This window comes from Salvelinus fontinalis, chromosome 32 (assembly GCF_029448725.1).
Source record: "Salvelinus fontinalis isolate EN_2023a chromosome 32, ASM2944872v1, whole genome shotgun sequence".
Lineage (NCBI taxonomy): Eukaryota > Metazoa > Chordata > Actinopteri > Salmoniformes > Salmonidae > Salvelinus > Salvelinus fontinalis.
Window position 1 is genome coordinate 18,128,408 of NC_074696.1, and position 70,288 is coordinate 18,198,695.

General features: G+C 44.2%; 6 protein-coding genes across 16 annotated transcripts in view; 2 read left to right on the forward strand and 4 right to left on the reverse strand.

Moving 5' to 3' along the window:
- LOC129830820 (engulfment and cell motility protein 1) overlaps positions 1–11,585 on the forward strand; it is a 231,173-nt gene extending 219,588 nt beyond the window's left edge. For all 7 annotated transcript variants that reach the window (XM_055893574.1, XM_055893572.1, XM_055893576.1 and 4 more), the window contains 4 exons: positions 3,665–3,772; positions 5,027–5,109; positions 9,758–9,835; positions 10,008–11,585. In XM_055893574.1, coding sequence (XP_055749549.1) covers positions 3,665–3,772; positions 5,027–5,109; positions 9,758–9,835; positions 10,008–10,208 — 470 coding nt within the window. In that variant the 3' untranslated portion in view covers positions 10,209–11,585. The remainder of the gene's footprint in view (positions 1–3,664; positions 3,773–5,026; positions 5,110–9,757; positions 9,836–10,007) is intronic.
- A 15,599-nt stretch (positions 11,586–27,184) lies between these two features.
- Positions 27,185–44,975, reverse strand: pex1 (peroxisomal biogenesis factor 1). Of its 2 annotated transcripts, none has more exons than XM_055893581.1 (24): positions 44,767–44,975; positions 44,413–44,559; positions 44,223–44,306; positions 43,828–43,942; positions 42,755–43,530; positions 42,467–42,586; positions 42,188–42,311; positions 40,258–40,370; positions 40,068–40,153; positions 39,531–39,663; positions 39,198–39,294; positions 38,937–39,107; positions 38,653–38,807; positions 37,307–37,493; positions 36,843–37,009; positions 36,386–36,520; positions 35,976–36,040; positions 35,737–35,879; positions 31,499–31,602; positions 29,374–29,550; positions 28,622–28,882; positions 27,917–28,105; positions 27,706–27,836; positions 27,185–27,487 (listed from the first exon to the last, which is right to left on the reverse strand). In XM_055893581.1, exons 1-24 carry the CDS (start codon positions 44,872–44,874, stop codon positions 27,403–27,405), a joined length of 3,873 nt encoding a protein of 1,290 aa, XP_055749556.1. In that variant the 5' UTR covers positions 44,875–44,975; the 3' UTR covers positions 27,185–27,402. The 2 variants fall into 2 exon arrangements, with proteins under 2 accessions (XP_055749556.1, XP_055749557.1); XM_055893582.1 differs by having other exon boundaries at positions 44,413–44,509; positions 44,767–44,856.
- Positions 44,976–45,031: 56 nt separating this feature from the next.
- On the forward strand, positions 45,032–46,967 carry rbm48 (RNA binding motif protein 48). Of its 2 annotated transcripts, none has more exons than XM_055893583.1 (5): positions 45,032–45,217; positions 45,372–45,562; positions 45,737–45,888; positions 46,003–46,607; positions 46,715–46,967. In XM_055893583.1, exons 1-5 carry the CDS (start codon positions 45,095–45,097, stop codon positions 46,784–46,786), a joined length of 1,143 nt encoding a protein of 380 aa, XP_055749558.1. In that variant the 5' UTR covers positions 45,032–45,094; the 3' UTR covers positions 46,787–46,967. The 2 variants fall into 2 exon arrangements, with proteins under 2 accessions (XP_055749558.1, XP_055749559.1); XM_055893584.1 differs by having other exon boundaries at positions 45,033–45,217; positions 45,737–45,882.
- LOC129830825 (calaxin-like) lies at positions 46,941–49,043 on the reverse strand. Its single transcript, XM_055893586.1, has 4 exons — positions 47,863–49,043; positions 47,439–47,576; positions 47,137–47,235; positions 46,941–47,027 (listed from the first exon to the last, which is right to left on the reverse strand). The coding sequence occupies exons 2-4, from the start codon at positions 47,535–47,537 to the stop codon at positions 46,977–46,979; spliced, it is 249 nt and encodes an 82-aa protein (XP_055749561.1). The 5' UTR covers positions 47,538–47,576; positions 47,863–49,043; the 3' UTR covers positions 46,941–46,976.
- A 163-nt stretch (positions 49,044–49,206) lies between these two features.
- LOC129830824 (progranulin-like) lies at positions 49,207–54,664 on the reverse strand. The gene is made up of 6 exons (XM_055893585.1): positions 54,556–54,664; positions 53,851–53,991; positions 53,157–53,462; positions 52,096–52,269; positions 51,617–51,763; positions 49,207–49,483 (listed from the first exon to the last, which is right to left on the reverse strand). The coding sequence occupies exons 2-6, from the start codon at positions 53,989–53,991 to the stop codon at positions 49,355–49,357; spliced, it is 897 nt and encodes a 298-aa protein (XP_055749560.1). The 5' UTR covers positions 54,556–54,664; the 3' UTR covers positions 49,207–49,354.
- An 11,889-nt stretch (positions 54,665–66,553) lies between these two features.
- The window catches only part of fam133b (family with sequence similarity 133 member B), a 5,677-nt gene continuing 1,942 nt past the window's right edge, over positions 66,554–70,288 (reverse strand). The window contains exons 6-11 of one of the 3 annotated variants that reach the window (XM_055893589.1): positions 70,149–70,220; positions 69,729–69,827; positions 69,352–69,387; positions 69,146–69,238; positions 68,814–68,867; positions 66,554–67,375 (exon numbers count right to left, since the gene is read on the reverse strand). In XM_055893589.1, the coding sequence (XP_055749564.1) occupies positions 67,286–67,375; positions 68,814–68,867; positions 69,146–69,238; positions 69,352–69,387; positions 69,729–69,827; positions 70,149–70,220 (444 nt within the window). In that variant the 3' untranslated portion in view covers positions 66,554–67,285. Of the gene's footprint in view, positions 67,376–68,813; positions 68,868–69,145; positions 69,239–69,351; positions 69,424–69,728; positions 69,828–70,148; positions 70,221–70,288 lie in introns of all 3 variants that reach the window. The other 2 variants (XM_055893588.1, XM_055893587.1) reach the window with 2 other exon arrangements.

Below are 70,288 nucleotides of genomic sequence, written 5' to 3' on the forward strand. Positions count from 1 at the left end.
CTCGCTCTCTCGCTCGCTCTCTCGCTCGCTCTCTCTCTCGCTCTCTCTCTCTCTCTCTCTCTCTCTCTCTCTCTCGCTCTCTCTCTCGCTCTCTCTCTCTCTCGCTCTCTCTCTCGCTCTCTCTCTCGCTCTCTCTCTCGCTCTCTCTCTCGCTCTCTCTCTCGCTCTCTCTCTCGCTCTCTCTCTCTTTATCTCTCCTCTTTCTCTCTCTCTCTACCTCTCTCTCTCTCTACCTCTCTCTTTCTCTTTCTCTCTCTTTCTCTCTCTTTCTCTCTCTACCTCTCTCTCTCTCTCTCTCTCTCTCTCTCTTTATCTCTCTTTATCTCTCCTCTTTCTCTCTCTTTCACTCTCTCTCTACCTCTCTCTCTCTCTTTCTCTCTACCTCTCTCTCTCTTTCTCTCTCTACCTCTCTTTCTCTCTCTACATCTCTTTCTCTCTACCTCTCTCTCTTTCTCTCTACCTCTCTCTTTCTCTCTCTTTCTCTCTCTACCTCTCTCTACATCTCTTTACCTCTCTCTCTTTTTCTCTACCTCTCTCTCTCTTTCTCTCTTTTTCTCTATCTCTCTCTCTCTTTCTCTCTTTTTCTCTACCTCTCTCTCTCTTTCTCTCTCTTTACCTCTCTTTACCTCTCTCGCTTTCTCTCTACCTCTCTCTCTCTATACCTCTCTTCCTCTCTTTCTCTCTCTACCTCTCTCTACCTCTACCTCTCTCTCTACCTCTCTCTCTTTACCTCTCTCTCTTTACCTCTCTCTCTTTACCTCTCTCTTTCTTTTATTATTATTTTTTTTATCCCCTTTTCTCCCCAATATTCGTGGTATCCAATCGCTAGTAATTACTATCTTGTCTCATCGCTACAACTCCCGTACGGGCTCGGGAGAGACGAAGGTCGAAAGCCATGCGTCCTCCGAAGCACAACCCAACCAAGCCGCACTGCTTCTTTAACACAGCGCGCCTCCAACCCGGAAGTCAGCCGCACCAATGTGTCGGAGGAAACACCGTGCACCTGGCCCCCTTGGTTAGCGCGCACTGCGCCCAGCCCGCCACAGGAGTCGCTGGAGCGCGATGAGACAAGGAAATCCCTACCGGCCAAACCCTCCCTAACCCGGACGACGCTAGCCCAATTGTGCGTCGCCCCACGGACCTCCCGGTCGCGGCCGGCTGCGACAGAGCCTGGGGGCGAACCCAGAGACTCTGGTGGCGCAGTTAGCACTGCGATGCAGTGCCCTAGACCACTGCCCCACCCGGGAGGCAGACCTCTCTCTTTCTCGCTCTACCTCTCTCTCTCTCTTTCTCTCTTTACCTCTCTTTCTCTCTCTACCTCTCTACTTCTCTCTCTCTCTCTCTCTCTCTCTCTCTCTACCCCTCTCTCTCTCTACCTCTCTCTCTCTACCCCTCTCTCTCTCTACCTCTCTCTCTCTACCCCTCTCTCTCTCTACCTCTATCTCTCTACCCCTCTCTCTCTACCCCTCTCTCTCTACCCCTCTCTCTCTACCCCTCTCTCTCTACCTCTCTCTCTCTACCTCTCTCTCTCTGCCTCTCTCTCTCTGCCTCTCTCTCTCTACCTCTCTCTCTCTACCTCTCTCTCTCTACCTCTCTCTCTCTACCTCTCTCTCTCTACCTCTCTCTCTCTACCTCTCTCTCTCTACCTCTCTTTACCTCTCTACCTCTCTCTCTACCTCTCTCTACCTCTACCTCTCTTTCTCTCTCTACCTCTACCTCTCTTTCTCTCTCTACTTCTCTCTACCTCTCTTTCTCTCTCTACCTCTCTCTCTTGCTCTCTCTCTCCTCTTTCTCTCCTCTCTCTCTTTCTCTCCTTTCTTTCTGCTCCCTAAGCAGTCAGTCTTTCTTCTCACACCACCACTACACTAGGCACGACACAGCCACTCCCCACAGACTCCCTGCTGCCAAATGTCTATTCTCAGCAATTAGGATTTGGACTGTGTTGTCCATGCGAGCGCCAACCAACCCTCCCCGGTCTCCAGCCTAGTTCTGCTCTTCCAGGGACATGCATAATGGGTAGAGAATAAAGTGCCAGGCCTTGCTCTACAGGAGGCCTGCCCACAGTGCCCAGGCATGCCAGCCTGAGTGCCAGCCGGCCCCACCCCAGTGCCGGGTGCTATCAGTCACGCTAGCCACCTCCGACACATGAGAACATCACACACCACAGCCCATGAGAACATCACACACCACAGCCCATGAGAACATAACACACCACAGACCATGATAACATCACACACCACAGCCCATGAGAACATCACACACCACAGCCCATGAGAACATCACACACCACAGCCCATGAGAATATCACACACCACAGCCCATGAGAACATCACACACCACAGCCCATGAGAATATCACACCACAGCCCATGAGAATATCACACCACAGCCCATGAGAATATCACACACCACAGCCCATGAGAATATCACACCACAGCCCATGAGAATATCACACCACAGCCCATGAGAACATCACACACCACAGCCCATGAGAACATCACACACCACAGCCCATGAGAACATCACACACCACAGCCCATGAGAACATCACACACCACAGCCCATGAGAACATCACACACCACAGCCCATGAGAACATCACACACCACAGACCATGAGAACATCACAGACCACAGCCCATGAGAATATCACAGACCACAGCCCATGAGAATATCACACACCACAGCCCATGAGAATATCACACACCACAGCCCATGAGAATATCACACCACAGCCCATGAGAACATCACACACCACAGCCCATGAGAACATCACACACCACAGCCCATGAGAACATCACACACCACAGCCCATGAGAACATCACACACCACAGCCCATGAGAACATCACACACCACAGCCCATGAGAACATCACACACCACAGCCCATGAGAATATCACACACCACAGCCCATGAGAACATCACACACCACATCCCATGAACATCACACACCACAGCCCCATAGTGGTACACAGTGAAAACATTTTCCAGGAGACCATCATCAGACAGGCCAGAAAGGTCCAATCAGCCCCACACAGCACTGAACACAGAGTTCCAGATGATGCCATTGGGAAGGTGCTATAGGGTGCCTAGATGCAGGCTGAACATTATTTTGTCCCCCTGTCAATAAAACTGCTAAACAAAAGGGGAGACGGAGGGAGACGGCAATAACGGACTGGTGTCTGGCCTGTAGGGCTTCACAGTCTGGCCTGTAGGGCTTCACAGTCTGGCCTGTAGGGCTTCACAGTCTGACCTGTAGGGCTTCACAGTCTGACCTGTAGGGCTTCACAGTCTGATCTGTAGGGCTTCACAGTCTGGCCTGTAGGGCTTCACAGTCTGGCCTGGCTGGGAGGGGGGTGTATGATAGGCTGTTGTTCTGTGATTCTATGTGTTTGTGTATTTATGCGGAAGCAGTATCCCACAAATGTCCCCTCTAGGACAATAAAGTATATCATACCTGAAACAGGTAACTGTCTGTGTCTGACTGTCCATATGGGATAGTGTTAGGGTCGTTGTGTTTGGTGTTGCTGCCTTTAGAAAGTCACATCAATATGCTTTGGGTGGTTCTGGTCTATACAGTAATACACAATCTAGATGTATTAGTGTCTGTTTCACCAGGTTTGTTGGTCTTTATGCTGGTCCTTTTCTCTCTCTCTCTCTCCATAGATAAGTTCTGGTACTGTCGACTGTCTCCGAACCATAAAGTCCTGCACTATGGAGATCTGGAGGAGACCCCTCAGGGAGAGGTGTCCCATGACTCTCTACAGGAGAAATGTGAGTAATGTGAGCTCACAAGTACTGCTCTGGGTCAATGACTGGAACCAATTGCAAAAATCACTGAAGCTGGAGACTGATATTTCCCTCACTAACTTTAAACATCAGCTATCTGAGCAGCTAACCGATCGCTGCAGCTGTACATAGCCCATCTGTAAATAGCTCACCCAATCTACCTACCTCATCCCCATATTGTTTTTATTTACTTTTCTGCTCTTTTGCACACCAGTATTTCTACTTGCACATCATCATCTGCACATCTATCACTCCAGTGTTAATTTGCTAAATTGTAATTACTTTGCTACTATGGCCTATTTATTGCCTTACCTGCTCACGCCATTTGCACACACTGTATATAGACTTTCTTTTTTTCTATTGTGTTATTGACTGTATGTTTGTTTATTCCATGTGTAACTCTGTGTTGTTGTCTGTTCACACTGCTATGCTTTATCTTGGCCAGGTCGCAGTTGTAAATGAGAACTTGTTCTCAACTAGCTTACCTGGTTAAATTAAGGTGAAATTTAAAAAAAAATGTAAAAACAAACTGACCGTCAGTTTTCTTGTTTGTTTTTTTTAGCTAAGTGCAACTTGCAAAAGAATAGTTTACTGCCAGGGTGCCTGACGAAGATGGTTGTTAGTGACGTTGTTAGTAGTTCATGTAGCCGGTCAACAGAATAGCAGTTGACACTAAATCTAACGGATGATTATGAGAGGACTGTAACGGCGTTCCTCTCTCTCTTCATAAGAAGAGGTGGAGTAGTGATTGAGCCAAGGCGCAGCGGGTTGTGATGACATATTGATTTATTAAATAAACAAAACAAACTAAGACGAAAACGAACTATACTTGATATAACTAACAAAATAACAAAACGATGTAGACAGACCTGAACAAACGAACTTACAAATACACGAAGCACGCTGACACAGGAACAGACTACATAAACGCACGAACAAACCGAAACATTCCCGTATGGTGTAACATCGACACAGACACAGGAGACAATCACCCACAAACAAACAGTGAGAACACCCTACCTAAATATGACTCTTAATTAGAGGAGAACGCAAAACACCTGCCTCTAATTAAGAGCCATACCAGGCAACCAAAACCAACATAGAAACAGATAACATAGACTGCCCACCCAAAACACATGCCCTGACCTAAACACATACAAAAAACAACATAAAACAGGTCAGGACCGTTACAAGGACATTATTCTTGATGTTGACGTTCCTCTCTTCCTCCTCCCGTAGTGCCTGTGGCCGATATCAAAGCGGTGGTCACTGGTAAGGACTGTCCTCACATGAAGGAGAAGGGAGCTCTGAAGCAGAACAAGGTGAGTGTGCATACAGTATCTGTCTGTGTATGTTTGTCTTATATCACAGTATCTGTCTGTGTATGTTTGTCTTATATCACAGTATCTGTCTGTGTATGTTTGTCTTATATCACAGTATCTGTCTGTGTATGTTTGTCTTATATCACAGTATCTGTCTGTGTATGTTTGTCTTATATCACAGTATCTGTCTGTGTTTCTGTGTCTTATATCACAGTATCTGTCTGTGTTTCTGTGTCTTATATAACGGTATCTGTCTGTGTGTATGTGTCTTATATAACGGTATCTGTCTGTGTGTATGTGGCTTATATAACAGTATCTGTCTGTGTATGTTTGTCTTATATCACAGTATCTGTCTGTGTTTCTGTGTCTTATATCACAGTATCTGTCTGTGTTTCTGTGTCTTATATAGCGGTATCTGTCTGTGTGTATGTGTCTTATATAACGGTATCTGTCTGTGTGTATGTGGCTTATATAACGGTATCTGTCTGTGTATGTTTGTCTTATATCACAGTATCTGTCTGTGTTTCTGTGTCTTATATCACAGTATCTGTCTGTGTTTCTGTGTCTTATATAACAGTATCTGTCTGTGTGTATGTGTCTAATATAACAGTATCTGTCTGTGTTTCTGTGTCTTATATTTTAGTATCTGTCTGTGTGTGTGTCTTATATAACAGTATCTGTCTGTGTTTCTGTGTCTTATATAACGGTATCTGTCTGTGTGTATGTGTCTTATATCACAGTATCTGTCTGTGTGTATGTGTATTATATCACAGTATCTGTCTGTGTGTATGTGTATTATATCACAGTATCTGTCTGTGTGTATGTGTATTATATCACAGTAGCTGTCTGTGTTTCTGTGTCTTATATAACAGTGTCTGTCTGTGTGTATGTGTCTTATATAACAGTATCTGTCTGTGTGTATGTGTCTTATATAACAGTATCTGCCTGTGTGTATGTGTCTTATATAACAGTATCTGTCTGTGTGTATGTGTCTTATATTTTAGTATCTGTCTGTGTTTCTGTGTCTTATATAACAGTATCTGTCTGTGTGTATGTGTCTTATATAACAGTATCTGTCTGTGTGTATGCGTCTTATATTTTAGTATCTGTCTGTGTGTATGTGTCTTATATTTTAGTATCTGTCTGTGTGTATGTGTCTTATATAACAGTATCTGCCTGTGTGTATGTGTCTTATATAACAGTATCTGTCTGTGTGTATGTGTATTATATCACAGTATCTGTATGTGTATTATATCACAGTAGCTGTCTGTGTTTCTGTGTCTTATATAACAGTGTCTGTCTGTGTGTATGTGTCTTATATAACAGTATCTGTCTGTGTGTATGTGTCTTATATAACAGTATCTGCCTGTGTGTATGTGTCTTATATAACAGTATCTGTCTGTGTGTATGTGTCTTATATTTTAGTATCTGTCTGTGTTTCTGTGTCTTATATAACAGTATCTGTCTGTGTGTATGTGTCTTATATAACAGTATCTGTCTGTGTGTATGCGTCTTATATTTTAGTATCTGTCTGTGTTTCTGTGTCTTATATTTTAGTATATGTCTGTGTTTCTGTGTCTTATATAACGGTATCTGTCTGTGTGTATGTGTCTAATATAACAGTATCTGTCTGTGTTTCTGTGTCTTATATTTTAGTATCTGTCTGTGTTTCTGTGTCTTATATAATGGTATCTGTCTGTGTTTCTGTGTCTTATATCACAGTATCTGTCTGTGTTTCTGTGTCTTATATTTTAGTATATGTCTGTGTGTATGTGTCTTATATAACAGTATCTGTCTGTGTTTCTGTGTCTTATATAACGGTATCTGTCTGTGTGTATGTGTCTTATATCACAGTATCTGTCTGTGTGTATGTGTATTATATCACAGTATCTGTCTGTGTGTATGTGTATTATATCACAGTAGCTGTCTGTGTTTCTGTGTCTTATATAACAGTGTCTGTCTGTGTGTATGTGTCTTATATAACAGTATCTGTCTGTGTGTATGTGTCTTATATAACAGTATCTGCCTGTGTGTATGTGTCTTATATAACAGTATCTGTCTGTGTGTATGTGTCTTATATTTTAGTATCTGTCTGTGTTTCTGTGTCTTATATAACAGTATCTGTCTGTGTATGTGCCTTATATAACAGTATCTGTCTGTGTATGTGTGTCTTATATAACAGTATCTGTCTGTGTATGTGCCTTATATAACAGTATCTGTCTGTGTATGTGTCTTATATAACAGTATCTGTCTGTGTATGTGCCTTATATAACAGTATCTGTCTGTGTATGTGCCTTATATAACAGTATCTGTCTGTGTATGTGTCTTATATTTTAGTATCTGTCTGTGTTTCTGTGTCTTATATAACAGTATCTGTCTGTGTATGTGTGCCTTAAATAACAGTACAGTTTACAGTGCTGTGAAAAAGTATTTGCCCCCTTTCTAATTCTCTCCACTTTTGCATATTTTTGATACGGAATGTTATCAGATCTTCAACCAAAACCTAATATTAGAGAAAGGGAACCTGAGGGAACAAATAACAAAACAATTACATACTTATTTCATTTTTATCATAAACAAAGTTATGCAACACCCAATGCCCCTGTGTGAAAAAGTAATTGCACTCAATAACTGGTTGTGCCACCTTCAGCTGCAATGACTGCAACCAAATGCTTCCTGTAGTTGTTGATCAGTCTCTCAAATCGCTGTGGAGGAATTTTGGCCAACCGGCACAATTGGACCGGCATCGTCCGGGTTAGGGGAGGGTTCGGTCGGCTTAGGCCGTCATTGTAAATAAGAATTTGTTCTTAACTGATTTGCCTAGTTAAATAAAATAAATTCAAATAGGTCAGTGTATCTGTGCCTTATATGATAAGATGATAGCCAACTCAATATCAAGGTATATCAACCCACTATCAAAGTTGATGTTGACATGCCAGCCTAGTTAAACCCAAATCCCTCTATCTTCGATGTATAGACATCTTAGCCAAGGTGAAATAGGCTGGCAGGACTGAACACAGCTGTCTGCTGGTACGAAAGCCGAGCCCCAGCCTCCGCAGGTCCTGTCTGCTGGTATGAAAGCCCAGCCCCAGCCTCCGCAGGTCCTGTCTGCTGGTACGAAAGCCCAGCCCCAGCCTCTGCAGGTCTTGTCTGCTGGTACGAAAGCCCAGCCCCAGCCTCCGCAGGTCCTGTCTGCTGGTACGAAAGCCCAGCCCCAGCCTCCGCAGGTCCTGTCTGCTGGTACGAAAGCCCAGCCCCAGCCTCTGCAGGTCCTGTCTGCTGGTACGAAAGCCCAGCCCCAGCCTCCGCAGGTCCTGTCTGCTGGTACGAAAGCCCAGGCCCAGCCTCCGCAGGTCCTGTCTCCGTACTGACTAGAAACCAATACATTCTGCTGACACTGACAGATTAGGTCCTGTAAATATAGCCTTGAAGACAAAGGAGCACCGCTCCTCCCTCGCCTGGACCTTTATTACTCTGTCGATAAATCTGGTGTCTGAAAGAATGGGCCTACAGGTCTGTGGGCTGGCTGGATGGATGACTGGATGGATGGATGACTGGACCTTGTTTGGGCTGTTTGAATGAGAACACGAGCAGAGCAACATTCATTAGTCAAGCTGTAAGACAGAAAAGGTAACATCTGTGGTCACGGGCAGCGCAGCCATAGACCTAGGATTCGTCTCTAATGGCACCCTATTCCCTATGGGCCTTGGTCAAAAGTGTACTATATAGGTAATAGGGTTGTGGTCAAAAAAGTGCACTATACAGGGTGCCATTTGGGATGCAGAATCCCTCTACAGTATACTGGGCCTGGGAGATGGAGAGCCAGGGTACAGTTCAGAAATATCTGTCTGTCAGGCCTATTGGATTGACCTATCGTGTTGAATCAGATACAACATATCCCATAGTACTAGGACACACATACAGTAGGTGCTCTGGATCAATGCGCTTCCACCATCTATGTGGTTGCGTGCCATATGCTACAGAATTTATAATTAGTTCTGCGGCATTTGATGACAAGCGAGAGACATCTGTTTCAAAGGAGCCGTAACAAATGAGACATCAGCTCTCCTTCAGTGTTCTCTGTGTGGAACTCTCTCAGGTGTCCCTATGCATTCCCCCTCTGACTCATTGCTTACGTCCCCCTGTGTACTTCTGACCAGTGTGGAGAACACAATAAACTGATCCAAAGTCAGCTTTTGTGTGTTTTCTCTCTAAGGATTAAGTTGGACTCTAGGGGCAACTTTACTCCTGTGTTGGATAACCGTATGTCTCAAAGTGCCTTTGCATCCCAGTTTGTCCCCTAGCTGTCCCCCTGCTCGGTGTGTCCCGTCCCCTGTCCCCTGGCACACAGCATGTGGGGCTGGCACACACATGACAGCCAAACCATCTGATGTTGGAGTGGTGGGGAGAGAACGTGTTATAGAGGCACAGTGGGTGGGATGCACACACTGGAGTGGTGAGGAGCTCATTAGCATGTTAGTGACAGTGCTACATTTGGACTCCCTCCTTCTGTCTCTCTCCTCTCCTTCTCTCCCTTCCCCTCCTCTCTTTCTCCCCTCTCTCTCTCCCTCCTTATCTCCATCTATCACTCTGTCACTCCCACATTCTCCCTCCCTCCCTGTCTCTCTCTCTCCCCCTCTCGCTACAGGAGGTTCTGGAGCTGGCCTTCTCTGTCCTCTACGAGTCAGACGAGTATTTAAACTTCATCGCTCCGGACAAGCATGAGGTAAGCACTGAGCAGATGGCACAGTCACCCAGCCAATGACAGGATTCAGAGATGGACTGAGAGGAAGTCAATGGAGGTTGTCCATTCTACAGCACGACGGAACACTTAATGTTAATACACTGATGTAAGGTTGTCTGTGTGTGTGTACTCATCCTCTCCTGTCTCTCCTCAGTACTGTGTGTGGACGGACGGTCTGAACGCCCTTCTGGGAAAGGAGATGACCAGTGACTTCACCAAGTCAGACATGGACACCCTGCTCTCCATGGAGATGAAGCTCCGCCTCCTCGATCTGGAGAACATCCAGATTCCAGAGGCCCCTCCCCCAATTCCCAAGGAGCCTAGCAACTATGACTTTGTTTATGACTGCAACTAACTAACCAACCGATCAAAATCCCCTAGCTACTGGACTGGACCTACCAACTCTCTCTTTCCTAAAACGGCAACTGGAAAAAAGAAAAAGAAACTAATGACGATGAAAATGATGAGTGACAGAAAAAGGATTCTATTGAACTAGTTTCCTTACTTCTTGCTATACTTGCTAAACTTTCTTTTTGAATTAAAGGGTGCGATTTAATACGTTTGCGGCGCTTAATGACTCTTTGCGGCACTAGGTGGCCCACTGACTGAATCATCACGTCACCATGGAGGACAAACCAGGAAGCATCCATATGGGTCCTTTGGGTCCTAAACATTCTCAACATTCTCTAAACGTTGTTGTTTGGTCATCGCTCTCCAAGATGTCCTCACAGTCTTCTTCTCACCTCAACCCTGTGCACTCTTCTCTCCTCCTTCACGGAAGAATCTGCCATTTGCTTGGGGTTTGCTGTAGAAACTCTCTTTGATAAACGCTTGGTTGTCCTTTTTCGTTTTGTTGATTTTCTACAGACTGTTGGATGAGAGGTGTGGCGTTTTTATAAAAATATAAAGAAGTGCTGGGGACGTTAGTCTTTAGTTCTCCAACGTTCTTTGTGCGTTCAAAATGGCACCCTATTTCCTAAATAGTGCACTACTTTTAGTGCACTATATAGGGAATAAAGTAGCGCACTATATAGGGAACAGGGTGCCATTTCAGAAGCAGGCTCGGTCTCCCATTCACGCTTACGTGGCAGCTAATGTCTCTGAGAGGAAGAAAGGATCAAGTGTATTTAAGATGTTGAAATGTGTATTAATACTTTTCTCCCTGGTATCTTTCTGCATACTTCACATACTGTGTAGACTGTTACAATACATGTGTCATTCTAAAAATGACACTGTTATACAATACGGGAAACTGCCTCTGAAGTTCATGAAATCTTCTATCCTATATCACGGCTGCTTTGACCATGCTGTATACCCAAACAAACACAACTGTAATACATGCTTGCTCAGACATACACATCTCTCTTTCCTCCAACTTGATACCATTCGATCAGGCTCGATTACGACTGCTGTAACTTTTCAAAGCAATATTGAGCAACAAAAAAAAAAAATGTTAAGCTGATGGTGTAATTTAGTGATATTTGTGATGCTGCCAAGTAGTCAGTATTGGGGACGTTTGCGTTTTTAGTAAAGGGAAGTTGTTCTCTGTTTGTTTTCAAGAACTATGTGGCCGTCAATTTGGAGGTTCGTGGAAATGTAATTTAAAAGCAAATCATGAGTCAACATTTTTAATATGATTTATTATTTTCCCTATTTAATACCTTCAGATGTTCGTCTCTAGGTCTGAAAGCCCCTCAACCTGCTGTTTACATTAAAGATTTAAGGAAACTGACCTCTTGTTGCATTGTCCGTGTCTTTATCTACACTGAACAAAAATATAAACACAACGTGCTACAATTTCACTGAGTTCATATAAAGAAATCGGTCAATAAAAATTAATTCATTAATTAGGTTCTAATCTATGAATTTCAAATGACTGGGACTATAAATATGCATCTGTTGGTCACAGATACCTTAAAAAAAAAAAATTAACTGGAACACGCTGTCATACACTACTGTGACCCAGAGCATCCCAAATGTGCTCAGTGGGGGACATGTCTAGTGAGTATGCAAGCCGTGGAAGAACTGAGACACATTTTAAGCTTCCAGGAATTGTGTACCGATCCTTGCGACATGGGGCTGTGCATTTTAGTGCTGAAACATGAGGTGATAGGGCGGATGAATGGTACAACAATGGGCCTCGGGATCTCTGCATTCCAATTGCCATCGATAAAATGCAATTGTGTTCATTGTCCGTAGCTTATTCCTGCCCATACCATAACCCCACCGCCACCATGGGGCACTCTGTTCACAACGTTGACATCAGCAAACCGCTCGACTCACACAACGCCAGCCAGGTAGAGTTGAAACTGGGATTAATCCTTGAAGAGCACACTTCTCCAGCATGCCAGTGGCCATCGAAGGTGAGCATTTGCCCACTGAAGTCGGTTATGACGTCGAACTGTAGTCAGGTAAAGACCCTGTTCAGGTTGACGAGTATGCAGATGAGCTTCCCTGAGTTTCTGACAATTTGTGCAAAAATTCTTCAATTGTGCAAACCCACATCTTCATCAGCTATCCGGATGGCTCGTGTCAGACAATCCCGCAGGTGATGAAGCCAGATGTGGAGGTCCTGGCCTGGCGTGGTTACATGTGGTCTGCGGTTGTGAGGCCGTTTAGACGTACTGACAAATTCTCTAAAACAACATTGGAGGGAGCTTAATGCAGAGAAATGAACATTCAATTATCTGGCAACCGCTCTGGTGAACATTCCTGCAGTCAGCAAACCAATTGCACGCCCCCTAAAAACTTGAGACATCTGTGGCATTGTGTGACAACTGCACATTTTAGAGTGGCCTTGTATTGTCCCCAGCACAAGGTGCACCTGTGTAATGACCATGCTGTTAAATCAGCTTTTTGATATGCCACACCTGTCAGGTGGATGGATTATCTTGGCAAAGGATAAATGCTCACTAACAGTGATGTAAACACATTTGTGAGAAAATAATTGAGAGACGTAAGCTTTTTGTGAGTATGGAACATTTCTGGGATATTTTATTTCAGCTTATTAAACATGGGACCAACACTTTACATGTTGTGTTTATATTTTTGTTCAGTATAGTATGAGCTGGTTATAATATATTTGGTCCATGCCACCAAATCTCCTGTCACACAAGATACTCATACTGCAACATTTATTGTTGATATGGCTTTCTATACAGTTGATTTTGAAGAATTGGTGAGACTTCTCTATGTACTGTACGTGGCAGTCTCTTGGATCAGCGTTCTTCCACAGACGAGAGCGAGACGGAAAGAGAGAGTGAGATGAGCGGCAGTGACACCCTGGTCTCGCTGCCTGGTTGTACATACTCTGCTGTGTTTGGGCATATTTATTATTATCTTATCTTTACACAGGTGACAGTGGTTCTTTCTCCCTCTCCACGCTGAACTCTCCCCCATACACACACTCGCTTTTCTGTGGGGGAATCTCTGTGGCTCGACCCAATGGAGTCTGTCTGGACAATGTTCCATTCTGTCCATAGACTCCTGAGGGAAGACTGTTCATTTGTTAATGGAAGATGATTTCCCTGGTCATTTTCATATAGTTTGATATTTGTCAGCATTCAGCATCTCGCTCTCACACACACACACACACACACACACACACACACACACACACACAGTTTATATTTAAGCAGCAGGTCACCCCGGAATACACTCCATTTGTCCCTGTACTGTGGTGCTGGCCTGATCAGGCCTGTTGGGCTGTTAAGTGGATTAGTCACAGTGGCTGATGGCTCTGATGTGCCTCTGGTAATATGTGGATAATAGAGGGACAGAGTGCCCTCCTCCCTCCCACCTCTTCCTCCTGTGCCACCCTCCCTCATTCTCTTGTTTTTCTCTGTCTCACTCGCTATCGATCAAATCAAATTGTATTTGTCACATACACATGGTTAGCAGATGATAATGCGAGTGTAGCGAAATGCTTGTACTTCTAGTTCTGACAAGGCTCTCTCTGCTGTTTCCTGAAGTCCACGATCATCTCCTTTGTTTTGTTAACGTTGAGTGAGAGGTTATTTTCCTGACACCACACTCCCACAGCCCTCACCTCCTCCCTGTAGGCTGTCTCGTCATCGTTGGTAATCAAGCCTACCACTGTAGTGTTGTCTGCAAACTTGATGATTGAATTGGAAGCGTGCATGGCCACGCAGTCATGGGTGAACAGGGAGTACAGGAGAGGGCTGAGAACGCACCCTTGTGGGGCCCTAGTGTTGAGTATCAGCGGGGTGGAGATGTTGTTACCTACCTTCACCACCTGGGGTGAAGCATGTGGGGACAACAGACTGGGATAGGGATTGATTGAATATGTTCGTAAACACACCAGCCAGCTGGTCTGCACATGCTCTGAGGACGCGGCTAGGGATGTCGTCCTGGCCGGCAGCCTTGCGAGGGTTAACACGTTTAAATGTTTTACTCACGTTGGCCATGGAGAAGGAGAGCCCACAGGCTTTGGTGTCAGTGGCACTCTATTGTCCTCAAAGCGATGAAAGAAGTTGTTTAAATTGTTTGGGAGCAAGGCGTCGATGTCCGCGACGGGGCTGGATTTCTTTTTGTAATCCGTGATTGACTGTAGACCCTGCCACATAGGTCTTGTCTTTGAGCTGTTGAATTGCGACTCTACTTTGTCTCTATACTGACGCTTTGCTTGTTTGATTGCCTTGCGGAGAGAATAGCTGCACTGTTTGTATTCGGTCATGTTTCCAGTCTCCTTGCCATGATTAAAAGCCGTGGATCGCGCTTTCAGTTTTGCGCGAATGCTGCAATCAATCCACGGTTTCTGGTTAGGAGATGTTTTAATAGTCACAGTGGGTATGACATCTCTGATGCACTTGCTAATTAACTTGCTCACCGAGTCAGCGTATACATCAATGTTGTTGTCTGAGGCTATCCGGAACATATCTCAGTCCACGTGATCGAAGCAATCCTGAAGCGTGGAATCTGATTGGGGAGACCAGCGTTGTATTGACCTGAGCACGGGCGTTTCCTGTTTTAGTTTCTGTCTATAGGCTGGGAGCAACAAAATGGAGTCATGGTCAGATTTGCCGAAGGCAGGGCGGAGGAGAGCCTTGTATGCATCTCGGAAGATAGAGTAGCATTGATCCAGAATGCTAGCAGCCCGTGTCGCGCATTCGATATGCTGATAGAATTTAGGAAGTCTCGTTCTTAGGTTAGCTTTGTTAAAATCCCCGGCTACAATAAATGCAGGCTCGGGATGTATGGTTTACATAGTCTAGTGAAGTTCTTTCAGGGCCAACGAGGTATCTGCTTGGGAGGGGGGGGGGACATACACGGCTGTGACTATAATCGAAGAGAATTCTCTTGAACGATAATGTGGTCGGCATTTGATTGTAAGGAATTCTAGGTCAGGTGAACAAAAGGACTTAAGTTCCTATATGTTGTTGTGATTACACCATGAGTCGTTAATCATAAGGCATACACCTCACCCTTCTTCTTAACAGAGAGATGTTTGTTTCTGTCGGCGCGATGCATGAAGAAACCGGGTGGCTGTACCGACTCTGATAACGTATCCCGAGTGAGCCATGTTTCCATGAAACAGAGAATGTTTCAATCTCTGAAGTCTCTCTGGAAGGCAACTCGTGCCCTAATTTCGTCCACCTTGTTATCTTGAAATTGGCGAGTAATATGCTCGGGAGCGGTGGATGGTGTGCTCGCCTTCTGAGTCTGACCAGCAGGCCGTTCCGTCTGCCTCTCCTGCGGCGACCGCGTTGTTTTGGGTCGGGCCTCTGGGAAAGTCCAGGGTGGAGGTCCGAACAAAGGATCCGCTTCGGGAAAGTCATATTCCTGATCGTAATGTTGGTAAGTTGTTATCGCTTTTATATCCAATAATTATTCTCGGCTGTATGTAATAACAATTGAGATTTCCTGAGCTAACAATGTAAGAGATAATACAGAAAATAATACATAAAAAAACTAATAACTGCATAATTTCCCAATGACCTGAAGCGAGGCGTCCATCTCTGTCAGGCGCCATCTTGCTATGTTCTCTCTCGTTCTCTCTCATTCTCGTTCTCTCTCAATTTCAAGTTAAGGAGATTTATTGGCAGGGGAAACATATGTTTACATTTCCAAATCAAGTGAAATAGATAATAAACAAAAGTGAAATAAACAATAAAAAAATGAACAGTAAACATTACACTCAAAAGTTCCAAAATAATAAATGTAATTATATCTATATACAGTGTTGTAATGATGTGCAAATAGTTAAAGTGCAAAAGGAAAAATAAATAAAAAAATTGATGAGGTTGTATTTACAATGGTGTTTTTTCTTCACTGGTTGCCCTTTTCTTGTGGGAACAGGTCACAAGACTTGCTGCTGTGATGCCACACTGTGGTATTTCATCCAATAGATATGGGAGTTTATCAAAATTGGATTTGTTTTTGAATTTTTGGTGTAATCTGAGGGAAATATGCGTCTCTATGGTCATACATTTTGCAGGAGGTTAGGAAATGCAGCTCACTTTCCACCTCATTTTGTGGGCAGTGTGCACATAGCCTGTCTTCTTTTGAGAACCAGGTCTGCCTTCGGCGGCCTTTCTCAATAGCAATGCTCACTGAGTCTGTACATAGTCAAAGCTTTCCTTAATTTTGGGTCGGTCACAGTGGTCAGGTATTCTGCCACTGTGTACTCTCTGTTTAGCGCCAAATAGCATTCTAGTTTGCTCTGTTTTTTTGTCAATTCTTTCTCTCTCTCGTTCTCTCTATGCTTTGCCTCAGGAGCTCAGACAGGTCATGGCTCTCCCAGGATGTTATTGCTTTTCAGTGAAGTTGCAATAATGATCTTACAAAACAATATTTGTTTCACCGAGTGTCAAAGGTTACTAATACACAATACAATGCATTTAATCTGTACCTTACAAATTGCCAGACTTGTCAGAAGGCAAAAATCCCTACTCTGTGTCATAGTCTGAAGTGCAGCAAAAATTATCCATCTCAAATGATCTACCTGGAGGGATGCAATACTGTCCCTAGAATAAATAACATGATTGTTGGGAATACTAAAATAAGTTAAAAAGTACATTTGTGCACAGGACCTGAGTCTGGAGCTGAATGTTGCACATAGTCTGGTGTGTGGGTGCCAAGACGTCTATTGAAGACAATGATCTTATAAAACATTATTTGTTTCACCAAGTGTCAAAGGTTACTAATACACAATACAATGCATTTAATCTGTACCTTACAAATTGCCAGACTTGTCAGAAGGCCTACTCTGTGTCATAGTCTGAAGTGCAGCAAAAATAGTTGTTCAAAAACTCAAAATTGAGCGATCAGAAATCTATGACATGCCAAATTAGTACTAAAACACACTTATCCCCAGACACTGAAAGGAGATATTGTGAGTGCACCCTGGCCTCACCTGTGAGTGAAGCCTTTGCTCATCTCGTCTGAGTTGTGAGCGGTCGTGCTGTGTGTGAAAGCTGCTAAAGGGCTCAGCACAGCCGCGGGCAGCTACTCTCCCCTTAAAGCAGGCAACACTAATCAAATCTGATTAAGGGTGGCACGGATGTGATGGGAAACACTTTTCTCCGTAGCACGCTCACTAACCTCTCTCACTACACCTAGGGTACATCCCAATTATCTATCTTGCCTCCTGAAGTGTACACTCGTTCATTACATCCCAGAAATGTACAAATACTGGATTGGTATTGGCACAGGTGAGAGGGAGTTTTAATTTACCAGTAATTTCCTTTCAAGTCCATGAAGGGAAGTGAACAAGTGCACCCTTCAAGAAGAAGGAGGTATCATTGGGGCACACTCTGACAGGCAGGGAGAGGTGCCCAGAATGGCCAAAAACAACCAAACCCTGGAAAACACATTTCTACTGCCTGTAATTTCTATTTAATACTACTCTGCCATCCCCTGGGCTTTATTGACTACCTGCCATTCTACTTTAGTCATTTGACAAATCTGGAAACAATAAAGTAGGGGCGCTCTGGGCCCAAGTTCCATAACACTTTTCTTCTTCGACTGCCATTGTTTCTAATTGAGTTTTTCTACCTAGCGTGTACGTTCGCTATGAAATGATTTACTTCTAAACACATTCGATAAATTCTGTCTTCTCATTGAAGAGATTATTTGTTATTGATGTTGATACCACGGCCGGCTCCATTCTTAGCTCTCCCTCCAATCACTATTTTGGTTGAGGGCACCGATCTTGGAGTAATGTGGAACATGTTCTCAGTTATGGTTTGGAATCTTTTTTAAACAGTAACTCAACAACCTAGATTCTGAAGCTATACAGTGTTATCAATACATGATATTCAAAATCAAATCAATCAAGTCAAAAAATGTATGTACCGATCCCAACCGCTGTGGCCGTAGGGCAGCAGAATTAACAGGGCCAAATGATTTCATTATCAGAGAGAGGAAGCTTATCTTTTTTAAGAGAATCAGGATACAGAGATAGTATTCGATCTAGTATTCGAGTGTTATTTATTTCCTAATTATCCATCTCAAATGATCTACCTGGAGGGATGCAATACTGTCCCTAGAATAAATAACATGATTGTTGGGAATACTAAAATAAGTTAAAAAGTACATTTGTGCACAGGACCTGAGTATGGAGCTGAATGTTGCACATAGTCTGGTGTGTGGGTGCCAAGACGTCTATTGAAGACATTGGTTGAAAAATTCCTCCCAGTATGTAGGCCTAGTTTATTTGGTCTTCCTCTTTTTCTTAGCATTGGTCAATTGGGGAATAATATTAAAGATACACTATGCAGAAATCACTCTGCCATTTCCCGGTTGTTGAAATTCTAATAGTTTGCCTCATTTCAGTTTGTAACAAAACAACCAAGTATAGGGTAGAGATTCCATATTTTCCATAACAAAAAACATTGTATTTTCAGTTGTTTGAAGCTTGTGCACAAAACCAAAAGTAGAAGATGCAAAAATTAAACTTAAGCACGGGAAGCATAGAAATAGAGCACATAGAACAGATCTATAATTTCTTAAGACTTGCTTTCAATGGGAATGATAGATCTAACTCATATTTCGATGTGAATATGGTTGGGTTACCCAGAAAGTTACACATTGCAGCTTTAACAATTTAGGCCTACTTATAAAGCTCACTCAAACGACCAACTCAAGGTCTCAAGAAGTGTTTTACCACTCAGATTCTTTGTTATAATCTCAAGCCATTCTAACCTGATCACACACGCACACCAACGTGTGTTCCCGTCTTCAAAGCTTCAAAGGAGTCTCAGGCGAAGAGGTGAGTCTTCTCTTTATTTATAGCCTGTTTGATTGTCTGCCTGGGAGACATTTTGAATCTGTCACACAGTATTTCTTCAGTGTGTCAGGGAGTATGCCTGTCATAAAGGTAACAATTTTAAAATAGTCTCAGGCTCTGTCTGTCTGTCTGTGTGTGTGTTTCTGTCTGTCTCTGCTATTCTGGAATCGCTTCTCCGCCTTTTCCCAGCAGTCATGTTACACGGGTTTGTTGTTTTGTATTCAGTTTGTTTTATTCCTCAGGAACTAATTCAATGAGTGTTGCTTATTGATGCTGGGAAATAGACCAGGCACTTTAACAAAGCCTGCTTTTGGGATTACTTTGAAAAAGCTTGGCTCTGTGGGGGAGGAGGAGGAGGAGGAGGCTTCTCGTGACAAACGAACAACATCACCCTGGGCGCAGTTTTTTGGATCACAGGGTTTATTTAGCTAAATTAACCAATTTTTAAAGCTGTCGTTCGCCCTTCTGTTTGTTCTCTTCCATCTGACAGAATTGTGTCCTATGTGAGGGGGAGAGGGACGGAGGGAGAGAGAGAAATTCTATGGCCTTGGCCATAGATGTTGTCTTAGTCCGTAGCGGTATACAGTCGGGAGGATTGAATGAACAAAGATTGATTTGAACACACAAAGCAGCCCAGTGAACTTGTGGGTACATCTATTCCTCTGTTCTCATTTGAACCAGAATCCACCACCTTCACGGGACAGAACAGTCTACATTCAGTGTCACAGGGACCCCTTTTTTTAGGGAGGGGTGTATTTATTTGTTGCCATAGGGCAGAGATAAATATTAGCAGTTTTATAGCTAATCTCATGCTATTTTGCAATGAGGCTGAGGGGAAATGTTGCCGTTTTAGAGTTAATTTCCTGCTATTCTACACATTTTTCCATAAAACTGAGAATTTAGCTGTTTTAAATCTAAGTTCCTGTAATTAAAAAAAATATCATGGTTTATGACGTGTTCACGTCGAAAACCGCAATTATAATTTTTTTCATTACAGGAAATGAGCTTTAAAACTGCTAAATGAGTGTGTGTTTACCAAAGACGGTAACGTAAAGAACAACATGACCTGCACCAAAGTCAGATTAGGATACAGGCCAAGGACTAGATAGTGTATTTTTACCTGGAGTTTTTCCTTATAGTAGGTTACTAGTTTCACCACTTTTAGTCTTGAAACCTTGTTGTTTACTACGCTACCTTTCTCACTCTGTTTAGCACATGGCCTCACATGTGGGGTTAAGGCTTAAGAGGGTGTGAACGATGCTGAATGAGTCTAGATAAAGAAGAGCTCTCCAGTAGGTGTACCAAAACATTTTCTCAAAAGTGAGGTTACAAGTTTATGAACTTTCAAGCATAATTACTTTCCCATTGTTCCTCAAATGCAGTGTATGATATATCGTTTTGTAGCTCTAAGTCTACTTTTATCCAATGTAAAAAAAAAAATATATATATATATATTTTTTTTTTTGCTATATAAGACCGAATAGGTCTAGGTCGGTCACATATGCTATCTGGGGGGCAAGACCTCCAGGGGATCCCCAAAGTTCATGGTCCCCCCTGCTTTGTGGGCGGGCGGTACTACGCCAGTGCCTCCATTTATACATCCGTGTCACACAGAACAAAAAAGGCCAGGTGATCTATCTCAGACAGCTCTTCAGCACGTGTCTAGCCTCTCTCTCTCTGCAGCTCTGGTGGCGGGTTAGCAGTCTCTCTCGCACGGGTTAGCCCATGTGTGGCTGGCGCTGCAGTGGCTGCACTGACAAAAGGCTATATACTGCAGTCATAGTCTACTGTGCCAACGTGTAGGACGATGAGCGATTTTCCAGCAGCAATACTGTAGTCAGCTCATAGCTACAGCCCAGAGAAAAGGCCAAAGAAAGAACAGAAGTGAACCAAAGTCTCTGAGAGGAAAAGAAAAGAGCTAGAAGGCATAGAAAGTACTGTAACAGCTAATCAGAAGAGCTTTGAGACATCTTCAGTCACAGCAGCAGAAGCATAACCCTGAGACTACGTTGGCAGACACTTCACAGAGCACTTTGGACACCTCCTTGAGAGTTTTGTTTCTTACCTGTCAGGCAGTGTCGTCTGAGGCTGCTCCAGTTAACTTTAAATCATGGCGATGATTTAAGCTTTGAGCTCTCTAGACCTAAGGCCTAAATTCAATCCAGCTGTCGATCCGTGTTATGGGCCGATTCAGACAGGAAATGTATGCCTTCCCTACACACTTGTCAGTAGTTGGTATTCAGACTAATGCAGGTGGGTAACGGGCTTTGCAAGTGCGTGGTTACGTTGCGGGGCACTGAATAAATGTAATTCAAGCGATGAAAACCCTTCAACTAGCTGGCCAACAGATTTTCTCGTCAGCAGCAACGGTGTTAGGATGAAACAGTCAGAGGTCACCAAGTGCAACATAGCTTCGGCATGTAATTTGGCTAGAAAGATGTGTTGGCATCGAGTAATTGTCTCTGGCCCCATCCCAATTAGGAGGAGTGATGAGCTTTACAGAAGACTCGCACAACTCAATTGCTGGTTGAAAAGTGTATTCAGCCCCTCCCAAAAGATAGAATTTGTAGATAACTGGCCCTCTTTCTGGGACTCAACCACAAACAGGACCAAGCCTGGCCTGCTGAGGAGTAACGGACTCCATAAAGGGGGCGCAGATCCGAGTGCCTTGTGAGAATTCGTTGGTGAGTGGGTAACCTACCACTACCATCCGTTCTATTGGCCAATGTGCAATCACTGGAGAATAAACTGGATGAGTTCCGTTCGAGACTATCCTACCAACAGGATATTAAAAACTGTAATATCTTTTCACCGAGTCTTGGCTGAACGACGACACAGATAATATACAGCTGGCTGGAATTTCCGTGCATCGGCAAGACAAAACTGCTACCTCCAGTAAGACTAGGGGTGGTGGTGTGTGTCTTTGTCAAAAACAGCTAGTGCGCGATGTCTAATATTAAGGAAGTCTAAGCAAACAAAAATTCTCATCCAGAAGAGGTGCTCCTAGTGGCAGGGGACTTTAATGCAGGCAAACTTAAATCCATTTTACCTAATTTCTACCAGCATGTCACATGTGCAACCATGGGGGGAAAAACTCTAGACCACCATTACTCCACACACAGAAACAAGTACAAAGCTCTCTCCCGCTCTCCATTTGGCAAATCTGACCATAATTCCATCCTCCTGATTCCTTCTTACAAGCAAAAACTAATGCAGGAATTACCAGTGACTCGCTCAATTTGGAAGTGATCAGATGAGGCAGATGCTACGCTAAAGGACTGTTTTGCTAACACAGACTGGAATATGTTCCGGGATTCATCCAATGACATTGAGGAGTATACCTACTCAGTCACTGGCTTCATCAAAAAGTGCATTGATGATGTCGTCCCCACAGTTACCGTACATACATATCCCAACCAGAAGCCATGGATCACAGGAAACAGCCGCACCAAGCTAAAAGCTAGAGCTGCCGCTTTCAAGGAGCGGGACACTAATCCGGACGCTTATAAGAAATCCTGCTATGCCCTCAGACGAACCATCAAAAAGGCAAAGCATCAATACAGGACTAAGATTGAATCCTACTACACTGGCTCTGACACTTGCAAACTATTGAGTACTACAAAGGAAATCCCAGCCGCGAGCTGCCCAGTGACGCGAGCCTACCAGACGGGCTAAATGCCTTTTATGCCCGCTTTGAGGCAAGCAACACTAAAGCATGCATGAGAGCACCAGCTGTTCCGGTCAACATTCACAAGGCTGTGGGGTCATATGTGTTATCAGGATGTGTACTCCGTGTACTGACCAACTGGCAAGTGTCTTCACTGATATTTTCAACCTCTCCCTGACCGAGTCTGTAATAGCTACATGTTTCAAGCAGACCAACATAGTTCCTGTGTCCAAGTAAAGGTAACCTGCCTAAATGACTACCGCCCCGTAGCACTCACGTCGGTAGCCATGAAGTGCTTTGAAAGGCTGGTCATGGCTCACATCAACAACATCCTCCCGGAAACCCTAGACCCACTCCAATTCGCATACCGCCCCAACAGATCCACAGATGACGCAATTGCACTCCACACTGCCCTTTCCCACCTGTACAAAAGGAACACCTATGTGAGTACATTGTTCATTAACTACAGCTCAGCGTTCAACACCATAGTGCCCACAAAGATCATCACTAAGCTATGGACCCTGGGAATAAACACCTCGCTCTTGCAACTAGATCCTGGACTTCTGCCACAGTAATCCTCAACACGGGGCCCCTCAGGGGTGTATGCTTAGTCCCCTCCTGTACTCCATGTTCACCCACAACTGTGTGATTAAGCACGATTCACCATCATTAAGTTTGCTGACGACACAATGGAGGTAGGCCAAGCCTCCTGCCATCCAGGACCTCTATACTAGGCGGTGTCAGAGGAAGGCCCAAAAAATGTACAAAGACTACAGTCACCCAAGTCATAGACTGTTCTCTCTGCTACCATATGGCAAGGGGTACCGGAGCGCCAAGTCCAGGTCCAAAAGGCTCCTTAACAGCTTCTACCCATAAGCTATAAGATTGCTGAACAATGAATCAAATAGACACCCGTAATATTTACATTGACACCCCCCACACACTGCTGCTACTTGCTGTTTATTATCTATGCATAGTCACTTTACCCCTACCTACATGCACAAATTACATTTAGTTTATTTCGGAAATATTTTCTTAACTGCATTTTGGTTAGGGCTTGTAAATAAGAATTTACCGGTAAGGTCTACCTGTTGTATTCAGCGCATGTGACAAATACAACTTTGCATAATACCCTAGATGCAGTCGCACCGCTAAAAACTAAAAATCATTTGTCACAAGAAACTAGCAAAGGAGCAAATGACGGACACCTCTTTGAATATGCGTATTTCTCCAAAACTCAGTTGTCCTGAGTCTGCACAGAACTGCCAGGACCTCGGATCAATGGAGACACAAGTTTCTTAATCCTGTATCGTTCAACACATTCACAAAAATAATAATGGCCTCTAAACCTTCCAGCGGCCTACTGAACCCTGTTCTAACTAAACTACTGAAAGAGCTACTTCCTGTGCTTGGCCCTCCTATGTTGAACATAATACATGTCTCCCTATCCTCCGGATGTGTGCCAAATTTACTAAAATCTGAATCTTTGTCTAAAAATAATGCAGAAAAGCTCATCCATGCTTTTGTCACTTCAAGATTAGACTACTGTAATGCTATACTCTCCAGCTACCTGGATAAAGCGCTAGAATCCTGACTATAACACCAAAATGTGATCATATTACTCCAGTGCTAGCCTCTGGCGTCCTGATAAGGCTAGGGCTGATTTCAAGGTTTTACTACTAACCTACAAAGCATTACATGGACTTGCTCCTACCTAGCTCTCCAATTTGGTCCTGTTGTACATGCCTACACGTACGCTACGGTCACAAGACGCAGACCTCATTGTTCCTAGAATTTCTAAGCAAACAGCTAGAGACAGGGATTTCTCCTATAGCGCTCCATTTTTATGAAATGGTCTGCCGATCCATGTAAGAAACGCAGTCTTGGTCTCAGCCTTTGACTTTACTGACGACTCATCTATCTCTTCAGTAGGTGCTATGATTGAGTGTAGTCTGACCCAGGGGTGTGAAGGTGAAGGGCACTGGAGTGACGAACCACCCTTGCGGTCTTTGACTGGCCGGCTACCCTCTACACTGGGATTCTCTGCCTCTGACCCTATTACCAGGGCTGAGTCACTGGCTTACTGGTGCTCTTCTATGCCGTCCCAAGGAGGGGTGCATCACGTCTTGCCAGGCTTTTTTCGCTATATTCGACTTGAGTGGGTTGAGTCACTGACGTTATGTTGCGCCCTCTCAGGCGCGTGTGGTGGGGGAGATCTTTTTGGGCTATACATTGTCTCAGGGTAGTAAGTTGGTGGTCTGTTGAGATCCCTCTGGTGGTGTGGGTGCTGTGGCAAAGTGGGTGGGGATACAGTGCATTCTGAAAGTATTCAGACATTTTCCACATTTTTTTACATTACAGCCTTATTCTAAAATGTATTAAATAGTTTTTTCCCCCCTCATCAATCTACACACAATACCCCATAATGACAAAGCAAAAACAGGTTTTAGAAATGTTTGCAAATGTATAAAAAAAACTACTGAAAAATCACATTTACATAAGTTTCAGACCCTTTACTCAGTACTTAGTTGAAGCACCTTTGGCAGCGACTACAGCCTCGAGTCTTCTTGGGTATGACGCTACAAGCTTGGCACACCTGTATTTGGGGTGTTTCTCCCATTCTTCTCTGCAGATCCTCTCAAGCTCTGTCAGGTTGGATGGGGAGTGTCGCTGCACAGCTATTTAAGTCTCTCCAGAGATGTTTGATCGGGTTAAAGTCCGGGCTCTGGCTGGGTCACTCAAGGACAATCAGAGACTTGTCCCAAAGCCACTCCTGCGTTTTCTTGACTGTGTTCACCCCAGTCTGAGGTCTTGAGCAGGTTTTCATCAAGGATCTCTGTACTTTGCTCCGTTCATATTTGCCTCGATCCTGACTAGTTTCCCAGACCCTGCTGCTGAAAAACATCCCCACAGCATGATGCTGACACCACCATGCTTCACCGTAGAGATGGTGCCAGGTTTCCTCCATACGTGATGTTTGGAATTCAGGCCAAATAGTTCAATCTTGGTTTCATCAGACCAGAGAATCTTGTTTCTCATGGTCTGAGAGTCCTTTAGGTGCCTTTTGGCAAACTCCAAGCGGGCTGTCATGTGCCTTTTTACTGAGGAGTAGCTTCCGTATGGCCACTCTACCATAAAGGCCTGATTGGTGGAGTCCTGCAGAGATGGTTGTCCTTCTGGAAGGTTCTCCCATCTCCACAGAGGAACTCTGGAGCTCTGTCAGAGTGACCATCGGGTACTTGTTCACCTCACTGACCAAGGTCCTTCTCCCCCCACTTGCTCAGTTTGGCCGCCAGGTGGCCAGCTCTTGGAAGAATCTTGGTGGTTCCAAACTTCTTCTGTTTAAGAATGATGGATGCCATTGTGTTCTTGGGGAACTTCAATGTTGCAGAAATGTTTTGGTACCCTTCACCAGATCTGTGCCTTGACATAATCCTGTCTCGGAGCTCTACGGACAATTCCTTCGATCTCATGGCTTGGTTTTTGCACTGTCAACTGTGGGACCTTATATAGACAGGTGTGTGTGTGCCTTTCCAAATCATGTCCAATCAATTTAATTTACCACAAGTGGACTCCAGTCAAGTTGTAGAAACATCTCAAGGACGATCATTGGAAACAGGATGCACCTGAGCTCAATTTCTAGTCTCATAGCAAAGGGTCTGAATAAGGTATTTAATATTTTTATTTAATACATTTGCAAAAAAAATCTAAATCTGTTTTCATTGTGTAGATGAGAATTTTAGAATAAGGCTTTAATGTAACAAAACGTGGAAAGAGTCAACTGGTCTGAATACTTTCCAAATGTACTGTATATCCTGCCTGGTTGGTCCTGTCTGGGGGTATCGTCGGACAGGGCCACAGTGTTGCTTTCTCTTTGAGGTTTTAGGCTGGGTTTCTGTATTAGCACTTTGACATCTGCTGATGTAAAAAGGGCTTTATAAATACATTTGATTGATGATCAGGACACGTTAGCACAAGGTATAAATGGGGCTATTGTGTAGACCTGACCAATCTTGATCGGATGACGAAAAGCACAATGGTCTAAGCGGATCTAGAGTAGCATCGTTTTCTCCATCTAGTGCAGGGTTCCCCAATAGGCGACCCCCAGGGTCATTTTCATTGGACATGTATAAAGAGTCATATGTGATCATATCCCAATGTAAATCAAGGTTTGATTTTTTTATTTATTTGTCAAACACTATCTGTTTGGGTTTTATTCGGTCTTTTTGTAGTGTACAAATTATAACCATGTCCCAGCTGCTCAAGAAAAAAAAAGTATCACACGGCTGAACGAAATTGAGGACCCCTGATCTGCTGGTTCCTAGCTGGAAAACCTGTGCCTCTGCATTAGTGATATCACAATTATACAGTACTGTAGGTGTAACATGATAAATGAAATGCAAAAAATATGAAGTAATATCATAATGTTAATTGTTTAATTTGTGATACATTGTACATTTTTACATGTTTTTTTACATGATAATTTAGTTGGAAACATTAACCATCAATATGTCCGTATCATACAATAGTGTACAATCATATTTATATTATGTAGCAGATACATTAAATAAAAATGGCTAAATTACCATTACATTTGCAGGTCAAAATTAACAGATAGACATACACGTGTCATTAAGCAAGCGTTACTCTTTGGCCGGGTTTGAACGTCACTGTGCTCTGAGACTTTCCTTCTCCCGAAGCTCCAAAGGACTCATACCTGATGAGACAGAAAACAACAAGGCTGGAAAGAAGAACGCTTTAGACCAGGGTTGGGAAACTTTGATGGGGGTGGGGGCTACAAAACAGAGAACTCATCATGAGGGGCCGCAGTGGCTGGTGGATATGCATATATATTTGGTGTTTTGATTTCCTGAGAAATTGATCAAAGTATTGACATTTTTATGGAAAGCAAAGATGTACTGCAGTTCTACTCACAGGTCTGTGTACCTCCTCCAGTCCTGCTTGCTGAGGGAGGCTCTGGTGGTATCCAGGGCTGAGGTGAGGTGGGCCTGACACAGGAGCAGACCTGGCCTGATGGGGCCACCCTGGACCGGGACACTGTCCTCCTGCACAGACAGACAAACACCTCCTACAATTACTAGTGCTTTGAGAGTAATGTATGAAAGGTGCTTTATAAAGTACTGACAGTAGCTCGTCTGTAGTTGCTCTTGATGTTGCTGATTTCCAGACGGAGGTGGTCTAGCTGCTCATGGCTGAGCTCCTCGTAGCCATCCTGTAGAGAGGACATATAGGCCGGGGGGTGGGAGAAGCCAGGGTCTCTGACCGACGCACCGGTCAGGTCATTAGAGTTGGGCCCCGAGACACCCTGGGAGTTCTAGGGGGACAGGCAAAGGGAGGGTGAACACAAAACAGCTTTAGACAGAGCTCTCTACATAAAGGAGTGCATGTCATTTCAAAAGATTTGCTAATGACTTGTAGGTCTATAAGGGGTAACACTTTATTTGGATAATCCCAAGAAGATAGTTATTGAACATCTACAAACCGTCAACAACATTTCAACTAACTATCCAATAACCCTAACCCTTATTGTTAGCAAGCAGTTGCTTAGATAGTATAGATCCATAGATCTATATGGGACTATCCAAAACAAAGTGTTACCCTACACGGTTCTTTCCATATTACATTATTCTCATCCCGCTAGTTCCCTTTCCATGACACTATGTGATTGATTGTCCAATCATAATATTGTGTCCCAAATGGCACCCTATTCCCAATATCATGCACTATTTTTGACTAGTACCCTATGGCCCCATAGGACCCTGATTAAATGTACAGTAGTTCACTACATAAGAGAACAAGGTGCTGTTTGGGACGCAGCCCATCATCTCACCAGTCCTGAGTGGGAAGGGTTGCCCAGCTCGGACTCAAAGGAGCTGCCGAAGTACAGCCTCCAGATGTTACCACGGGGGTCCTCAGGGGGGACACCACGGGGGTCCTCAGGGGGGACATCACTGGGGTCCAGCAGCACCATGGAGTGGTCCAGCCCGCACCCTCTCTCCCCTTCCCCAGTCGAGTCATCAGATCCACTGCTGTGGTTCAGAAAGATCATGGAGGACAGGCTTATGTCGCTGTCCGAACCCGAGCCCAGGTCCTAGAGGGATAGAGAGGAGAGGTTTACTGGTCCTGGAGGGAAAGAGGGATAGAGAGGAGAGGTTTACTGGTCCTGGAGGGATAGAGTGGTTTCAAATGAAATGTATAGGAGTACGGGCTCATTGTAATGTCTGGGATGGAATAGATGGAATGGTATCAAACATATACCATGTTTGACTCCATTCAGCCATTACAAGGAGCACGTCCTCCTATAGCTCCTCCCACCAGCCTCCACTGCCAGAAACCTCAAAAGATTATTGGTCCTTCACAGCAGATCTTTCTGTTGGTTACTTTTACAGATCCATTTAACTCTACCATTCATTAAAACTATTACCCTGTTAATGACAAATCCATGTAGCTCCACTATTAAACCCATAGTCCTCTCTAATGAAGCTAAGGTATTAGAACCAATAGCTGACTGAATATCATACAAAGCTGTAGTGTATCTCTACCATTAGACCCACAGCGCCCCCTGGCGGTAGAATGACTCACATGCAGCAGGGTGGGCCCCAGGCTGCTGTGGATGGCCTCTAGCTGGGCGTTGTACAGTAGGGCCTTCAGGTCAGCGCCAGTGAACGTGTCTGTGGCCCTGGCCATCTGCTCCAGGTCCACATCGTCAGCCAGGGGAACCGAGTGGCTCAGAGCCCTCAGGATCTCTACACGCGCCTCCTGGAAGGGGGGGGGGGGGGACCATCGGGTTATATACAACATACAAAAACTCAAAAGGGTGCGTCCCAAATGACAGGCTATTCCCAACATTATCATTGGCCCTATATAGGACTGAGTGTGGTCCAGACCTGGTCAGGAGGGGGACAGTAGAGACTATATAGAACTGAGTGTGGTCCAGACCTGGTCAGCAGGGGGACAGTAGAGACTATATAGGACTGAGTGTGGTCCAGACCTGGTCAGCAGGGGGACAGTAGAGACTATAGAGGACTGAGTGTGGTCCAGACCTGGTCAGCAGGGGGACAGTAGAGACTATAGAGGACTGAGTGTGGTCCAGACCTGGTCAGCAGGGGGACAGTAGAGACTATAGAGGACTGAGTGTGGTCCAGACCTGGTCAGCAGGGGGACAGTAGAGACTATATAGGACTGAGTGTGGTCAAGACCTGGTCAGCAGGGGGACAGTAGAGACTATAGAGGACTGAGTGTGGTCCAGACCTGGTCAGCAGGGGGACAGTAGAGACTATATAGGACTGAGCGTGGTCCAGACCTGGTCAGCAGGGGGACAGTAGAGACTATATAGGACTGAGTGTGGTCCAGACCTGGTCAGCAGGGGGACAGTAGAGACTATAGAGGACTGAGTGTGGTCCAGACCTGGTCAGCAGGGGGACAGTAGAGACTATAGAGGACTGAGTGTGGTCCAGACCTGGTCAGCAGGGGGACAGTAGAGACTATATAGGACTGAGTGTGGTCCAGACCTGGTCAGCAGGGGGACAGTAGAGACTATATAGGACTGAGTGTGGTCCAGACCTGGTCAGCAGGGGGACAGTAGAGACTATATAGGACTGAGTGTGGTCCAGACCTGGTCAGCAGGGGGACAGTAGAGACTATAGAGGACTGAGTGTGGTCCAGACCTGGTCAGCAGGGGGACAGTAGAGACTATAGAGGACTGAGTGTGGTCCAGACCTGGTCAGGAGGGGGACAGTAGAGACTATATAGGACTGAGTGTGGTCCAGACCTGGTCAGCAGGGGGACAGTAGAGACTATAGAGGACTGAGTGTGGTCCAGACCTGGACAGCAGGGGGACAGTAGAGACTATATAGGACTGAGTGTGGTCCAGACCTGGTCAGCAGGGGGACAGTAGAGACTATAGAGGACTGAGTGTGGTCCAGACCTGGTCAGCAGGGGGACAGTAGAGACTATAGAGGACTGAGTGTGGTCCAGACCTGGTCAGCAGGGGGACAGTAGAGACTATAGAGGACTGAGTGTGGTCCAGACCTGGTCAGCAGGGGGACAGTAGAGACTATATAGGACTGAGTGTGGTCCAGACCTGGTCAGCAGGGGGACAGTAGAGACTATATAGGACTGAGTGTGGTCCAGACCTGGTCAGCAGGGGGACAGTAGAGACTATATAGGACTGAGTGTGGTCCAGACCTGGTCAGCAGGGGGACAGTAGAGACTATATAGGACTGAGTGTGGTCCAGACCTGGTCAGCAGGGGGACAGTAGAGACTATATAGGACTGAGTGTGGTCCAGACCTGGTCAGCAGGGGGACAGTAGAGACTATAGAGGACTGAGTGTGGTCCAGACCTGGTCAGCAGGGGGACATTAGAGACTATATAGGACTGAGTGTGGTCCAGACCTGGTCAGCAGGGGGACATTAGAGACTATATAGGACTGAGTGTGGTCCAGACCTGGTCAGCAGGGGGACAGTAGAGACTATAGAGGACTGAGTGTGGTCCAGACCTGGTCAGCAGGGGGACAGTAGAGACTATATAGGACTGAGTGTGGTCCAGACCTGGTCAGCAGGGGGACAGTAGAGACTATAGAGGACTGAGTGTGGTCCAGACCTGGTCAGGAGGGGGACAGTAGAGACTATAGAGGACTGAGTGTGGTCCAGACCTGGTCAGGAGGGGGACAGTAGAGACTATAGAGGGCTGAGTGTGGTCCAGACCTGGTCAGGAGGGGGACAGTAGAGGGACTTGTCCAGGCGGCCAGGCCTCAGCAGGGCAGGATCTATCAGGTCTGGACGACTAGTGGCAGCCAGGACATACACACCTGGACGCGAGTGCGCACACACACACACACACACAGACATGCAAACCGCAAAACAAAAGGAACATTACTCACTAAAATGATAGTGCTGGTAAAATGACTGTACTGTTGTTCATTTATCTAAATATATAAACAATTAAAGTATATCATAAAACTAAATCAAGCATACTAAGCAAAGCCTAATGAAATGGGCCAAAAGCTAGTAGGATACTAACCCTATGTAGGGACTGGGATAGATAGGGTACTAACCCTGGGTGGTGTGTCCTGTGTAGGGACTGGGATATATAGGGTACTAACCCTGGGTGGTGTGTCCTGTGTAGGGACTGGGATAGATAGGGTACTAACCCTGGGTGGTGTGTAGGGACTGAGATAGATAGGGTACTAACCCTGGGTGGTGTGTCCTGTGTAGGGACTGGGATAGATAGGGTACTAACCCTGGGTGGTGTGTCCTGTGTAGGGACTGGGATAGATAGGGTACTAACCCTGGGTGGTGTGTCCTGTGTAGGGACTGAGATAGATAGGGTACTAACCCTGGGTGGTGTGTCCTGTGTAGGGACTGGGATAGATAGGGTACTAACCCTGGGTGGTGTGTCCTGTGTAGGGACTGGGATAGATAGGGTACTAACCCTGGGTGGTGTGTCCTGTGTAGGGACTGGGATAGATAGGGTATTAACCCTGGGTGGTGTGTCCTGTGTAGGGACTGGGATAGATAGGGTACTAACCCTGAGTGGTGTGTCCTGTGTAGGTACTGGGATAGATAGGGTACTAACCCTGGGTGCTGTGTAGGGACTGAGATAGATAGGGTACTAACCCTGGGTGGTGTGTCCTGTGTAGGGACTGGGATAGATAGGGTACTAACCCTGGGTGCTGTGTAGGGACTGAGATAGATAGGGTACTAACCCTGGGTGGTGTGTCCTGTGTAGGGACTGGGATAGATAGGGTACTAACCCTGGGTGGTGTGTCCTGTGTAGGGACTGGGATAGATAGGGTACTAACCCTGGGTGGTGTGTCCTGTGTAGGGACTGGGATAGATAGGGTACTAACCCTGGGTGGTGTGTCCTGTGTAGGGACTGGGATAGATAGGGTACTAACCCTGAGTGGTGTGTCCTGTGTAGGGACTGGGATAGATAGGGTATTAACCCTGGGTGCTGCGTCCCCTGTGTAGGGACTGGGATAGATAGGGTACTAACCCTGGGTGCTGCGTCGTGTGTAGGGACTGAGATAGATAGGGTACTAACCCTGGGTGCTGTGTCCTGTGTAGGGACTGGGATAGATAGGGTACTAACCCTGGGTGCTGCGTCGTGTGTAGGGACTGAGATAGATATGGTACCAACCCTGGGTGGTGTGTCCTGTGTAGGTACTGGGATAGATAGGGTACTAACCCTGGGTGCTGCGTCCTGTGTAGGGACTGAGATAGATAGGGTACTAACCCTGGGTGCTGCGTCCCCTGTGTAGGGACTGAGATAGATAGGGTACTAACCCTGGGTGCTGCGTCCTGTGTAGGGACTGAGATAGATAGGGTACTAACCCTGGGTGCTGCGTCCCCTGTGTAGGGACTGAGATAGATAGGGTACTAACCCTGGGTGCTGCGTCCTGTGTAGGGACTGGGATAGATAGGGTACTAACCCTGGGTGCTGTGTCCCCTGTGTAGGGACTGGGATAGATAGGGTACTAACCCTGGGTGCTGTGTAGGGACTGGGATAGATAGGGTACTAACCCTGGGTGCTGCGTCCCCTGTGTAGGGACTGAGATAGATAGGGTACTAACCCTGGGTGCTGTGTCCTGTGTAGGGACTGAGATAGATAGGGTACTAACCCTGGGTGCTGTGTAGGGACTGAGATAGATAGGGTACTAACCCTGGGTGCTGCGTCCCCTGTGTAGGGACTGAGATAGATAGGGTACTAACCCTGGGTGCTGTGTCCTGTGTAGGGACTGAGATAGATAGGGTACTAACCCTGGGTGCTGTGTCCTGTGTAGGGACTGGGATAGATAGGGTACTAACCCTGGGTGCTGTGTCCTGTGTAGGGACTGAGATAGATAGAGTACTAACCCTGGGTGCTGCGTCGTGTGTAGGGACTGGGATAGATAGGGTACTAACCCTGGGTGCTGTGTCCTGTGTAGGGACTGAGATAGATAGGGTATTAACCCTGGGTGCTGCGTGCCCTGTGTAGGGACTGAGATAGATAGGGTATTAACCCTGGGTGCTGTGTCGTGTGTAGGGACTGGGATAGATAGGGTACTAACCCTGGGTGCTGCGTCGTGTGTAGGGACTGAGATAGATAGGGTACTAACCCTGGGTGCTGCGTGCCCTGTGTAGGGACTGAGATAGATAGGGTATTAACCCTGGGTGCTGCGTGCCCTGTGTAGGGACTGAGATAGATAGGGTATTAACCCTGGGTGCTGCGTCGTGTGTAGGGACTGAGATAGATAGGGTACTAACCCTGGGTGCTGCGTCGTGTGTAGGGACTGAGATAGATAGGGTACTAACCCTGGGTGCTGCGTCGTGTGTAGGGACTGGGATAGATAGGGTACTAACCCTGGGTGCTGCGTCGTGTGTAGGGACTGAGATAGATAGGGTACTAACCCTGGGTGCTGCGTCGTGTGTAGGGACTGGGATAGATAGGGTACTAACCCTGGGTGCTGCGTCGTGTGTAGGGACTGGGATAGATAGGGTACTAACCCTGGGTGCTGCGTCGTGTGTAGGGACTGGGATAGATAGGGTACTAACCCTGGGTGCTGCGTGCCCTGTGTAGGGAGTGGGATAGATAGGGTGCTGCGTCCCCTGTGTAGGGATTAGTATACATAGGGTGCTAACTAGAGGTCGACCGATTATGATTTTTCAACGCTGATACCGATTATTGGAGGACCAAAAAAGCCGATACCGATTAATCGGCAGATTATTATTATTTTTTTGTAATAATGACAATTACAACAATACTGAATGAACACTTATTTGAACTTAATATAATACATCAATAAAATCAATTTAGCCTCAAATAAATAATGAAACATGTTCAATTTGGTTTAAATAATGCAAAAACAAAGTGTTGGAGAAGAAAGTAAAAGTGCAATATGTGCCATGTAAGAAAGCTAACGTTTGAGTTCCTTGAAAGCTGGTGGTTCCTTTTAACATGAGTCTTCAATATTCCCAAACTGTTGCATATACCCTGACTCTGCGTGCAATGAACGCAAGAGAAGTGTCAAGAGAAATGACACAATTTCACCTGGTTAATATTGCCTGCTAACCTGGATTTCTTTTAGCTAAATATGCAGGTTTAAAAATATATACTTCTGTGTATTGATTTTAAGAAAGGCATTGATGTTTTGGTTAGGTACACGTTGGAGCAACGACAGTCCTTTTTCGCGAATGCGCAGTGCATCGATTATATGCAATGCAGGACACGCTAGATAAACTAGTAATATCATCAACCATGTGTAGTTATCACTAGTGATTATGATTGATTGATTGTTTTTATAAGATAAGTTTAATGCTAGCTAGCAACTTACCTTGGCTTCTTACTGCATTCGCGTAACAGGCAGGTGGTTAGAGCGTTGGACTAGTTAACCGTAAGGTTGCAAGATTGAATCCCTGAGCTGACAAGGTAAAAATCTGTCGTTCTGCCCTTGAAAAAGGCAGTTAACCCACCGTTCCTAGGCCGTCATTGAAAATAAGAATGTGTTCTTAAAAAAATAATAATAATAAATTTAAAAAACGGCAAAATCGGCGTCCAAAAATACCGATTTCCGATTGTTATGAAAATTTGAAATCGGCCATTACGATTAATCGGTCGACCTCTAGTGCTAAACCTTGGTGCTGCGTCCCCTGTGTAGGGATAGATAGGGTGATAACCCTGGGTGCTGCGTCCCCTGTGTAGGGATAGATAGGGTGATAACCCTGGGTGCTGCGTCCCCTGTGTAGGGACTGGGATAGATAGGGTGCTGCGTGCCCTGTGTAGGGAGTGGGATAGATAGGGTACTAAACCTGGGTGCTACGTGCCCTGTTAATTTGTCTAAATATATAAAAAGTGAAAGTATATCATAAAACTAAATCAAACCGACTAAGCAAAGCCTAATGAAATGTTTGTTAAACATATGACAGCAGTGTCTGTTCTAGATGCCGCCGCCCTCTCTCCGTACCCTGTAGTCCCTCCACCCCATCCAGCTGGGTCAGTAGCTGGTTGACCACCCGGTCAGTGACCCCGGTGTTGTCGTGACCCCTCCTGGGTGCCAGGGAGTCAAACTCATCAAAGAACAGAATGCAGGGCTTAGCAGCCTGGGCTCTGCAGGGGAACAGAAACACAGGGAACTATAGGTTAACACTATACCAGCACAGTTTGTAGCTATGGTTACAGTATTGTGTAGCAAAGTGCACACACCTCTGGAAGACGTCTCTGATAGCCTGCTCACTGGCTCCAATGTACTTGCTGAGGAGTTCGGGACCCTGAAAACAGTTAAAAAAACACACTCATATGCGACTCAATGAGACCATGCAACAATAAGTTCCCAGTGTTAACGCTTACCATGTATTCTTGTATTAGAACGTATTTCAATCAATCAAATGTATTTCTGAAGCCCTTTTTATATCAGCAGATCTCTCAAAGTGCTATACAGAAACCCGGCCTTTAAGCATTCATATATCTAGTCACCGATACTGGGGATGCGAACACAAATGGCACCCTATTCCCTACATAGTGCACTACTACCCTATGGTCCCTGGTCAAAAGTAGTGCACTATATAAGCAATAGGGTGCGATTTGAGACGGGTCCTGGTACATTTCAAACCCACCTTGATACTGATGAAGTTCATCCCACTCTCCTTGGCCACGGCACCAGCCAGCAGGGTTTTCCCAGTGCCTGGAGCGCCGTACAGCAGAAGTCCTGAGCGCTGCCGGATGGGAAGGCTGGAGAAGAGCACCGGATACTGGAACATACAGAGACTGACATGAGTGGGAGATGGGTGACTATCCAATACCACACCAAGTACCTCATATCAAATTCTATAGGCGAACAGCTCCACCAAAACCGAGACAAAGTTCTACAGCAGCACCAATTAATGTATTCATCCAACCTGTCCTGTATACTGTATAACCTGGGTAAGTAATTGAGAAACAATTTTCTGGTACAATAACAACCTGGTCTTCCTGTGAGATTTGTACTGACCTGATCCCAGATCATAGTCACGCTCACTATAGGAGATAGCAAGACAACATACACAGATCTGGGACCAGGCTAGTGAGATTCACCTTGGCGGGTAGCAGGATGGTGTCCATGAGTAACTGCCGTACTTGATGCAGCCCCCCTACCCTCTCAAGGCCTGCACCACTGGGGCTCTGCAGCTGAGCCCCCCACAGGGTGGGAGGGGTGAAGCCCTTCAGAGCCTGCACAAAATCCCTCCACGACAGACACACTCCTGGAACGAGGAGAAGACACAGACAGAGTATACGACATTACAATAAAGACAGCATAAGAACTGATTCTCATTTCAATGGACAACCAAGTACAGTACTCTATTACTGTAGTCATTGCATGGACACCAGGGTTAACACCCCTACTCTTACAACAAGTGCCATGGGATCTTTAATAACCTCAGAGTCAGGACACCCGTTTAACGTCCCATCCGAAAGACAGCACCCTACACAGGGCAATGTCCCCAATCACTGCCCTGGGGCATCCCATGTGTAGGGACTGGGATAGATAGGGTACTAACCCTGGGTGCTGCGTGCCCTGTGTAGGGCGTTGGCATGGATGGCCCTCTCTAGCAGCAGGGCCAGGTCACGGGGCAGGTAGCCCTCTGTTTCCTTGGCAACAATCCCCAGGTCAAGCGTGTGTAGGGTCTCCTTGGATACAGCAGTCTTACTGAGGATCAGACAGCGCAGGATCTCTCCTCTCTGGGCCTGACAGACAACACAGTCACAATACATATCAAATCTAATCAAATTTTACTTGTCACATTCTTCGTAAACATCAGGTGTAGACTAACAGTGAAATGATTACTTATGGGTCCTTTTCCAGAAAATATCAAAAATGCTACGCTTACAGATGGTCCACATAAACTGTTTGGCATAATTATTATCACAAATGTGAAGCTGACGCCTTTGTACAAATTACTCGACAGTCACAAAGCGAGACACAACTATGTAATACACATTATTAGAAAAAAAGCTACATGTAGCAACAAAGACACTCATGTCCATGTAGCGACAAAGACGCTATCATGTCCATGTAGCGACAAAGACACTATCATGTCCATGTAGCGACAAAGACGCTATCATGTCCATGTAGCGACAAAGACGCTATCATGTCCATGTAGCGACAAAGACGCTATCATGTCCATGTAGCGACAAAGACGCTATCATGTCCATGTAGCGACAAAGACGCTATCATGTCCATGTAGCGACAAAGACGCTATCATGTCCATGTAGCGACAAAGACGCTATCATGTCCATGTAGCGACAAAGACGCTATCATGTCCATGTAGCGACAAAGACGCTATCATGTCCATGTAGCGACAAAGACGCTATCATGTCCATGTAGCGACAAAGACGCTATCATGTCCATGTAGCGACAAAGACGCTATCATGTCCATGTAGCGACAAAGACACTATCATGTCCAAGAATGACAAAGACACTATCATGTCCATGTAGCGACAAAGACACTATCATGTCCATGTAGCGACAAAGACACTATCATGTCCATGTAGCGACAAAGACGCTATCATGTCCATGTAGCGACAAAGACGCTATCATGTCCATGTAGCGACAAAGACGCTATCATGTCCATGTAGCGACAAAGACGCTATCATGTCCATGTAGCGACAAAGACGCTATCATGTCCATGTAGCGACAAAGACACTATCATGTCCATGTAGCGACAAAGACACTATCATGTCCATGTAGCGACAAAGACACTATCATGTCCATGTAGCGACAAAGACACTATCATGTCCATGTAGCGACAAAGACACTATCATGTCCATGTAGCGACAAAGACACTATCATGTCCATGTAGCGACAAGACAGCGCAGAGGGGCAACTTGACCCTATCCCAGTTACCTGATCAGGAGGCTGGATGTGTATGAAGCCCTGGAGGAAGTGGGAACCCTGCACCTCCCTGAGTGACGGGTGGAGGGAATGTTCACTGTGACTGCTGATGACCAGAGACACCAGGCTGGAGCGCACCACCACGTCATGTACCATGTCCCTTAGACCTGGACAAGACACACAGGGAGGGGTCACGACACACAGATACACACAGATATTAGATGTCTATGAACAAGAAACACACACACAGACGCGTATGCGGATATGGACACACACAGAGTTGAGTAGTATCATACTCTGGGCAATGTGCAGCCTTAGCAGAGCCTCTGGTCCGTGTTCATGTTCCGGTGAGGTCGGTGCCCCCATCACATGATCCAGGTCATCCAGCAGGACCACAGAGGGCTGTCTCCACACCGCCTGTTCAAAAACCTCTTCCAATATCTGCCTCACGGTCTCTGCTCTCTTCCCTACAGAACATTATACAACAACACTGTATCATCATGGTCAAAAATAAACAAGTCACCACAGACACAATAAGTGAAAGGTCCAACTCTTACCTTTCAGCTTCTTGCAGTCAACCACCTCCACATGAGCATCCAGGTCCTCCATAGTTTTCCTACACAGAGCTCTGGAGAGAGCTGTCTTCCCACTTCCCTGTGAGGGAATACAAAACACCGGACAGTCACCAATGCTCACAGTCCACAATCTGATTGAGTGAGTCACTACAGCTGGCAGTGGTATCCGTTTTAACCTACATATTAACCCTTAATATCAAGATAAAACAGTTTTAACTCAATGTGATCTGACTCGGACATTCAGATCATGTCAGAATCAGTCCTGCTGATTTCTGGGAAAGATTGACAGGATGACCTGATGAGGTCAGAGGTTACCTTGGCCCCTGTGATGAGCAGGGCTCCGCCCCGGAGGCCCCGGCCGGTGGACACCAGCTCCCAAGAGAGAGGCCGTCCCATCAGGCTGTGGGAGAGGAAGTCAAACCCAGTACTGCTCAGCTCCTCCACACCACTGGGGACAGCACAAGAGGAGAACACAGGTCACATCATGGCAGGGCAGTGACACACTTTGGCCGCGTTCCAGACTGACTACGTTGCAGATGCATGCCAAATCGCATAATGCCTGGATAGGGGATTAACATGTCAACTAAGCAAATCATTTGATATGGCAGTCTGTTGCCCGACTGCGCAGTGGATGATGTTGCATTGCATCAACCAATGGTTGTGTGCCACGTCTGCAATGTAGTCGGCCTGGAACTCAACCAATATAAAAACAGCTACCATTAATCAACAATCAACCAAATACATTAATTCTATACAGTTTGTGAGATGTTTAGTATAAGAATATGCATTTGGTTCACACAGCTATCACTTCAACAGGTTACAGTGTGTTCTGTAAGGAATCTGGTGGTTTACCCAAGACTCCTGAGAGAGGGTAGATCTTGATTAGGTGTCTCACCCATGGCTTTCATTGTAGGCACGGTTACAGGTTCCCTGACAACCTAGACATCATGAGAAGGGGGGTGACTCAATATTAGGAAGGTATTCTTAATGTTTTGTACACTCAGTGTATGAAGTCTGAGTTAGCAAAGCTTGTCACTAGTACCTGTATGTCTGTTTTCTGTATCACACATGGAGCCAACAGAAACAACTGGTCAGGCGCTTTACTCTCCGTCTCAGGTTCTGACTTCAACACAGTCAGAGCAAACTCCACCTTGCCTGAAGTGAGAAGATCAAGATTGTATTACATTTACAATGCACTCCATACACTTTGGGTGAGATTGAAGAACTGACATTTCTTGATTTCTTGTTTTTTATTATTTGTGTATAGTGCCTTCAGACAGTATTCATACCCATTGACTTATTCCACATAGTTGTGTTCCAGCCTGAATTAAAAATGGATATAGATTTGTTTCTCACCCATCTACACAATGACAACGTGAAAACAAGTTTTTAGAAATGTTTGCAAATGTATTGATAATGAAATAAAGAAATCTCATATACATAAGTATTCACACCCCGGGGTCAATACTTTATAGAAGGTATTTTCACAGCTATTACAGCTGTGAGTCTTTCTGGGTAAGTCTGTAAGATCTTTGCACATTATTCTTAAAGAAAAATTTAAAGCTCTGTCAAGTTGATTGTTGATCATTTCTAGACAGCCATTTTTAAGTATTGCCATAGATTTTCAAGCTGATTTAAGCAAAAACTGTAACTGGGCCACTCAGGAACATTCAATGTCACCGTGGTAAGCAACTCCAGTGTAGATTTGGCCTTGTGTTTTAGGTTATTGTCTTGCTGAAAGGTGAATTTGCCTCCCAGCGTCTGTTGAAAAGCAGACTGAACCAGGTTTTCCTCTAGGATTTTGCCTGTGCTTATAACTGTATTCCGTTTCTTTTATCCTAAAAAAACCTCCCTAGTCGTTGCCGATGACAAGCATACCCATAACATGCCACCACCATGTTTGGAAATATGAAGAGTGGTATTCAGTGATGTGTTGGATTTTCCATGAACATATCGCTTTGTATTCAGGAAAAAAAGTACATTGATTTCTCACATTTTTTGCAGTATTACTTAATTAAGTGCCTTGTTGCGAACAGGATGCATGTTTTGGATGATTTTTTATTTTGTACAGGCTTCCTTTTTTCACTCTGTCATTTAGGTTAGTACTATGGAGTAATTACAATGTTGTTGATTCATCCTCAGCTCTCATATCACAACCATTAAACTGTGTAACCATTTTAAAATCACCATTGGCCTCATGGAGAAATCCCTGAGCAGTTTCCTTCCTCTCCGGCAACTGAGTTAGGAAGGACGCCTGTATCTTTGTAGTGACACACTATCCAAAGTCTAATTAATTACTTCACCATGCTCAAAGTGATATGCAGCATCTGCTTTTTTTATTTTTACCCATCTACCAAGCGGTGCCCTTCTTTGCGAAGCATTGAAAAACCTCCATGGTCTTTGCGGTTGAATCGGTGCTTGAAATTCACTACTCGATTGATAGACCTTACAGATAATTGTATGTGTGGGGTATAGAGATGAGGCAGTCATTCAAAAATAATGTTAACCACTATTATTGAACACAGAATGAGACCATGCAACTTATTATTTGACTTAAGCTAATTTTTACTGCTTTATTTAGGCTTTCCATAACAAAGGGGTTGAATACTTACTGACAAAATTATTCAGCTTTTCATTTGGAATTAATTTCCAAAAAGTTCTACAAACAAAATTCTACTTTGACATTATGGGGTATTGTGTGAAGTTCAGTGACACATAATCTAAATGAAACCACTTAAATTCAGACTATAACACTACAAAATGTGAAAAAGGTCAAGGGGTGTGAATACTTTCTGAAAGCACTGTATTTGTTTGACATTTTACTGCACAGTTAGAAGCTAGTAACACAAACATTTCACTGCAGCCGCTATAACATCTGCTAAAGTGTGTACATGACCAATAAACTTGGATTTTATTTTTATAGTGCACTATAAAGGGGACAGGGTGCCATTTGTGATGCATCCTATGTGTACCTTCAGTGGCAGGTAGGAGGATGGTGTTGGAGCGGCCGGTCAGACAGGCTAGTGGTTCGTGGCTCTGGGTGTGCAGCCAACCCAGGAAGGCAGTCTGAATCTCCACCTCACTCTCTGCTGCAGGCTAGGAGGACATCAGGGCAGGGGTCAAATAGCAACACGGAAAGTACAAGATTAGGCTGAATAGAACAGTAGAATCCATAGAATTACGTATACCAAATGTACCAATATGTCAAAGCTCTGGAGATATAACACGATGTAAAAATAAATGTTACTCACCAGTGGTTGTAAAGGCTGCAGGTGGATACTGGTGGCTACTTTAGGAGTTGACTTGATTGGCTTGATTCTCACTGATGAGTGTGGGTTGATATGAAGACTAGTTTCCAGGGATTGTGGGATCTGAGAAAAACAACCGTATGAGGCATGGATACATATGAGCCTCAATATGAATACGTTAGGGCTGACAAACCTGTAAACCATGGGTAGAACGATTGAGAATGGGTCATTGATTAGGTCTACATCATGCCTAACTTGAGTTTAGACGATGGATTAAGTACATGTACTCACCCAAACCCTTCCACTGTGGAGCTCTCCCTCTCTAGATGGTCCCTGCGTCCCTTTCAGCCCCTCTGTAAGGTGACACACCACCTTGACTACAGTGGCATCCTCTTTTTCCTCCCTGTCTCCTGCCCCACCAGCACCACCGGGCTGGGGAGCACCACCAGCACCACCGGGCTGGGGAGCACCACCAGCACCGCCACTCTTCTTCTTTTCCATGGCCTGCTTAGCCCTCTCTCTCACCTCCTTGGGAGAGAGCACCTTGGACAGTAGGCCGTACGTCACAGCTGGCTGGCCTCCATTGATATTACCTCCCATCTGCTGGCCCCAGGGCAGGATGTGGACAACGCCATGGGTGGCACTCAGAGGGCCAGGAGACACAGGCGGTGCTCTGCACACTCTGAAGACTGAGTCACAGAGGAAGGCAGGGATGGTGGGGATGGGGGGAGTCTCTCTCACAGGGTCAAAGTTCCCTGTTAGCATGTACCTGACCAGGTTCTTTACGTCTGCTATCCCGCCCCACTGCTGGGGGCTCTGGAGGGCAGCAGCGTTAGGACGTTGTTCTACAGGAAGTCCAGTCTCCTGAACGCTGAACTCCTGAGAGGACCTGGAGGAGGGTGAGAGGTCAAAGTTTGGCTGCCTGTGGAGGGGCTGGTTCTGATTGGATAAGGATGATCCAAAAGGAGCGACGGAGAGGTCCTCACTTCCAGCACGAATTTTAGGAGAGATGTGTAGTTCTGTGAACTGCTCTAATCGACCGTACGGTACAGTTGGGGTGAGTGAAGCTGCAGAAGAAGAGTATGATCGATAGTATGACATCAACTGCAGATGAGGCTGGTGGGAGGAGCTATAGGAGGGTGGGCTCATTGTAATGGCTGGAATGGAGTAAATGGAATGGAGTCAAACATGTGGTTTCCATATGTTTGATACCGTTCCAGAAATTACAATGAGCTTGTCGTCCTCCTTTAGCTCCTCCAACCAGCCTCCTCTGATCAACTGTTTCTTTGGTCATAACATAGGAGCTGGTGAGTTCATAACTGTTAGATGTTGAGAAAATGTAAAAAGTGAAAATCAGTGCTGACCGATTCTGATGTAGATGACTGTTCTCTGGTCCACCCACACAGGAAACACTGCATCAGGAAACACCACTCTAATCTGATCCAGGAGCTGCTGCTCCAGCGCTGCACTGTGGAGCTCCTGAGGACAAGACATGGTTAAATATTTACCCATCCCAGACTGTACATTTACAAACCATATTGACAGTTGCTCTTCAATGTTGAATTTGCTTTGACAGGAAAGGCTCAAAAATAGCCTGGGTAGCTGTCTGTTGCATGACAACGACAAAGGAGTTGAATGAAGAAGAAACCCACAGGCAACACTCCCAGGCTATACTAAAACCATACGGTACTAAATGTTTCTGATGGGTGAGCTTGCCTATTACACAATACTGTACAAAGACCTCTCTATAGGTTCTCACCAGGATTTCCCAGTCGTCAGAGGAGAGTGGCTCCACAAACACCTGCTGTACAGACAGGACTTGCTGGCATGACCGCAAGAAGCCCTGAAACCATCCAACATTAGTTAGTAATCAGGAAAAGTGGGGTTATCAAGGCATGATGAGTTTGGGGAATGGGAAAGAAGAGAATTAGTGAATGGGACATGATTACCTGCTCTCCATCTCTGAGTCCAAGCTTCTCTCCCAGTTGCCTGCTCAGCGCTACTTTATGGTCCTCCTGGTTGGCAGGGCTTCTGCTTCTGGTCCAGCTGAGAAACACACGGGCATCATGACCCCAGGACAGCTCCAGGGCCTGGTTCTTTATAACACAGAAGATAGCTAATTGCATGAAAAAACGTTGGGAAAATGTCATACTACAGATCAGCCCAGAAGAAATGGCATGCAATGGTTACAAGTGCAAGTTAGCTACCGGTAGTTTGCTGATAGTTTGGCATAGTTATTATTTGACACAACTAAAAAGACAACACTAACTAGCTGTTAGCTAGCTAGCTAGTTTATAGCTTACGTCATGGAGAGAGAGCTGTTTTAACAAGTTTGAAGGAAGGTGAAGAAAACAGTTTTTCGTGTTGTGGAAAATCAGAGTGACAGGTTGGATGCCATGATTGCCCAACATAACTAAATTTGCCCTTTTCAGAGCATGGAACTATATTGTTAGTAGCTAGCTAGCTAAACCACGTGAATGTACTCTTGGGGATCGATGCATTCGGTGCTATCTGGCAGGCAAAAGTAGCTGATCTGCTTTTTTGATTTTCACAGAGACATCGATGAGCTCAGATCCGATTATTGTCGTCTGGGAAACTACTTCCGGTTTGGTTTTGTTGTAATTCGCAAATATGGCAGGATTTACCAACAGCTCATGTTGGAGCACTCCAGAGGTTTATAAACATCATGAGCAGCAAAAGATTTGCCCCTCACGACCGAAGTATAGAGAAGGGAGAAGACTTAAAGCAGTTAAGGTAGGAATATCGTTTCCTTCAGCGAAATTCTGTATCCATGCTCAATACTTGGCCAAGTGAGCTAGCGAACTAGCTAGCTAGAAATCGAATGTATTTGGTTGATTGATAGATACAATTTAATGTATTTCTAACTCGTGCTATATTGCCCCTGTAGGTGTACACCATCAACTTGGAGTCTCGTTACCTGATGTTGCAAGGAGTCCCAGCCATCGGGGTGATGACAGAACTGATCGAGCTCTCTGCGCTGTACGGGGTTGTGGAGGAGTACAGGGTGCTGGATGAGTACCCTGCAGAGCAATTCACAGAGGTCTACCTCATCAAGTTCCAGAAACTCACCAGTGCAAGGTTAGGACAGGTTTTATAGGTTAGGATGAGATAGACAGGGACAGGTGTTTTCCCTGACCTTCATGTAACCTGGTCAGGAAAAACTTCAGGCCCTAGTTTTATCTAGCCTATTTGTACACCAGCTGGTAGACCACCTGTCTCAGCCAGTTATACTTTAAAGTAATTGTGTTTCAGGGCGGCCAAACGGCACATGGATGAGAAGAGTTTCTTTGGAGGTTTACTACATGTGTGCTATGCCCCAGAGTATGAGACGGTGGAGGACACCAGACTAAAGCTGCAAGACAGGAGACGATATGTGAACAGGACAACTCAAAATAAAAGTACAGGTGTTGTGCTAGTAGAATATTATCAGAACTATCTCTGGTATGTCATTCCCAATGTAAGAATGGTTATTATGATGTAGTTAGTTGACATATGATTCTTCTTTTTCGGTTGAGAAGCAAAGGAACAGGACCACGGGGAGGAAGAGGGCAAAAAGCCCATGTCTTCAGATGCAGTTGCTACCACAGCCAGGACTTCCTCGGGTGATGATCAGAGATCCAGTGATACCAGCAATAAGGGAGAGACTTCGAGTACCAGCCAAGGCCATTATTTAGGATTTCCTTTATTGCCTTTACCCCCACAGGAGTTTCTTCCTTACAGACATGCCCCATCTTATGATCGGTTGTATAGTTATCAGGCAAACCAATGCAGGACTATTCCAACAGAGGACAAAATGGGGTCATTGCATAATGCCATAAATACTAAACAGCAGCTGGCACCCAACATAAGCAGCGTTCCCTCCTCTTCTGGGGGAGACAGAGGAATAGTGAAAAGACTGAGTAAGAATCCACCCCCTGCAGCACCCCCAAGATTCGTACCGAGGACCACACATTTGGAGAACAGAAAACGGAAAATAGTAGAAACTAATAAAGACTCACTTTTTGGCTTTGTGGACAAAAATGAAATCCTCATTGGACCAAAACTACCAGACCGGCCTAAGATGGATATGGCGGACGAGTCATTGAACATAACAGCCAACATGATCAGAAATACATTGAAAAAGGTATATTCGTGGTCATTTGCTTCTTCAAATTGTTCACTCACAACAATTTCATACAATTGAAGAGTGATACAACACTACAGTAAATTAATTTCTTTCCTTGTTCTCAGGTTGCATCAGTTCCTGAAGTCAAGCCAACAGAGAAGAAGACAAAGTCAGCAAAGCCTCGGAGGAGAATCTAACAGACCTGTCCTGAAAGACTGCTTCTCACAGGGAATGAGGTGGACATTAGCAAGTTCTTACATTTCCACCATTCAAACGGAACTTCATATTTTCTCAACATGTTTTATTTATACATTTCCCATCAGTGTATGAGCAGATTTTTGTTTATAAAAAATAAAAAATGGTGTTATGAATAACTTAGTGATGTCCTTAACGCTCAAGTGAATCCTGGAATGCATGCTGCTCAAATGCCAATATGCTCTGTAACACAAAAGGAAAGAACATGTCAGACAATGGCAAAATATTATATTGTCCAATCCAGACAGACAAGTCATTACACTGTTTTTACAGTCTTAACTTCAAGGGTCACCTTGGCATCGTGAAGGCAGGTTCCAAAAGCCTCAAGCAATAGATTCTCATCTCTCACTGCCTTTTCAAAGTCTGCATAGGACAGTCTGCTGTCATGATCCTGAGGAAGGAAACAACTCATTGATATTTTATGTTCAGACAGTATATTTAATCTGAAACATGAATTGGTCAATTGTGGCCAAGTTAAACAGTGATTGTAAACACAGGGTACAATTAAGGTAGCCTGGCAGGTTAAACAATAGGTAGCACAGCATTCAGCCTGGTTTAACCTGATGAAAATGAAGATAAACATTTTGCCATTACCATCTTCTTGAGCGTGATTACCACCAGGTCTTTGATGCCCTCGTCTGGGTCCTCCTCTGTGGGCTGTCTGATCAGGCTGTTCTTCAGCATATGGAACATCTCTTCCCGGGAAATGTACACAAGTCATACACATCAAAGCTGTGAAAACCAAATGGGGGGCAGAGTCAATACATGGGTAGTAATATCGTAGATAACAGTCAAAAAGCCTACATGATACACTTTATAGCTTCATCCAATGTCCCAATGGAGAAAGACTGATAGTCCCTCGATCCACTCTTTCACACTGACGTAGCTGTCGTTGTCCTTGTCAAATGTGCAAAAGACTGGAATATAATACCATTTTTTTGTGATACCTTACCACATCAGTATCATACTTTATTTGATGCTTACATTCTGTTTTATGTGACAAAAGAGACACACCTACCTCTATCCATGATCATATCATCAGTCATTCCAAAGGTATTGTGCAGAATATTCCTGAATTTCCCACTGTCCAGGCCATTCCCTATCCTCCTGTCACTCTGATCCCCCAGGAGTCCATTGAATAGTCGGATCAGACAATCCGTTTCTGTTTAGTTAGTACTGCTTCCATATGCATCATTTCAATTTACATAGACTGATATATGCTTTTATTAATTTGCATCAACACAGGACATACTTTGACATGATCTCAACAAAGCAAGATTATAGCGCCCCCATCTGTCACGTAAACAGTGGTGCCAACACGTTCAATGGAAGGTGAGTTTTAGTTGGAGGAGCTAGACAACAATAGCTAGCTATTAACTTTTGTGTGCACGTTTTGTTATTAGATATATAGCTACTGTAGCTAGATAAATGCAGCGAAGTAGAAACTAGGTAACCGTTAGTTGGCTAGCTAGCTTTTATTTTTAGAAGTTCTGCGAAACGTTACTGTAACATAGCTATCTCAGGACGCAACGTAGACTCTGACAACTAACGTTAGCTATCAAAACTCAAACTTACAGTGTTTGACGTGTTTAGAAAGAGTTTCAGCGAGATTCTGAATACATTTTCTGGTCATAGCAGACATTTCAGCCATTGTAGATAGGAGGCAGGATTGTTGGCTAGTAGCTAGCTGTGGATACATAAACACTAATGTTAGCTACTTGTTGTTACCATAGTAACTCCAATTCACGTGCACAGAGCTTCACGTATAATACGGGCAATGGCTCGGAGAGTGAAGAGCATGAATGATACATAGGTTGCGTTCGTAAAATCACTCTGGCTATCTTCTCCGATTTCAGAACACTCTTGTCTGAGTGTGCGTGAGCGCAGAATAACTGATGACTTTACGAACGCTCAACACCGGTTGAATAAGGCTGGTGTCAGTAAACGTTGGCGTAACGAAATTGATGCCAGCAGTACAGTTACAGTCAACAACGCCCTGGATAACATGAAAAAAGCCTAACCAGCTCCGACAGGCTGAGTAAAATGGTCACACTGAGGTGTTCTCTCATTTGTGTCTGGAAGTACGTTAGCTAGCCAACGTTAGCCAGTTAGCTTGACTGCAGTTGTGAGGTCAGAATGCTAGGATCAACCCTACTCCTTGACCAAAGCGTCTAGTGTGCGCTCTGAATGTAGTAACTGACAATCTGACAGCGCTCTGAGTTTATGATCGCCCAGAGCGCACTCTGAGCACACCCATGCGCTCCAGAATTAATTTACGAACACACCCATACTGTACATAAATATATGACTGATACAATTTAGCCAGTGGAGATTGATAGCCTATAAGGAATGATACAGTAAATACTCAACAAGGAAACATTTTAATGATTGGGTGACATGATTCAACATTCTTGTATTCATCAGTGCAAGGTTAAATTAAAATGCATTCACAAAAAGGGTACAATCCAATGTCAGGATAGGGCCAAGATCATAAATCATTTGAAATTGTGTCAATCTTGATTAGCATCATCCTTCAGACCTGAAGGAATCTGAGAGTACCATTTCCTGCACTTGTATGAGTTTGGGTCACAGGTGTATCCATATTCACAGCAATGCAGGCCATCCGCACAACACTTCGCCTAAAAATAAAAAATATAGGCCTCAGAACATGATAGTAATATAAAATATGCATAATATTGCACATGATCTTAATGTGATAACTCTACCTACATGTACATATTACCTCAATTACCTCAACTAACCGGTGCCCCCTGTACAGTTGAAGTCAGAAGTTTACATACACCTTAGCCAAATACATTTAAACTCAGTTTTTCACAATTCCTGACATTTAATCCTAGTAAAAATTCCCTGTTTTAGGTCAGTTAGGATCACCACTTTATTTTAAGAATGTGAAATGCCAGAATAATAGTAGAGAGAATGACTTATTTCAGCTTATATTTCTTTCATCACATTCCCAGTGGGTCAGAAGTTTACAAACACTCAATTAGTATTTGGTAGCATTGCCTTTAAATTGTTTAACTTGGGTTAAACATTTCAGGTAGCCTTCCACACGCTTCCCACAATAAGTTGGGTGAATTTTGGCCCATTCCTTCTGACAGAGCTGGTGTAACTGAGTCAGGTTTGTAGGCCTCCTTGCTCGTACACGCTTTTTCAGTTCTGCCCACAAATTTTCTATAGAATTGAGGTCAGGGCTTTGTGATGGCCACTCCAATACCTTGACTTTGTTGTCCTTAAGCCATTTTGCCACAACTTTGGAAGTATGCTTGGGGTCATTGTCCATTTGGAAGACCCATTTGCTTTAACTTCCTGATTGATATCTTGAGATGTTGCTTCAATACATTCACATAATTTTCCATCCTCATGATGCCATCTATTTTGTGAAGTGCATCAGTCCCTCCTGCAGCAAAGCACCCCCACAACATGACGCTGCCACCCCCGTACTTCACGGTTGGGATGGTGTTCTTCGGCTTGCAAACCTCCCCCTTTTTCCTCCAAACATAATGATGGTCATTATGGCCAAACAGTTCTATTTTTGTTTCACCAGACCAGAGGAAGTTTCTCCAAAAAGTATGATCTTTGTCCCCATGTGCAGTTGCAAACCGTAGTCTGGCTTTTTATGGCGGTTTTGGAGCAGTGGCTTCTTCCTTGCTGAGCGGCCTTTCAGGTTATGTCGATATAGGACTTGTTTTACTGTGGATATAGATACTTTTGTACCTGTTTCCTCCAGCATCTTCACAAGGTCCTTTGCTGTTGTTTTGGGATTGATTTGCACTTTCCGCACCAAGGTACGTTTATCTCTAGGAGACAGAACGCGTCTCCTTCCTGAGCGGTATGACAGCTGCGTGGCCCCATGGTGTTTATACTTGCGTACTATTGTTTGTACAGATGACCGTGGTACCTTCAGGCGTTTGGAAATTGCTCCCAAGGATGGACCAGACTTGTGGAGGCCTACAATTTTCTTTCTGAGGTCATGGCTGATTTCTTTTGATTTTTCCATGATGTCAAGCAAAGAGGCACTGAGTTTGAAGGTAGGCATTGAAATACATCCACAAGTACACCTCCAATTGACTCAAATTATGTCAATTAGCCTATCAGAAGCTTCTAAAGCCATTACATAATTTTCTGGAATTTCCCAAGCTCTTTAAAGGCACAGTCAACTTCGTGTATGTAAACTTCTGACCCACTGGAATTGTGATACAGTGAATTATAAGTGAAATAATCTGTCTGTAAACATTTATTGGAAAAATGACTTGTGTCATGCACAAAGTAGATGTCCTAACTGACTTGCAAAGACTATAGTTTGTTAAGAAGAAATGTGTGGAGTGGTTGAAAAACGAGTTTTAATGACTCCAACCTAAGTGTATGTAAACTTCCGACTTCAACTGCATATATTAAACCTCGCTATTGTTATTTTACTGCTGCTCTTTAATTATTTCTTACTTTTATTTCTTACTTTTTTGGGGGTATTTTTCTTAATACTGCATTGTTGGTTAGGGGCTTGTATTTAAGCATTTCACTGTGAGGTCTACACCTGTTGTATTCAGCGCATGTGACAAATAACATTTGATTTGATTAAAACATTTCACACTGCTCTGTACGTGCACTACAGATAAAATGTGCATTACATTAGTAAACATGCTCTACCTACATAACATTGATATACTACTTTATCAAATGATAGCTCAGTGGTATTTAATGTCAGTTGTATTAAATCCCCTCTACAGTACACTCAACACTTTCAGTATATTTACCTGTGGGAATGGGCAACATCCCCATTTGCCATTAGGTCCCTTGCAGCAGCTGGATGCAGAAGGACAATAGAATTTAGTGTCACAGTGAATGACTCCAGCCTGTGGCGTGCTGTCAGCGGCCTGAACTAGAGCTGTCCATGAGACCTGCTAAAAGACGAGGGAATGAAGACAACCACACCATCAATGTTCTACTCAGGGGTTCAACATGTAAAAAGAACTCGCACATCTGAGTATCTGGTTGCGTGGGGAGTAATGTGAATACATTACTAACTACTCTCAGAGGGTAAAATGTAATAGCATACCAGTGTGCAGGAAATCATTCTCTATTCATTATTATTTTTAATGCCCATAAGGTGGGTTTCAAAAGTGATTTTCTCTTAGACTGAGTTGAGTGGCACAATAACAAACACAGAAAGAGAACAATGTCCACTGCCTACACAAACATTGGTTGCCTGTGAGTGTGATGCATAGGTACCTACCTGATCGTGGACCTTGTTTTCCGGTTTGGAGACCTTGATGGCTTCGATCATTGAAGGGGCCTGCCTCGGAGCAAAAGGGTACCTCAGGTTGCCATACCTCACACACTTAGTGTATGTGGGGTCACAGTCATAGCCATAGGGACAGCAGTGGTACCCATCTAGACAGCACCTACCCTGTGGAAAAACAGACGTATACAAGTTGATACAGTGAGCTACAAAAGTATTGGGACAGTGACACATTTGTTGTTGTTGTTTTGGCTCTGGGGGTATGATATTTGTGCGTCTAACTTTCTAACTCATCACTATTCACAATTTATTCAGGACTATCCATAATCACGGTAGCATCCACATTAATGTAGACATGTTTAGAAATATATTATAATCTTATTTACAATAAAAGTGACTCCAAAATTACACTAGATCATCTGAAACAACAAGTTTGTAGAGTCACACGCTTGATGTAATCATTGTGTGCTAGGATTATGGGACCAAATACTACACATTTGACTACTTCAATACACATATAAGTGAAATTTTACCAAATATTTTTGGTTCCCTGAAATGGGGGGACTATGTACAAAAACTGCTGTAATTTCTAAACGGTTGAACCAATATAGATGAAAATACCCTCAAATTAAAGCTGACAGTCTGCACCTTAACCTCTTGGTCATTGTATCATTTCAAATCCAAAGTGCTGGAGTACAGAGCCAAAACAACAGCAACAAATGTCACTGTCCCGATCCTTTTATAGCTCACTGTATATTGACAATAACCATTTTGGAATTAAGTATAACGTATATTGTTTCATGCATACCCATTTTGCATACCACAGCTCTCAAATTCTTGTTTTTAATATTTCTGAGAAAATATCCAGTTTAGAAAAATATGAATAACTTATTGTGTAGTATGTTTTGTTTGTTAGCTGTAATAAAAACATAATACAACAACAACAAAGTGTCACTAATTTCCTAATACTGCCAGCTACTCTATAACACTATTACAAACTGACAAGAGCCCTTCAAACCAACATACTACAAGCAAAGAAAAACTAGTCAACTCACAGGAGAGTACGGACAGCAGAACCACAGGCCTGTGGGGTGGTGGCAGCAGGTGGTGCCATCGGGACAAGCATAATAGTTGTCACATTGCACCTTGCCGACCATGGAGCTCTCCACTGCATTGCTCTGGACAGGGCTGCTGTCAGATTCGAGCGGAGCAGAGACAGGAGAGCTTGGTTCCTCTGCAGCCACTTTGTTCAGCATGGGCACACTGCTCCATGGATGGTCGCCTTTCTCACACTTCTGGGTGATGGCATTGCAGTTGAAGCCTGACGGGCAACAGTGGGCCATGTCAGAGCAACACACCGCCTGGAAAACATAATGAAAAAAAAGGTGATATGCAGTCAAAATACCTTTATTGGGTCTTTGCTCATACAGCTTTCTAAACCCAAGGTCTTTGCTCATACAGCTTTCTAAACCCAAGGTCTTTGCTCATACAGCTTTCTAAACCCAAGGTCTTTCAACTGAAATATTGTTTTTGTAATCCAAAAGAAAAGGAAACAACAGTAGCAGTATGCTGTTTTTTTTCTCCAGTATTTACAACCTTAGTGCTGCTGAGAATCCCATTTACTAGTGTGATCAAATTCCCTAGCCTGGTTCCAGATGTTTGTGCTGCCAATTGCTATGACTGTTTACATGACAAAACAGATCTGGGACCAGGCTACAAATTGCCCTAATGTGAACCCTGGTTACTCACATTGGGAACTGGACAGCAGGCATATCCTCCTTTAGTCAAACAACAGGTTGATTGATCAGAGCAGACCTTCCCACCAGGGCACGTGATGTAGCAAGAGGCAGACCCTGTCAGCATTAACACCAATGTAGCTATGCTCCACATCTAAAGGATAGGGATTAAACAAGTGGTTACGATTTAGAGGAATTTTGTAGTAGGTTGAGTATGATGTTTATTTTTTTAAGTTTATTGGATCATTATACCTTGTGAAATTTCCAACTCTTTGTCTTTATCTTAGGGTACGTTTGTAAATTCACTCTGGAGTGCCAGTTCTGTCAGATTATTCATTTGTAACGCACCCTTAGATGAGCAAAATTAAGATGAAAAACATGAGGGTGGTTTGAGAGTGCCAGAGCGAAATGCTCTGAATTTAGCCTACAAACGGCCAATCTGACAACGCTCTGAATTTTTGATAGCCCAGAGCACACTTTGAACGCACTCTGGCACTCCAGAATCCAGAGTGAATTTCCGAACACGCTGCCACAGCACTAACATGGTGTCTTAGTTTACTTTCAATTTCAAACGCATCTAAATTTACATGACTTCTGAATTACTTGACTAAGATTAAAATAATTGAATACATTTGTTGTTTACTAATTCTTATAGTTTGTGATTTCTAATTGCACAGTTTAATATGAAATGATTTTCTCTTTTTTAAATCTCACTTACCTTAGCCTTGATATTGATCTCAGTTTAGTGATCCAAACACTTCCTGTGATGAGATTACACAATGGGGTGACTGCATGACTCCTTGACCAAGCAACTGCTCTTCATACACTAGATTTGATCCTCCCACTTTTTATAACAAATAAGTAACTTTATCTCAGTTCCCCATGTATGCCAACAATGCACTAAACAGAAGCTTAGGTCAGTGACGAATCCAGAAGTTGTTAACAGTATATTACCATGTCCAATAGCACCAGTTGGCTTTATAGACCCTTTGATTTTCATTATGTCAGTCCGTCAATACAATGATCACTAGACCTTATAGTCTCGGGAATCGTGAATTTGGTCAAGGTGTGGAAAATGAAGAACCCCAACGAGTTCTATATTTAAAGGTTTAATAGACAAACAATAGACAGAAATATGCATACGGGAGACAGACACGCTCCTCTGATAGGTTTGTAGCAATCTGCCAACCCCCTCAAAGGCAGGCATAAATACTTTTGCTTATCTGTTCGTTCTCCAAGTGTTCTGGGCCCCTGGTCAACACATTAATCAAGGAAATCAAGACCACTTGGTTCAGTGAGCCATATATTACATATCTCTATCATTTGAAACCACCGATGGCTGAATTTACATGACCTCAGGGATGTCACCTAGAGATCACCTAGGATACCAGGTTCTGCTTTTATGGTGACTCCTAACCTCTTGGAAGTCATTCAGGGGCTGAGTTCAGATTTAAGGGGAGCCAATAATTTAGATATTAAAAATAGCTCAAACTACATGAAGGACTTAAATAGGCCTCCTTTAACCTTTGATACCAATCATTCCTATGACACATTCTTCACTCCCCTCAACTGTGTTCATCACAATAGTTGTTTAATAAGTCTAGGAGTTATTTCAAAAACGATTAATCATATTCAGAGAAATGTGGAATATAGGGAAGGAAAAAGTGAGAAATGATGTAAGCTACAGCATTACTGTTATCACGGTTGTCTGTAGTACGATTCATTCCTCTGTGTGACCTGAGTCCTTAACTGTACTGTAAAGTTATTGTCATGCAAATTGCAGCATTTCTCAATACAGCATAGCCATCTATGGTTTTCATAGTTAGTTTGGTGAAAGCGACTGCTGTATAAGTCTATTTAGTATTGTGTTGCAAACCACAGTGATAAGGAATACAGTCTGTTTTAGGGAATCTGGGTGTAACCATGAGGAACTTTGTCCAGATTGAGGAAGTCTACAAATGTTCTGTTTAAAGCCAGAATCTGCAGGTCGTGGGCGACCCTATACTTCCCTACTTCTTGTGTAGTGTTTTCACTTAGCACGAAAACAAGGGGGTGGCACCAAACAATCAATCATTGACAGGTGGCACCCTGGACTGAATACATCAATATGTGTCTTACAATAAATGTTGTTTTGAAAGATATCCCTCTAGTGGTGTGGGGGTTGTGCCTTGGCAAAGTGGGTGGGGTTATATCCTTCCTGTTGGGCCCTGTCCGGGGGTATCATCGGATGGGGCCACAGTGTCTCCTGACCCCTCCTGTCTCAGCCTCCAGTGTTTATGCTGCATTAGTTTATGTGTCGGGGGGCTAGGGTCAGTTTGTTATATCTGGAGTACTTCTGTCTTATCCGGTGTCCTGTGTGAATTTAAGTATGCTCTCTCTAATTCTCTCTTTCTTTCTCTCTCTCGGAGGACCTGAGCCCTAGGACCATGCCTCAGGACGACCTGACATGATGACTCCTTGCTGTCCCCAGTCCACCTGGCCGTGCTGCTGCTCCAGTTTCAACTGTTCTGCCTGCGGCTATGGAACCCTGACCTGTTCACCGGACGTGCTACCTGTCCCAGACCTGCTGTTTTCAACTCTCTAGAGACCGCAGGAGCGGTAGAGATACTCTTAATGATCAGCTATGAAAAGCCAACTGACATTTACTCCTGAGGTGCTGCACCCTCGACAACTACTGTGATTATTATTATTTGACCATGCTGGTCATTTATGAACATTTGAACATCTTGGCCATGTTCTGTTATAATCTCCACCCAGCACAGCCAGAAGAGGACTGGCCACCCCTCATAGCCTGGTTCCTCTCTAGGTTTCTTCCTAGGTTTTGGCCTTTCTAGGGAGTTTTCCCTAGCCACCGTGCTTCTACACCTGCATTGGTTGCTGTTTGGGGTTTTAGGTTGGGTTTCTGTACAGCATTTTGAGATATCAGCTGATGTACGAAGGGCTATATAAATACATTTGATTTGATTTGATTTTGAAATAGTTGTGAAATATTAGCCTTCTGTGCTAATCCCGGCTACTCGAGAGGAAGTGAAAGTCACTGCAAACTAAGGGAGAGGTAAAACATTTATACAATAGTTACCCGGAGGAACATGGGGGAGGGTTATGCAATTTGTAATTTAGTCCAGGAGAGGGTCATGTAATTTGTAATCAATTAAATGTCATACTGCTAAGTGTTTGAGAATTAGTTGCTTACAGTATTATAGTATCTCATGTGTGCCCGATGATGCCCCTCATCCCTGATTCTCTGCTGGACTCACAATATCAAGTGTTCCTAGTGTAGTCTCAGAAAAAATTATCCATAGCCTATTCCAGCCTTTCTCAAACCCTGGTCTGTGGACTGGCGTAAGTCCGTGGAGGAATTCTTGCTGGTCTGCAGCATATTTGTCTTGAATAAATACTTGCCTTTGGCCCACTTGCGCAATGCGCTGAACAATGCATTCCACATTAAACAAATTGTGTTGCCATGACTAAATGTTGTTGTCTTATGTCTCTCTTTATGTAGTGTTGTTGTGTCTCTCTTGTAGTGATGTGTGTTTTGTCCTATATATACAGTTGAAGTCGGAAGTTTACATACACTTAGGTTGGACTCATTAAAACTCGTTTTTCAACCACTCCACAAATGTATTTTTAACAAACAAATTTTGGCAAGTCGGTTAGGACATCTACTTTGTGCATGACACAAGTCATTTTTCCAACAATTGTTTACAGACAGATTATTTCACTTATATGTATCACAATTCCAGTGGATCAGAAGTTTACAAACACTAAGTTGACTGTGCCTTTAAACAGCTTGGATTATTCCAGAAAATTATGTCATGGCTTTAGAAGCTAGAGTGCAGGCTGCACAGCAGTGTGTGCGTGTTTGATGGAGCTATACTTTAGATTTTTTTACCTTTATTTAACTAGGCATGTCACTTAAGAACAAATTCTTATTTACAATGACGGCCTACCAAAAGTAAAAAATCCTCCTGCAGGGATGGGGGCTGGGATAAAAAAATATATATATACAGTTGAAGTCGGAAGTTTACATACACCTTAGCCAAATACATTTAAAGTTTTTGAAAAACTCAGTTTTTCACAATTACTGACATTTAATCCTAGTAAAAATTCCCTGTCTTAGGTCAGTTAGGATCACCACTTTATTTTAAGAATGTGAAATGTCAGAATAATAGTAGAGAGAAAAATGTATTATTTAATATTTATTAATATTTACATTCAGGCGTTTGGAAATTGCTCCCGAGTGTAACTGATGTGAAATGGCTAGCTAGTTAGCGGGTACGCGCTACTAGCGTTTCAATCAGTTACGTCACTTGCTCTGAAACCTAGAAGTAGTGTTGCACCTTGCTCTGCAAGGGCCGCGGCTTTTGTGGAGCGATGGGTAACGACGCTTCGTGGGTGACTGCTGTTGATGTGTGCAGAGGGTCCCTGGTTCGCGAGGGGACGGTTTAAAGTTATACTGTTACACAAGGATGAACCAGACTTGTGGAGGTCCACAAATGTTTTCTGAGGTCTTGGCTGATTTCTTTAGATTTTTCCATGATGTCAAGCAAAGAGACACTGAGTTTGAAGGTAGGCCTTGAAATACATCCACAGGTACACCTACAATTGACTCAGATTATGTAAATTAGCCAAACGCCTGAAGGTATCAGAAGCTTCTCTTTCCCTGGATTTGTTTCAAATAACAGCTGCCTGCCAAAACCGGTCTGTGTGACATGTCAGACTTGCCTCAGCCGATATGGTATGAAGCCATCGAAAATGTGCAGACATTTAGAAACAAAGCATCCACATCTTAAGGATAAGCCAGATAATAAAAAAGAAGAGAAAGAGATGACCAACTAAACAAAAATGCTGCACATTCATTTCACAGACGAGAGTTTACTGAAGGTTTCATACTTCCTCTCTCATAACATTTCCAAGTGCCAGGCTCCTTTCACTATAGTTGAAAAGCTGGTCATGCCCTCAGTCGTGGATGCTTGCCGAGAGGTTTCAGGCCCAACGGCTGCTACAAAGATCAGTGAAATCCCACTTTCCAATGACACTGTCACACTAGAATCCAGGATATGACAGATGATATTGAATCACATGCAGGTTTTAGACAGAGCTTGCACATCAAACTGGTTTATTTGGTGGTAATGTCTTTCCCCCATTTAGCTGTTGTCAACTGAGCATTGATGGCGATTCACAACCCTGGAGAGCATTGAAGAAGTGGTTGAATTCATAAACGGTGCATATGTTTTCACTATAATGTATTCTTGTTCCATCAATATTGTTATCAAATCAAAATCAATGTTTATTTGGCACAGGATACAGTCTGATGTATTTTTTGAATATGACATTAGATTGTACTGTGTACTATTAAAGTGTACTACTGTGTACTATTGAAGTGTACTAATGAAGTGTACTACTGTGTACTATTGAAGTAACAATTTCTTTCATGTTTTCTCAACGTCAACCTGTAATGCACAGGATAGTTTGGACCTGCTGGATGGAGGAAACAGTCAGCCATAGATGTTGACAGCCCTCCTAACCCTTCACCAGTGTCCATGTAACATTCTACCTGCTACACAAGAAACCACCCAAATCAACTGTATTTCTCAATATTTCAATTCACAAGATAGAATGAACTTGCGCGTGAGCCATTGAGACTGGAACCTCTGTAGCAGGGCCGTAAGGATGCATTGCGGTCATACCGGCTCTGATGACCTCCGAGTAGGGGGTGAAAGGTGGGAACCAGGACCACCACATAACAGTTTGTGACCTGGAACTGGAGGTGAGAGACCTGGCAACAGGGTCATCATTCTTTTATTTGTATTTTTTTTACTCCATATACAAAAATATACATACAAACAACTACTTACAGACACACAAACAATGACTAGTGCCTGCATTATTGTTTGCCACTTGACATTAAATTGTTTTTCTCAGTCACCCAATCAATTTGTTTTTCTCGGTCACCCATGCTATTTCAATATTTAAATTATACACAGAAAAAAATATGAACGCAACATGTAAAGTGTTGGTCCCATGTTTCATGAGCTGAAATAAAAGATTCCAAAAATTTTCCTGGTGTACAAAAAGCTTTTTTCTCTCAAATTTTGCACACAAATTTGTTTACATCCCTGTTAGTGAGCATTTCTCCTTTGCAAAGATAATCCATCCACCTGACAGGTGTGGCATATCAAGAAGCTGATTAAACAGCATGATCATTACACAGGTGCACCTTGTGCCTGGGACAATAAAAGGCCACTATAAATGTGCAGCTTTGTCACACAACAATTGGCATGCTGACTGCAGGAATGTCCACCAGAGCTGTTGCCAGAGAAGTGAATGTTAATTTCTCTACCATAAGCCGCCTCCAACGTTGTTTTAGAGACTTTAGCAGTATGTCCAACCAGCCTCACAACCACAGACCATGTGTAACCACGCCAGCCCAGGACCTCCACATGCAGCTTCTTCACCTGTGGGATCGTCGGAGACCAGCCACCCGGACAGCATTTCAGGGAAGCTAATCTGTGTCCTTCTCGTCCTCACCAGGGTCTTGAGCTGACTGCAGTTCAGTGTTGTAACCGACTTCAGTGGGCAAATGCTCACCTTCGATAGCCACTGGCATCTTTGGAGAAGTCTACTCTTCATGGATGAATCCCGGCTTCGTGTGGCCGAGCGGTTTGCTGATGTCAACGTTACGAACAGAGTTCCTCATGGTGGCGATAGGGTTATGGTATGGGCAGGCATAAGTTACGGACAACGAACACAATAGCATTTTATAGATTGACAATTTGAATGTACAGAGATACCGTGATGAGATCCTGAGGCCCATTGTTGTGCCATCCATCCACTGCCATCACCTCGTGTTTCAGCATGATAATGCATGGCCCCAATTCTCACAATGATCTGTACACATTTTCTGGAAGCTGAAAATGTCCCAGTTCTTCCATGGCCTACATACTCACCAGACATGCCACCCATTGAGCATGTCTGGGATGCTCTGGATTGACGGTTTCCGCCAATATCCACCAAATTTGCACAGCGGTGTGGGACAACATCAACAGGCTGGTCAACTCTATGTGAAGGAGGTATGTTGCACTGCATGAGGCAAAGAGTTGTCCACCAGATTCTGACTGGTTTTCTGATCCACGCCCCTTCCTTTTTATTAAGGTATCTGTGACCAACAGATGCATACACTCTTAGAAAAAAGGGTTCCAAAAGGGTTCTTTGTAAGGCAAAGAGTTCTACCTAGAGCCTTTAACATCCTAAGAATCATTTTTGGAAGAAAGGGCTCTTTGATGATTCTTTGGAAGGCAAGAAGGATTCTTTGGAAGGCAAGAAGTGTTCTTCATAGAACCAGATACAATATTTCCCAGCACGCAGGGAGATTTTCAGAATTGTTTGTTTTACTGTAATCTGTGTTATTGCATGTACATTGATTGATTAATACATTTTATGCTACACAAAGATAAATAACATACAGTTTTCTAAATTAATCCAATCTGTTGGATTTATTGCACCTGTAATGATATGGTTGTTCCAGTTTAGATGATTGAGGTAGTCTCAGTATTCAATCTTCCCTACCCTGGCAGTCATTCTGAATGCAGGTTGTGGGTGATTGACAATTCCACTTGTTGGATATCCTAACTCTGGCTGGATTCAATTAGGAATTATACATCACTTTGCAAGCCAGCATAATGTGACTTGCATGCCTGTTGTGGCCTGTAAACCAGGAGATTCCTAATACCACAGTGTTAGGGTATAACTAGGCCCTCAAAGAAAGGCCTTATGATATATGTAATGTACTGTCTTAAATAATACAATTTGAAAGGCTAATAGAATGGAACCGTTCTAGGAAGAACCCTCCAAAGATAAAAGGGTTCTTGGCAGAGCTATTCATAGACAGTTCTAGGAAGAACCTTTAGATTATAAAATGGTTCTTGGTAGAACCATTCATACAGGAGGTTCTTTGAGGAACCCTACATAGAGGGTTCTCGATAAAAACCCTCTGCAAAGAGTTCTACCCAGCACAAAAAAGGGTTCCCCTATGGGGATACACTGAAGAACCCTGTATGGTTCTACTTAGCACCTTTTTTCCTAAGAGTTTATCTTTTTTCCCAGTCATGTGAAATCCATAGATTAGGGCCTAATGAATGTATTTCAATTGACTGATTTCCTTATATTAACCGGAACTCAGTTAAATATTTTAAATTGTTGTCATGTATATTTTTGTTCAGTGTAATTCCAATGGTATCCAGTTTATGGATTAGTCATGAGCAGTCTTTTTCTTATTTATTTTTCTCTTTTGGGGTCGAGCTGATTCAGATCCAAGAACAGAGAATGATGCTTGTTGGCTTCATCTACTCAGGTTGTTTCTGGTGCTGTAACATCAGGTTGCAAGCAATGTTCCCTCTAAACTGCGCACTTCCTCCAGGACTGCCGCGCAGAAGAAATGTCATGCCACGCAGAGACGCAAGAGATTGAATCTCATGGAGTTCGCACTATATAGATCAACGTTTTTTCTGTGATCGAATCAACATTATATCAGCCCCATTTAAATGCAGGGGAATTACACCAGATAGGACAGACTGACCCTAGCCCCCCGGCACATAGACCATTGCAGCATGAATACTGAAGGCTGAATGAATACTGAAGGCCGATGATACCCCCGGACAGGGCCAACCAGGAAGGATATAACCCCACCCACTTTGCCAAAGCCCAGCCCCCAAACCACGAGAGGGATATCAGGGCTCTCGAGTGGCGCAGCGGTCTAAGGCACTGCATCTCAGTGCTAGATGCAAATCCAGGCTGTATCACAACTGGCCGTGATTGGGAGTCCCATAGGGTGGCGCACAATTGTCCCAGCGTCATCTGGGTTTGGCCGGTGTAGGCCATCATTGTAAATAAGAATTTGTTTTTAACTGACTTGCCAAGTTAAATAAAGGTTAAATAAAAAATATCAACAGAGCACCAACTTACTGCCCTGGGACAAGGCTGAGTATAGACTACGAAGATCTCCTACAGCACAAGCCCGGGGGTGCGGAAAACCGGACAGGAAGATCATGTCAGTGACTCAACCCACTCAAGTATAGTACACTGCTCAAAAACCTTTGCGTGAACCTTGGCGTGATCCTGGACAACACCCTGTCGTTCTCAACTAACATCAAGGCGGTGGCCCGTTCCTGTAGGTTCATGCTCTACAACATCCGCAGAGTACGACCCTGCCTCACACAGGAAGCGGCGCAGGTCCTAATCCAGGCACTTGTCATCTCCTGTCTGGATTACTGCAACTCGCTGTTGGCTGGGCTCCCTGCCTGTGCCATTAAACCCCTACAACTCATCCAGAACGCCGCAGCCCGTCTGGTGTTCAACCTTCACAAGTTCTCTCACGTCACCCCGCTCCTCCGCTCTCTCCACTGGCTTCCAGTTGAAGCTCGCATCCGCTACAAGACCATGGTGCTTGCCTACGGAGCTGTGACGGGAACGGCACCTCAGTACCTTCAGGCTCTGATCAGGCCCTACACCCAAACAAGGGCACTGCGTTCATCCACCTCTGGCCTGCTCGCCTCCCTACCTCTGAGGAAGTACAGTTCCCGCTCAGCCCAGTCAAAACTGTTCGCTGCTCTGGCACCCCAATGGTGGAACAAACTCCCTCACGACGCCAGGACAGCGGTGTCAATCACCACCTTCCGGAGACACCTGAAACCCCACCTCTTTAAGGAATACCTAGGATAGGATAAAGTAATCCTTCTGACCCCCCCCCCCCCCTTAAAATATTTAGATGCACTATTGTAAAGTGGCTGTTCCACTGGTTGTCATAAGGTGAATGCACCAATTTGTAAGTCGCTCTGGATAAGAGCGTCTGCTAAATGACTTAAATGTAAATGTAAATGTAAAAAATAAAGGGAACACTAAAATAACACATCCTAGATCTGAATGAATGAAATATTCTTACTAAATACTTTTTTCTTTACATACTTGAATGTGCTGACAACAAAATCACACAAAAATGATCAATGGAAATCAAATTTATCAACCCATGGAGGTCTGGATTTGGAGTCACACTCAAAATTAAAGTGGAAAACCACACTACAGGCTGATCCAACTTTGATGTAATGTCCTTAAAACAAGTCAAAATGAGGCTCAGTAGTGTGTGTGGCCTCCACGTGCCTGTATGACCTCCCTACAACGCCTGGGCATGCTCCTGATGAGGTGGTGGATGGTCTCCTGAGGGATCTCCTCCCAGACCTGGACTAAAGCACGCCAACTCCTGGACAGTCTGTGGTGTAACGTGGCATTGGTGGATGGAGCGAGACATGATGTCCCAGATGTGCTCAATTGGATTCAGGTCTGGGGAACGGGCGGGCCAGTCCATAGCATCAATGCCTTCCTCTTGCAGGAACTGCTGACACACTCCAGCCACATGGGGTCTAGCATTGTCTTGCATTAGGAGGAACCCAGGGCCAACCGCACCAGCATATGCTCTCACAAGGGGTCTGAGGATCTCATCTCGGTACCTAATGGCAGTCAGGCTACCTCTGGCGAGCACATGGAGGGCTGTGCGGCCCCCCAAAGAAATGCCACCCCACACCATGACTGACCCACCGCCAAACCGGTCATGCTGGAGGATGTTGCAGGCAGCAGAACGTTCTCAACGGCGTCTCCAGACTCTGTCACATGTGCTCATGTGCTCAGTGTGAACCTGCTTTCATCTGTGAAGAGCACAGGGCGCCAGTGGCGAATTAGCCAATCTTGGTGTTCTCTGGCAAATGCCAAACGTCCTGCACGGTGTTGGGCTGTGAGCACAACCGCCACCTGTGGACGTCGGGCCCTCATACCACCCTCATGGAGTCTGTTTCTGACCATTTGAGCAGACACATGCACATTTGTGGCCTGCTGGAGGTCATTTTGCAGGGCTCTGGCAGTGCTCCACCTGCTCCTCCTTGCACAAAGGCAGAGGTAGCGGTCCTGCTGCTGGGTTGTTGCCCTCCTACGGCCTCCTCCACGTCTCCTGATGTACTGGCCTGTCTCCTGGTAGCACCTCCATGCTCTGGGCACTACGCTGACAGACACAGCAAACCTTCTTGCCACAGCTCGCATTGATGTGCCATCCTGGATGAGCTGCACTACCTGAGCCACTCGTGTGGGTTGTAGACGCTGTCTCATGCTACCACTAGAGTGAAAGCACCGCCAGCATTCAAAAGTGACCAAAACAACAGCCAGGAAGCATAGGAACTGAGAAGTGGTCTGTGGTCACCACCTGCAGAACCACTCCTTTATTGGGGGCGTCTTGCTAATTGCCTATAATTTCCACCTGTTGTCTATTCCATTTGCACAACAGCATGTGAAATTTATTGTCAATCATTGTTGCTTCCTAAGTGGACAGTTTGATTTCACAGAAGTGTGATTGACTTGGAGTTACATTGTGTTGTTTAAGTGTTCCCTTTATTTTTTTGAGCAGTGTATATTGAAAAAAATGTTGGCATGATGTGACGCAGCCCTCCTAGGGACGGCTTGGAAGAGCACTAGTAAGCCAGTGACTCAGACCCCGTAATAGGGTCAGAGTCAGACCCTGTAATGGGGTCAGAGGCAGAGAATCCCAGTGGAGAAAGGGGAACCGGCCAGGCAGAGACAGCAAGGGTCGTTCGTCACTCCAGTGTCTTGCCGTTCACCTTCACACCCCTGGGTCAGACTACACTCAATCATAGCACCTACTGAAGAGATGAGTCTTCAGTCAAGTCAAAGGTTGAGACTGAGTCTGCTTCTCTCACATGGATAGGCAGACCGTTATATAAAAATGGGACTCTACAGGAGAAATCCCTGCCTCCAGCTGCTTGCATAAACAGCCCAACAATACAGATGGTAGGCAATTAAGATCAGTTATGAAAACTTAGGACACTAAAGAGGCTGAGGCCCAACTGGGTGGAAAATCTGTCTCCCCCTCCAGCAGGTAGCACTGTTTTGCCCACTAAGGAAGGTCAATGAGAGTGTTGGATTTGGTCAAAATTGATGGGTGAGGTTTATTTGATCGAATATAAGTTTTGTAGTGCTTAAATTGTTACAAGTGTACTGATATAAGACGTGAAATCCCGGCAACTTTGAGAAAAAAAACTATCTGAACTGAGATGGCTTTGTATATCCATGGCATGAGGTTAGTAGCATAGCATCTCTCTCCATTGAATAGACAATTGACAACCCTCATTGAACGTTAAAAAAACAATTACAATAACGAGATGTATCCACCAATCCAAAGAAAGGAGAGAGACAACCTGCTGTGCCACTTTGTGGACAACGAGTCTTATTGTTAGGGCGGAGAGATATGTATCTTGTCAGTATATCCATAAACTTTGTGGCAGCTCAGGGCTCAACCCCCTTGTTTTCGTTCAGTGAAAACACTACACAAGTGGCTGGCGTATGGTCACCCACGAACTGCAGATTTCAGCTTTAAAGTGGCAATCTGCAGTTGCTACAATAATTTTTGGACCTATAAATGAACAATATATACTGATTGATTCTTGAATATAACAGAAATGCCTCATGAGCTTAGTTTAACTGTCACACCCCACCACAACCCAAAATATAAGCTTGTTTTACTCCAATATTTGTAAACATTGTACATGTATTTCATGATGCTTCCATGGTGGTAAATTACAAGTATAAATGTTATTTGTTACTCTCATCCTATACAAATAATTCATCAATCATCCAAACACAAAAAAAGAATCACTATATTATCAAGGATAAAACAATACTTTAATAATTAAAACCCATTCATTTAGATATTCAGTTGTAGAATTCATTACATTAACAGAATTGAACAGTTTATCCCTTGTGATGACAATTTCACTCGTATTTTCACAATCCCAACTTCAATATGAGGCTGGCAAGAGAAGTGACCATCATATCAGAATGCATGCATCATGACACTGGGCACCAGCATAACAAAGTCCCAAAATGACCTCAGTGTACCTAGTGACGCACGAGATCTCCAAGAATGGTAAAATAGACATAGCAGGGCAGCATACCAAGGGTGTAAAAAATGTACACTGCTGATAAAATATCCATGTATGGAAGTTCATTTCCGTTTCAAATGCAAATGTTTCAGTTCAGTTGGGCAACACTTGACAAACTTATGGTGTCCTTGACGACGACTTATGGTGTTCTTGACGACGTTCATTTGGATCTAATAAAAACTAGCAACAGACAAAAGAAAAACAAATATGCAAAGTTGTCACAGAGGGTTTGATGACCCGTAACTCCCAGTTCACCAGTCCTTAATTAACATTAGAAACCCCATTTCCCATCCCCCCACCATCTCAACTCTCATGAGCAGGAAGCTAGCGGTTCCCCTAATCCATCAACTACCCCCATCATGGGAGCAGCCTAGATGGGATCTTTTGGTAGTGGAAAGGCAGATGCTCTCTAGTGGTGGACAGTTGGACAGAGAACCACAGCGCTAGATGTTAGTCTAACTCAACATCAGAAGAGGTCTTCTTCTTCTTCTTCCTGCCATGTTTCTTGTGCTTCTTTTTCCTCTTCTTCTTTGATTTGTCCTGTTAACATTTACAACATTTGGGTAAGTAAGTGTTAAACTTCCATTCTGCTATGTTTTTGTATAAAATCTGTCGGTGCAGAAAAATAGTTGGTAGAGCACATCGCTTGTAACGCCAGGGTAGTGGGTTCGATTCCCAGGACTACCCATATCTTCAAATGTATGCATGCATAACTAAGATGCCTTGGATAAAAGGCATCTGCATATATTATATTACAAATATGTTACATTTTAAACAATTCCAAGAGTTAGTCATGTAAATATCTGCTGACAGAGGCATGTTGCCATTTCTGGTAATTTGCTAACATACACTATATGACCAAAAGTATGTGGACACCTGCTCATCAAACATCTCATTCCAAAATCATGGGCATTAATATGGAGTTGGTCCCCACTTTGCTGCCATAACAGCATCCACTCTTCTGGGAAGGCTTTCCACCAGATGTTGGAACAATGCTGCGGGGACTCGCTGCCATTCAGCAACAAGAGCATTCTTGAGGTCGGGTAATGATGTTGGGTGATTAGGCCTGGCTTGCAGTCACTGTTACAATTCATCCCATAGGTGCTTGATGGAGTTGAGGTCAGGGCTCTGTGCAGGCTAGTTAAGTTCTTCCACACCGATCTCGACAAACCATTTCTGTATGGACCTCACTTTGTGCACGGGGGCATTGTCAGGACCTTCCCCAAACTGTTGCAAGAATATTGGAAGCACAAAATCGTCTACAATTACCTTGTATGCGGTAGCGTTAAGATTTATCTTCACTGGAACTAAGGGGTCTAGCCCAAACCATGAAAAACAGCCCCAGACCATTATTCATCCTCCACCTAACTTTACAGTTGACACTATGCATTGGGGCAGGTAGCGTTCTTCTGGCATCCACCAAACCCATAATCGCCCGTCGGACAGCCAGATGGTGAAGTGTGATTCATCCCTTCAGAGAACATGTTTCCACTGCTCCAGATTTCAATGCTGGTGAGTCCTACACCACTCTCCAGCCAACGCATGGCACTGCGCATGGTGATCTTAGGCTTGTGTGCAGATGCTCGGCCATGGAAATCGAGGACAGACAATTGTGTGGCCTACCACTCCCCGGCTGAACAGTTGTTGACCAGGGCAGCTCTAGCAGGGCAGAAACTTTACAAACTGACTTGTTGGAAAGTTGGCATTCTACGACAGTGCCACGTTGAAAGTCACTGAGCTCTTCAGTACGGGCCAGTCTACTGCCAATGTTTGTCTATGGAGATCGCATGGCTGTGTGCTTGATTTTACACACTGGTTAGCAACGATGTGGCTGAAATAGACTAATCCACTAATTTAAAGGGGTGTCCACATAGCTTTGTAAATATAGTGTATTTTGGTTACTAGTCACTAAATCTGACATGCGGGAGTGGCCGTTTTCATCCTGTGGTTAGTGTATGCTTATCTGACAACCACTTACTGCTGCTATTTTTTCTTTCTCCTCATTACTTCTCTTTCTCTTCTTGGGTTCACCCTACAGAGACATTGCAAAAAATTAACCAACCACAATGTATGGGGAAAGTCCACTGACAGTTTCCTAACGTCCAATCAAAAAGTGCAGTATTTCACAATGATACAGAATACAAAAAAAGTTCCCTCCATATAATACTTAAACTGCAGATGACCTATGCCCTCCAATGAGGAACAAAAATACATCCCATAAGTGTTCACCTAAGTCAATACATAACACATTATTTTCAGTCATAAAACATGGCAAATGAATATAGTGGCGACAAAGGTGAGTGTACTTACACCTTCCTCCACTTCTGAGTCAGCCGACGACTCCGAGGATGAGTCTTTATGACTTTGCTCGGCTTTCCTCTTCTTCCTGCGGCTCTTTTCATCCTGAAGGTTAAACATTTACAGCCCTCAGTTCACTGTAGCCCAGCATGTTCAAAAACTTCTTCAGGCAGCAATACACAAAACAGGACTAAGCCACACGAATGTCCTTAAATTACCTTTTCTTTCTTCTTCATATCCATCTCCATCTTCGTCTTCTTGGAGAGAAACAGAATGAGAGGGAAGGAGCCCTTTTTTTGCATACAAAACATGAAGATTTAATGAAGTACTCACGTAACAAAAAAAAAGTTCAACTTTGAAATGAATGAACAGAAATCAAACAATGGCTGAACAGAACAATGACAGTGAGGACCAACATAAAAAGAGGGATGTTAAGAAGATGAAATAGTGCATCATCCAGAACATAAGATCTAGACCAGCGGTATCCAGGTGGACGTGACGAAAAGAGATTTCTAAGAGGACAGAAATATCTTCAATTAAGATGAGATTTCATTATGTAAGGATATAGGTGGAATAGTCTCCACATCAAACTAACCTTGCTGTCAGGCTCCGATTCCACAGTCGAGTCTTCTGATGCTTTCTTGGAGGAGGACCGCTTCTTTTTCCGTTTCTTTTTGACACTCTTCTTTTCATTCTGACAAAACAGACATCAGATAAAAACTCAGTTTCAATCTATCATATTTCTCCTCTTTGAAATAGTAGGACAATATTTAACTGGAAACGCATTGAATACAATCCATTACTTTCTCAATATTCATAAAGGGGGTAGAAGCCAATCCCTAAACAAAATATCAACAGTATAAATATATATTCACAATACTTCACACAGCTCTTCGTGCCTACCTTAGAAATACAATTACTTCTGATGTATTATATTTCTATGGTGCCCACAAGGTGGCTGGGAAACAGTATGGCAAGCTGACACAGACTTGTCACCAAATACTCTGGTACATACCTCGTCTTCAGAGTCTGAGGAGGAGCTGCTAGAGGAATCAGAACTCGATGAGGAGGAGGAGGGAGAGGAATGCTTGACCAAACACAATGAAAGCAGAGCTCATTAGATTTGAAGACAGCAACTGACACAAAGATACCTTT

Coding starts and splice junctions, on each gene's coding strand:
- LOC129830825 (XM_055893586.1), bottom strand. CDS start 47,537: ATGTTCCATATGCTGAAGAACAGCCTGATCAGACAGCCCACAGAGGAG. Junction 47,236..47,438: donor TAATCACGCTCAAGAAGATG/GTAATGGCAAAA, acceptor TTCCTTCCTCAG/GATCATGACAGCAGACTGTC. Junction 47,028..47,136: donor CCTGCCTTCACGATGCCAAG/GTGACCCTTGAA, acceptor TTTGTGTTACAG/AGCATATTGGCATTTGAGCA.
- pex1 (XM_055893581.1), bottom strand. CDS start 44,874: ATGTTGGGCAATCATGGCATCCAACCTGTCACTCTGATTTTCCACAAC. Junction 44,307..44,412: donor GACTCAGAGATGGAGAGCAG/GTAATCATGTCC, acceptor GGATGGTTTCAG/GGCTTCTTGCGGTCATGCCA. Junction 36,041..36,385: donor TGAACTTCATCAGTATCAAG/GTGGGTTTGAAA, acceptor AACTGTTTTCAG/GGTCCCGAACTCCTCAGCAA.
- rbm48 (XM_055893583.1), top strand. CDS start 45,095: ATGGCAGGATTTACCAACAGCTCATGTTGGAGCACTCCAGAGGTTTAT. Junction 45,563..45,736: donor CAGAAACTCACCAGTGCAAG/GTTAGGACAGGT, acceptor ATTGTGTTTCAG/GGCGGCCAAACGGCACATGG. Junction 46,608..46,714: donor TCAGAAATACATTGAAAAAG/GTATATTCGTGG, acceptor CCTTGTTCTCAG/GTTGCATCAGTTCCTGAAGT.
- LOC129830824 (XM_055893585.1), bottom strand. CDS start 53,991: ATGTGGAGCATAGCTACATTGGTGTTAATGCTGACAGGGTCTGCCTCT. Junction 53,463..53,850: donor CCTGCTGTCCAGTTCCCAAT/GTGAGTAACCAG, acceptor TATGTTTTCCAG/GCGGTGTGTTGCTCTGACAT. Junction 52,270..53,156: donor TCTGCTGTCCGTACTCTCCT/GTGAGTTGACTA, acceptor GTTTTTCCACAG/GGTAGGTGCTGTCTAGATGG.